Source organism: Rhipicephalus sanguineus, chromosome 1 (genome assembly GCF_013339695.2).
Source record: "Rhipicephalus sanguineus isolate Rsan-2018 chromosome 1, BIME_Rsan_1.4, whole genome shotgun sequence".
NCBI classification, from domain to species: domain Eukaryota; kingdom Metazoa; phylum Arthropoda; class Arachnida; order Ixodida; family Ixodidae; genus Rhipicephalus; species Rhipicephalus sanguineus.
Genome location: NC_051176.1, coordinates 124188293 through 124240470, shown reverse-complemented (window position 1 = coordinate 124240470; position 52178 = coordinate 124188293). Strand labels below are relative to the sequence as shown.

Below are 52178 nucleotides of genomic sequence, written 5' to 3'. Positions count from 1 at the left end.
GCGGGATTTTTTAAGGTTATTAATCCCGCCCAATTTTTTTCAAGGAAAATTTGAGCTTACACAGTTTACGTGAGCTATTTACTAGGAGGAACCGGAGGGGAGGAGTAAATGACCACTTCACCGCTTTTCCGTCCACCCCCGTCCCAAGCTGGGAAAAGTAGGAGGGCAAGGAACGACTTGTAGTATATAAATTCGTAGTCATTTATAATTTTATACCTATACACAACCAGCTCAATGTGGTTTGCTTAAGTATTAATCGAGTGAACTTGGTCTTCTTCTTAAGAAAGACTTTATATTACAGGGCTCTAACAGTAAAGAAATTGGCACTCGGCTTATCCTATGACTCTAGTACCTTAAATTCTCACTTATTCATAGCAGAGTCATAGCAGGTTCTTCATACTCATCGTATGAAGAACCTGCCTAACCAAGACTGGGAAGTTTGCTGATGCAATGCGCGGATGATCAGGTTAAATTTGGGTATATATATATATATATATATATATATATATAGTATATATATATATATATATATATATATATATATATATATATATATATATATATATATATATATATATATATATATATATATATATATATATATATGCCGGGGGCCCAGCTATCTTTAGCCAATGGGTTAAAAAATACAATATTAGAGGCAGGCGAGTGAAATCACTTGCAAATTACTGACAGTCACCTTGCGCACTACAGACAATTTTTATTATTTAATTAAATAGCTAAATATTGACTGTAGGCAAGAAATGCGGCTTGCAAAGTTCGAGAGCGTCTTCAGAAGCCCCAATTCCATTATTTGTGATAAAGAAAGTCTCACGTATGCCATTTTTTCCAAGCTGCAAAGAAAGCCCGCGAAATACAAAAATAACCACGTGACTAGCGCGTTCGCGCGCCGCGAGAATGCTGCCCTCAGCCGTGGTTCGAGCGAACAAAATCAGCTGCGGCATGGCCTCCGAGATTGTGAGCGCACGCCGCGCGCCCGCAATCTCGGAGGCCATGGCTGCGGCCGCGACTCGGCGGCTCCGTTGCAGCGGTATAGGCCGATAAGTCGACGGTGGTTTTTTTGGCCCGCGTCCAGTTGGCGCGCGTGACGGTGCAAGTTGTAGCAAGCGCGGGCCAAGAAACCACCGTCAACTTATCGGCCTATACCGCTGCAACGGAGCCGCCGAGTCGCGGCCGCGGCTGATTTAGTTCGCTCGAACCATGGCTGAGGGCAGCATTCTCGTGGCAGGCGAATGCGCTAGTCACGTGGTTCTTTTTGTATTTCGCGGGCTTTCTTTGCAGCTTGGAAAAAATGGTATACGTGAAACTTTCTTTATCACAAATAATGGAATTGGGGTTTCTGAAGACGCTCTCGAACTTTGCAAGCCGCATTTCTTGCCTACAGTCAATATTTAGCAATTTAATGAAATAATCCTAATTAACAAATTAGTTAATTACCAAACAAAATATTATCTGTAGTGTGCAAGGTGACTGCCAGTAATTTGCAAGTGATTTCACTCGCCTGCCTCTAATATCGTATTTTTAAACCCTTGGCTAAAGATAGCTGGGACACCCGGTATATATGGCGGACAGAGTGAGCGACGCCAACCACCCAACTCGCGAACGAGTTGGTACGCCACTGATTGGCACACACTATAACTTTCTAATAGAAACACCTGCCCTCAAGTCAATAATGAAAAAGTTAATTGACAAGTTTATGTTAATTAGTCGCATCAGTGTCATTTTAACTGCGGCAAAGTACTTCCCCCTCGACGTGGAGTTCGTGTCCGTGCTCCGGCTTACTCGGCTGTCTGTGCTACACCGGAGTTTACAATGATCGATTGAGTAGCAGTAAACAGACAATCGAGCCAGAAAGCATCTAAATTGAAGCCAAAAAGTGTCGGCCCAACACGAAATCACCACGTCAGAGCGCGTGGTACCCTACCGTACCTTTAGTGCACCCCTCTGCAAACAAAGCGATGGCAGTTCAGCCGCGAAACACCTCTTGTAGTCGAACGATAGTTTCTAGCCAATAGCTCTCTCTCGGAGTCAGAGGCTATCTGTTGAGCTGATACCGCGAGAGAAAAAGCAAAAGGAGTCAGTGACGTAGGCAGAATTTTTTTTTTTTTTTGGGGGGGGGGGGGGACATCTCCTTGATCCGACATTGGGTCCGGGCAGATAAGTGACGTCGAGTGTCATTTTGTGCTCTGTATCCTATGGTGAAAAAAATTTCGGGGCGGGGGGTGGCACGGGCCGATGTGCCCCCCCCCCCCCCCCCCCCTGATACGCCCCTGAAGGGAGTAGTTTTGCGAAGAGTGCGCTTATCAAGGCTAGCTGCTTGGCGTAACGCTTTTTGTTCCTCGAACAAATTGGGAGACGGCATGGCGCAATACGACTGAAGCGAACAGAAAAGTGAGTATCCTTTTAACATGCGATCGCACGTCAGGGTGCTCGTATAGTGCAGGCAAAGCTACCGCCGTGCAGCCAAACAAACAGTAAGGATGGCTACATATGATATAATGTTCTCTCCCTGTTTATTTCTTCCCCCATGACGAGGAATGTCCTGCTACAGCTGTGTAGCCAGAAGTACTTGGGGGGGGGGGGGGGGGGGTGTTGTACGCCGCAGGTAAGAAAAATTATACATAGAGAAAGAGAGTCAGCGCCCAAACAATATCTCTGTCATTCAGTGGCGAAGTCCAGTTAAATAACAAGGGGGGACAGACATCTTGCCATAGCGGCAATTTTGTTTTTATTTATATAAATATTAAAATCACGCTTTGAAACAAAATTTAGAAAAAAAAAACGAGCATGGGTTCCCAGCTCATGTAATTGCATTTAAGTAGTCTCACACAGCTGAAGGGTATAGAACACAGGCCTACACATACTACTAAACAAACAAGCATTAACAAAAAAGTTGATTGCACTATACTTAACTCTCAAGAAATTCAAATATACGGCGTTTGGAAGATAACTTCTCAAGGGGTGTCCCCCCTCCAGCCTGAACCCAAGGAGGGTCAGGACCCCCCTGACCCCCCGTGATTTACGCCAGTGTAGTATTTCTCTGCTTTAAAGGGGTCATGAACCCCTTAAGTAATCATCGAACGACCTCAGTATCGGAGTCCGAATCGATTGCTGCAAAAAGTTCTCGAATCCATCGAGAACGTGCGAAGTTACAGGGGCTTGTCGAGCACTTCCTCTTCTCTCGCCACGACCAGAGCGCTGGAAGCTACACAGGGAGGGATGGCACGGAGGAAATAAGTTACGTCAGCGCTCATCACGACCTTGAGCGCGCTTGATAAAATGCGATCGCTCTCCCCCGTTGTGATTCTTCACGCGAGCGTGGCTCACTGTGTAATTTCAGTAGACTATAGAGCACAGCGCCGGCACGTGGCGGCACCCCGTGCCAAGAATTAACGCATCTGATTCAAACGCTGCTCGCTCTTCATTTATGCCGGCTCTTGGCCAATAGCTTGCTATCTGCTGTTCGACGTCAAACAGCAGGCGCCAGCAGCTCCGCCGAAGAGAGTGAGCACGGGCCTCTATGCGAAAAGAGGGCGCCTGAGAAAATGGCAACCTCGCGCTCCGCTTTGTAAACTCTCCTTGCCGCGCACGACTGCAAGATTAGGCTGAGATGTTCATAGCAGTGTCTGCTATCCACAGGATGTGTTTTCTCACCAAGGCCGAAGGGTGGTTCGTGACCCCTTTAACAAAGCAGAAGGTTTAGTTGTTTGGTTCACTATAATATCTACATAAAAATACGAGTGCACACAGGACTCCGTGTGCTTGATTCGCAAAGAACATTCATCTGCTCAGAAAAAAAAAAAAGAAAAAATGCGCTCCTACGAAAAAGAACGCAAGAGTACCATATAATTCCTGAATAATTATTGAAACACACGCACCATAACACATACACACACGCAAAAATAAGGGCCACTAGTTGAAATTCAGCGCATAACCGTGGGGCGAGCAAGAAGAACCAAGAACGCTACTAAAACATAAGATGAAACTTTTGTGAGTTCCTCTACAAGCTGAAAATTACGTAAAATCGTCCGTTCACCTCCGCCTTCTGCTTCAGTAGGCAAAGAGTATTTTGCTCGCGTTCAGGCTGCACATTCAGCCGATGCCGCTGGCGTTTGACGGAAACATGCGATGAGATTCTTCGGAGGTCTGAAAACGAACATTTCGCTTCTGCGGTGCTGACGGGCAAAGAGTGACCTAGTAAAATGAAAGGTCGGTAGGAGGAGGGGGGGGGAGGTGTCGTTTGCAGCATTGCAGCGCTCAGAAAATTTCGGAGGGATGTTCTGACACCGAACCCAAGTTCCTGAAGTTCCTGCCGCTGCTACGCTGACGCGGCCAACGTTTATAGATACTTTCTAGTATCTATAAACGTTGGACGCGGCAACACGTAGCCCCCTTGTGGATAATAACGTCGACTGAAACTGAAACTGAAACCACGACTACCGATCTCAACTCGTGAAGATTGTTACTTTTCCTAGGAAGCGAAACCGAAACAAGAAACACTTATTGGCGACTTGTTAAGGTTTGTCATTTTTGTCGAACGGGGAAGGAAGGAAAAGAATTGGGAGAATTTTAGTTATTTGTACATTTAACAGAAATTTATTTTTATAACTTTTTTAGCTTGGCTATAGCTTGGCTTTGGCTCCTCGTCACGTCTTGGCAACGTTGGCAACTATGCCATATGTTATGAAAACGATTCATTCGCAAGCCTAGCAAGCGTGCGCGCGGAGGCGCGGATTTAACGCACTGTTCAGCATGGTACGAAAACTCAAGTATCACGAGCAGAAGCTCTTGAAGAAGGTGGACTTTATATCATGGGAAGTCGATAACAACCTCCATGAAGTAAAGATTATGCGAAAGTATTATGTACAGAAGCGCGAGGATTACACTAAGTAAGTTGTGTTCTTCCCGACTGTTGATCGGTCGGCCACCTCTGTGTGTTCAAGCATGGTGCATTTATGCGCTGCAAGTGCTGCTGTACCACTTGCGTAATATTTGTGCAGGTACAATAAGCTGTCACGGGCTATACGGGATCTGGCGCGGAAGATCAAAGAGCTGGATCCGAAGGACCCATTTCGTGCCAAGGCGAACCACCGACTTGCTGAACAAGCTGTAAGTTGCAAGCACATTCATGCTTGTCTCTTGTGCCTGTTCCACGAGCGTGTAACTAGGCCGGACAATGCAACTTCATTGGTATGTATCTATGTGACGATAGAACTTCAATGAATGTACAGAGGGCATTGCAGTGCTGCTGGTCGTACAGAATACTTGAGCCAACTTAACCTGATTATGACAACTCACTTTTCGTTCAAGCGGCATCAGGAGCAGTGGGTTTGGGTTGACAACACCTAAACGATGTCGATAGCAGACTGGTATTGTGATATTCTGCTGCTGTGTCACTTGATGCCAGTGCTACAGCTGCAATGTTCTTTACAAACTGCGTTGTTTCTGATAGTTCGTAACTTTTATCATTATTTTTCCATATACCTTCTGGAGCATCAAATATACTCGTCCTATGGTGAGATCTGAACCAAAGCTGCAACATAATGTAAGCATAAGGACAAAGATGTATGCATGACATGAGTCAGTGGCCCTTACCTGTCCTTTCCTCGTGCAAGATGGTACATTGGAACTTTTGATGCATCGTGTCACATAGCAACAGTTCACATTTGGCTACAGACCTAGGAATGGAATGTATGAATGATTGTTACTCCTACCACTGCCTATAAGAGTGTGTGCCAGTTTCCCCTTACCCTCTCCTTTGGCACACAGTGCTTTGAGACAATACATGACATTACATAAGATAACTGAAACACATATTTGCAACAAAGTGTACGCGCAGCCATGTGTCTCGTCATCCCTGCACTGGACTGCAGCTGTGCAACAACCCTCCGAAGTGACAATGCTTCCAAGTTTGGTGTCAACAAGCGATGGAATAACATGAGACCAAGTTGGAACAAAAATTCGCATTACAAAGGAACAATTCATCTTGTCATTAGGCAATGCTTTGAATATGGGTCACGTTATCTAGTAATATGTAAAGTTACACACAAGGTTTGTGCGTTTCAGAAAAGGTTTACGGTACCACATACAAAAAGGTGCAAACGGTGCCGACACCTGGTGCAGCAGTTCTTTCCAGCTGTTTTCAGTGGGGCAAATAACGCATCGGTAGGTAGCGCCACTACAGTTGAATGCTGAGGTGCAGGCCTGTCGTCAGCTCTTTTCTGGTATAGGGCAAGCTACAACGACAAAAGTGGTGTGCAGGCAAGCAGTAGCAGCTGGTATGTGACATTTTACAGCATACATGGAGTGCGGGTGTGCCAAACCAGAACTTATATTCATATTGTGCGTCCACAGATTTGATGGCATGGATAACCTCCACATTGTTATGAATCTAGTAGAATCGGAGAGCGAAGACGAGAAACTTGATGCAGCCTGAAGTGTTGAGTTCCTGCCATCTGCAAAACTAGACAAAAGGAAACCAGGAAATGCCACCATTGTGCATGTGTGCAGACAACCAGTCAAGCATGCTTCCACTTTTACAGGATTACCTACTATAGTGTGGAGCTTTGCGTCCTTGTTATGGCTATGACGCCAAGCGCATCCACAAGGGGGCATATTTCCATCGGGCTGCTGTCAGTTGTGAACAACCACTGCTGTAGGACCGCTGCCGTTGTCTGCATGTGTTGTCTGGTAGCGAGGCTGCACAAAATGCACTTATGCACTGGAAGGTGTAAGGGTGCACAGTATTGTCACAGCACATTACCTGCCCCCTGCACAATCAAGGATGGGGGTGCAGGGCACCGTGAGATGGTGCAGGGAAGCTTGGGTGAATCTAATAGAACTGCAGTGTGCGATGACCTATACCATACTCTACCATACTGTACTGCATGGGCTCTCAAGCTGGGTTTCACAGAAGCCAGGGTTTCTGTGAAGGGGATTTTAGGGTTTCGTGAGTGTAGCGTGTATTAGCGCTGCACATATAAGAAAGAGACACGACACCCGTGTAGAGACAGGTAGGGGCTGTTAAAGGTGCACGTTAACAGAACCCCAGGTGGTCTAAATTTTGAATCCTTCCACTGCGGCGTCCCTCATAATCATATTGTGGTTTTGGAACGTTAAACCTCAACAATTATTATACATATTAGCACCTGTCTCTACATGTGTGTTGTGTTTCGTTGTGATATGTGCCACACTAATGCACGCTATGATTATGGATGACCAAATCGCCCGAGCAGCAACCCTTCTGAAATTCCGCGAGTGGTTAGAATGAAAGTGACTCGCTCCCATTTTACCCCCATTAGCACCTAATTCATTGACTTAGACAAGAAAATTTGCAGTTCATGAAGCCATCGCACGCCGCATCTGCCCATCAGGAGGCTGTGAGTAGCGAGACCCATGTGGTAGCGGCACTAGAGTTGACATCTGTAATCAAGTCTACGTATTTATAATACGTAGACTTTTGATTCGGCCATGGCCACGTGATTGATCATGGCCACGTCAACCGTGATGGCCTTTGAACTTAAAAGCCACTTTGGTGGCGTGAAGCATCACCACCTAGCCCCTCCCCCCATAAAATGAGCATATTGTGCAGCATATGGCATGTGTAACAATTTTTTCATCTGACCACCGCCACCAAGTCCCTTCTGATGCCACCGCGTCAAGGGAACAACATGATAGGCAAGTAGTCTACATTATGTACAAACAGTTATGTAGAAGGAAAGCTGCCTTATCTACGAGATGTGTATGGGGGCACTTTGCCTAAGTCGTTGAACTGTTATAAAAAAAAATAGACAATTGATACTCGATCCTGAGAGGCCTCCATTTGACTTAATAGCGACACTAAAGGAAAATATTAAGTTGACGTTGATTGTTGAAATAGCGGTCCAGAAACCTTGTAGTGCTACTTTTATGCCAAGGAAGTGCTTGTTTTAAAATAAAATCACGTTTTAGTGGTCCGCATCGTGTTCGCGCACTTCAAATCACCTGCCTGAAAGCGGTATTTCGCATGTAACTGTTGCCGTGCCCAACGTTGCCCGCCTTTACTGCGCAGCGGCATGCGCCATTCGGGCATCAGACAACATCACATGCATGCGGTATTTTGTCGAACTTTCTGTCAGAGCTACTTTCACGAGCGTGCAAAACACACACGGCAGTATGCGATACCGAAACTACCACTGAGACGCGACCGCGTGAGCGAAGCAAGGCGCCGGGCGAAGCGCAGTTCGGCGAAAACTGAACTTTTGTACCACGCGCACCGTTCGCCATGGCAACACCAAAGAGGTTCTTTTTTCCATAAATCAAGCAGAAACGAACAAGCAGCATTTTATTACGTCTCTTGATGCACGGAAGGTTCTTTTTTTATTGCAGCTAGTTTGATTACTAGCGATTAATTGTATTCAGACTCTGACGTCCCACGTCATCGGGATCACTTCCAAAATGTCCCACTTGTCGCGCTCATCGTGTGACACATTTAGCTTAATTTCTTGGTAAGTAGGGCATTGCTGTTGATAATACTGCCGTTTTAGACGTTGTCATACATTGAGCTTTCACTCTGACATAAATTATTTGCCTTTAGTGTCCGGTCAATTCAGGCTACATACAGGGTTCTTGTTATGAAAAAGCAGCGGACTACTCAAAGCTTAGCTTTCTGGAGTCAGCCAATGCGGTAAAACTTCCTTCTGCTTTGGCTACATTGGTGAAGTGACATCGGAATTTATGCCTCACTAGATAAGTGTGACTGTGTCATCATAGAGCAGGTAGCACAAAAATACACTGACACATGTCGGGAACATAAACACAAGGCTTGTGTCAACGTATTTTTTGCGCTACCTACTCTATGATGCATTCTTACAAACTCGCCCGGATTTCCGTTCTTGTAAAGATAAGAAGTGTGAAATGTTTAGGATTTTCTAACGTTTTCTAACATTATCACGCGATAACCATTGATACACTGTATTTACTCGTACTACTAAATGTAACTTGACAGTGCGAGTTGCCTTGTTCGTTTGTTCCTTGCCATTTACTCGAATTTGCATTACACTTGAGGTCGCACCGTCAATGAGCCAGTATGCTCAAAGTTGTATAGAAATTGAAACAGCAATTAGTTTCATGGCCTCAACAAAATTTAATTAGCATCATTTTATGAGCAATATACACTGGTGGATGTTCCTTTAGGTCATGTGTGCATGGGTTCAATTTTTTTAATTCTCATTTTGTCTGGTTGAGCCCCTTCAAAAGAAAATGAACCCTCGATCGTGATGCAACAAAATTTGATCACTGATATTGTCAATTCTTCACATGTTCGACCTAGCCCAATTTCTGGAAGACGCTGCTACAGACTGCAACAAGCCGCCAGCTTTCTTTGAATGCAAGCGCACGGTGCTGAACACGTGTCAGCCTGCTTTACATTATCTGTGTTAAGTTGTATATAGTGACTTTGATGGGTACAGCAGCCTTCGAACATCCCATTTTCTAGTTATGTGACTTTGCAGCTGTCCTGCAGTGCTTTCTATGGGCACAATGCACACACTTTTGCAACGTGTGTTGTCCATTGGCAGAATGTGCTGTGACTACGTAGCCCACAATACAGTACACAAACTGAGCATCACTGCATTGCTCTATAGAGTCGACGAAGATATAATAAATAAAAGAAAACCGAAAAAGAATATGAGACGTTCAAATGAATGCATTTATCAAAGCGATTGCTGAGTTTCTTAAGAGCGCTACAAAACGTTTATTAACTCCACTTGCCCGTGCTTGGCACACACGCTCGTAAAAACATTTGCAACACTTTTACGGGTTCAGTGCATTTACCTTAAGTCAAAATATTTTTCTGTTAAATGGCCGAATTCTCCAGTATAGCTCTGTCGGCCTTTGGGATGGCCTGCTTCCAAACTACAAATCTGTCTGCATGTCAGCGCACGGAAAGGCGACACTTTTTCTGCACATGTTGTACCCTGATTTGAAGCGCCTGGACAAAACATGGTCGCTGAGTTTTCTCCATTTTGTAGACGCCATTCCCCTTAACACAAGGAACTCGTAAAACCACGTGGAACGCCAACAGCGCTGACAAGCCTCCATCGCAACTCGCCTACACTGCCTCCTCCCTCATTACAGCAGGCAGTGCCACCGACTGTCGCGCTATATCTTGGCCTAGCGGAGGGATCGCGCAAGGTGGTACCTCTGGGCAAGGGAAACGCGGATTGCTTTCACACCTCCTCATTCTAGACACCCTAACAAAGCTAAAGGCGAGGAAACAGCCATGTAACAAGCATGCAGACAGAGCTGCCCGACAGAACAAAGGCAACGAGGCGAAGCCTGACGCGGAAAACAAGTACTGTTGCACATTCTAATAGAGCAGGCACGTAGAGAAATATGCGGCCGTTCTGATGTTGATGGTAGTGGCACATACTGAGCAGGGCATTGTTTCCACTGCCGCGAGTAACTTTTTAAATTCACTATTCATTGTTTTGAAGTGTTGTGGAGATACAAGGGCGATAAAATTTCCATACGTTATTCTGAAACATTTGGTATTCTGAAATTCGTAGTAGTGAAATATTTTGACGTTAAACTAATGGACATTTGGAGGGGGATTTTTTTAAATAGTTATTAATCTGAGAAAAATCGTTAATCTGAGATTTGCTGTAAACGAGATTTGACTGTATTATGCACTTTGGTGGCTTTCTTTGCTCAAAAATCCTATGAGCGGCTTGAGTCATTGGGCTCTCGGCCTACGGGAATACCCATCCCCGGTTGTCTGCAAGTTCGGTCAGCTTTGTCAAGATGCTGATTGCGTGTCATGGTATCCCATTGGTTCCCTTGACGTCATCGAGCAAGACACAGAGGCCTGTATATCACCTTTCTCAGACTTCCTTAATACTGGCATGAACAATGCTGCAACCTGGCTCTGTGTTTCGTCATCAAATAATTTGAACTGTGCAACACCCAACCCTTCACCCAACTAGTTCTGCCTTCACGATGGGCGTTTATACCACCACGATATGCACCCCGGTGGCTCTGAACACCTTCTAGTCAAGCCCGCCAGCTTCACGATCAGCCCACTGCCGACCACATTGCTGTCACCTGCTGTTATAATTGCTTCATGTACCACTTCTGGCCTGGCCTCTATCACTCCGTGCCAGAGTGTGTCAGTAGCTGCAAAGTATGTCAATGCCAAAAGCGACTAACAGTGCTTTAGTACTTCCAGCTGGTCTTCATCCTATCAATATTCTGGTGAAAATCTTCCGTGTTGGGCTAGGCCTTCTTGGCCCCTTTGCCACTTCAACATCAGGAACAAGTGGGTTGTCATTGTGACTGACCACGCAACGTAATATGCAACTACTTAATCTCTCTCAACTAGTTCTGCCTGCTATGCATGTTGCCAACTTTCTTCTTTATGACATTATCTTTCGTCACGGTGCTCCTTGGCAGCTCCGGGCTGGTGAAGATTTCTACGATTCCAAAGTTTACAAAATCAAGAAGTATCATGCCTATTTGGCTGTTACAATCAAGAGATAACGCAAACGAATGCAGTGATTCCACTCCTGTGGCAACTGCGCCATAGCCTCGTGTTTGATTCTGTCTATCACCCGCATTCGCAGTGCCGGCGCATCAAAATATGTGAAGCGTGATCTTGAGGCCACTAAAGTTACAACCATGGACCAAAGATTATTCCGCAAACGACAGTACTTGTACTTCCGTCCTCATTAAGCCGTGACGCCATCCACGATGCCGATGCAGCTTATGTTATGCAAGTCAACTCGACGGCAAAACGCGCTCTCCACAGAGGCTCGTGTCTTCTAGGCCAATCGGTGACAATTAAGTCTTTCGGCGATTCATTGGCTGACATCGTCTGTTCCAGAAACGATGCTGGTAGTTCGATTCAAGCGGCGCACGGCATGTAATTAAGGCAATATTTAGTAATAACTACTCGCGTGCTGCTAAAATGTCTGACTTCTGTTTTGGACATTTCAGTATGAAATCGGGGTAGCCTAGCAGGAAATATATAGAACAATACGAAATTTTGTGTCCATAGAAGAGCAACGCGAACGGTGGGAACATGCCAACACTTTTCGATCCTCAACTACTTTCTCCATGAATCTTTGTACAGAAGAGGTTTTTCGTAGTTAGTTCGACCAGCACATTCAAGCATGCGTTTATCAAGCTTGCCGTTAATACCCTCTAAAAGTGCACCGCTCCTTTCGACCCAGTGAGTTGGAGGGTTCGTATATTAATTTTTGCTTGCTTTCTCATTATTAAAGATTTGTCTCCTGGTCGGAGCAATCACTATTTTGTTTTAATATGTGGAGCTGTCAGTAGCGAGCCTGTTACTGATGGCCTTGGCATCGGAAGGCCCGCTGTGAAGGGGCTACGCTGCGTTGCACGTCCGCCCCTTACCTTCCCCGGTCAATCACTCACCAGTGATCGACCCTTGATTGATCGGAATGACCAGCGAAGCTGTTAAGTACACGGCGCAGATGTGACGCGGCGGAGGAAGTTTGGTTTGTAAGTCCAAGTTGTGAACATGCCCATCAACGTTCAAACCACTGTTGAGTCTACCACAACACATAGACAATGACACCGCCCTCAAGGTGATGAGTAGGCTTCACTGCAGTACACTATGTGGCAAAGCCAACTTTCAAAAATAAAGTTTACGCCCGTCCTTTTATAGTCGCCTTCTCTTCTAAACAAGTATACATTGCTAGGAAGGCATTTTCTAGGGCCATCGTGTATAAAAAGTTGAAGGCCGTATGAAGGTTTTTGTTAATATTTTATGTGCTGTTGCGCCGAGGCACCTGCTGGTGCCATTGACAATCATGTTGCTGTTTCATTCGTCTTTCCTCTTTCGCACGTTGCTGTTCGAGTGTCGTAATCATGGTGGTAAAAAACGTAAGCCATTCATGTGGTTTATATGTATTCACATTTTGGAAACATGCGCATGTAGCCTTGTAGTTAAAGGGACACTAAAGGCAAATATTAAGTCGACGTTGATTGTTGAAATAGCGGTCCAGAAACCTCGTAGTGCTATGCAAAAATGTTCCAAAAGCCGGGAGAGTTCATGATTAAATAGATACTCCGACTTAACACAACAAAATATAACAAAAAACTACACAAACGTTTCGCCACCTATGCAGGTGGCATCTTCAGTATGAACTGGCACCAAAGGAGCGAAGGTAACCCAGTCTATTTCTAGTCTCGTATGTCTCTGTACACATCCGGTAGGGGGCCACGGTTGCTGTTGCACGCCGACCTGTCACGGCGGATGAACCACGACTCGAGAAGCTTTCTCTTTCCCCACCTTTGTTCCTGAGCCAGCGTCGTCGCAATACTGAAGTCGAAGGCATGCCCCGTCGTCCAGCAGGGATCCCAGTCCAGCAAGGATCTCAAGTCAGACAATTCTATCGTCATCCTTTCGGCTGATAAAGGAAAAGGCACGGTTTTGCTAGACCGAAGGGACTATGAGGAGAAAATGTGCAACATCTTGAGCGATTCCTCGCATTTTGTGAAGCTGACCCGTGACCCGACAGCAAAATCGGAACGACAAATGGTGGAACAGTTACGGGTACTGCGCAACAAGGGAAGCATTGATCAAGCGTTGTACCGCCGACTGTTTTCTTCTGATGGGGCCACGTCAACGATTTATGGGCTGCCCAAGGTTCACAAGGAGGGCTGTCCTCTTCGCCCTATCGTGTCCTTCGTTGGGTCACCAACTTATAACTTGTCAAAGTTTCTGGTTGGGTTGCTGAGACCGTTAACCGAGAACAATGGCCGGTCAGTCAAAAACTCTCGGGAATTTGCGACTGTCGTGCGTACACAGCAGCTTGATGATGATGATGTGATGGTATCGTTTGATGTTGTTTCTTTATTCACAAATGTTCCTGTTGTCCTGGCAATTGAGGTTGCGGAGGCCCGTTTGAAAGAGGACAGGAATTTGCAAAGTCGTACGTTGATGTCGGTGGAGGACATCGTAATTTTGTTTGCGGTTTTGCCTGAAACAAACGTACTTCAGTTTCAACAACACAGTTTACCACCAAATTGAAGGTTGCCCTATGGGAAGTCCAGTCTCCGTCACCATGGCCAAGTTAGTGATGGAGCACGTCGAAACACGGGCGCTGGAGATTCTACCTTTTCAGTTGAAACTATACCGTAGGTACGTTGATGACACTTTCGTCATCCTGAAGAGGGCAAATCTGGTTGCTTTCCATGAGGCACTGAACGGCGTACATCCTGCCATTAAGTTTACCTATGAAGTAGAGAAGGATAATGCCTTGCCATTTTTGGATATACTTGTCCGCAGGGCTTGTAATGGCGGGGTGGAAACAACAGTGTACCGGAAACAATGCGATACCGGAGGCTTTTTTTTTTGTCCTTCCACTCACATCACCCGGCCGAGCACAAACGGTCCGTCGTGAGGACGTTCTTGTCCCGTTGCGATACTGTGTGTTCTGATCAGCAGTTGCGGCGACATGGATGGAAATTGTGGTCGATGCGTTGGAGCAAAGGCATTATCCGAGGACGTTTATCAACAACAGCATGAGACGTATGCGAGGGGGAACAAGAAGTGCGGCACAAGAAAACACAACATCAATTGTTTCCATTCCTTACGTTCAGGCCGTGTCAGACTCTCTCTGTTCAAAGAGCACTTCGTCCGCTGGGCATTAAAACCGTTTTCAAACCTCATTGTACCTTGGGAAACGTGTTCACTAAGCCTAAAGACCGCACCCCTGCGAACGATCAAAGCGGGGTCGTCTACAAGGTACCGTGCGGGGACTGCGATGCCACATACATCAGCGAAACAAGCAGGAAGCGGTCAACGAGGTTCAAAGAGCACAAAGGGGACATCGCCAAAGCCACCCATGCCACGCATTCCAAGAGCGAACTCGTCGAACACTGCTGGACGACGGGGCATGCCTTCGACTTGAGTAATGCGACGACGCTGGCTCGGGAACAAAGGTGGGGCAAGAGAAAGCTTCTCGAGTCGTGGCTCATCCGCCGTGACAGGTCGGCGTGCAACAGCAACTGTGGCCCCCTACTGGATGTGTACAGAGACATACGAGACTAGAAATAGACTGGGTTACCTTCGCTCATTTGGTGCCAGTTCATACTGAAGATGCCACCCGCATAGGTGGCGAAACGTCTGTGTAGATTTTTGTTATATTTTGTTGTGTTAAGTCGGAGTATCTATTTAATCACTCATAGTGCTACTTTTGTGCCAAGGAAGTGCTTATTTTGAAATAAAATCACGTTTTAGTGGTCCGCATCGCGTTAGCGCACTTCAAATCACCCGTCTATAATCAGTCTTTCACACGTCACTGCTGCCGTGCCCAACGTTGCCCACCATTACTGCGTGGCGGCGTGCACCATTCGGGCATCCGGCTACATCACATGCATGGGGCATTTTGTTGAACTTTCTGTCAGAGTGACTTTCACAAGCGCGCAAAACATGCACAGCAGTACGCGATACCGAAACTACCACTGAGGTGCGTCCGCGTGCGAAGCAGGGCGCCGGGCGAAGCACAGTTTGGCGAAAACGGAACTTTTGAACCACGCGCGCCGTTCCCCATGGCAACACCAAAGAGGTTCTTTTTTCCATGAATCAAACAGAAACAAACACGCAGCATTCTATTACGTCTCTTGATGCACGGAAGGTTCTTTTTTTATTGCAGCAAGTTTTATTACTAGCGATTAATTTAGGCAGACTCTCATACGTCATCGGGATCCTTTTCAAAATGTGCCGCTCGTGGCGCTCATCGTGTGGTACACTTAGCTTAATTTCTCGGTAAGTAGGGCACTGCTGTTGATAATATTGTCGTTTTAGACGTTGTCATACATTGAGCTTTCACTCTGACATAAATTGTTATTTGCCTTTAGTGTCCCTTTAAGACCCTTTGAAGGTAAAGTTCATTAATGATGATAATAATTATCTTTTGAGTAAGTAACTTTTTGCGGCGTCACGAATGGCGGACTTATATACAGCTTCGCTGTAAAAGTGTGCCGCACACTTCATAGAGGGTGGAGTGACTGCAGCACCGGTTGCACAGATACAAGGGGGGGTAGGGCGACAGCGTTGGCGCTTGCGTCGGCGCAATGCGGTGGTGCTGCTGTAGTACGTCATAAATGGTATACATGAAAATGGGAACAGCGCGGCATCTACTAACTCGGTTTTCTGTGCTACATGGACATATCGAAACAAGCAACCATTCACGGTTCGTGCACCAGCTGCTCGTTGGCCAAGAATCTGTACGGTGTGAAGACTGAAATTTTAACTGTCATGCGAATCATGAAGCAGTGACCACCATTGTTTCAAATTAAAATAATTGCGTAAGGATCACTACAATCGGCTGAGAACAAAAAGAAGCTGGCTTTCGCCTTCGAGTCCTCTTTGGGGAATGCATGCAGAAGGGACCGTGCGACATTTCAGCAATGAAACACTGTTTCATGTCGTGGTGTTTGTCACTTTTGCTTATTTAAAGGGCAACATTTTATTAACATCAAGACTACAGATTTGTGGCAGGAGCCCTGCACTTTTATTCAGTGTGTTTTTTTCATAGTATACAATTGTATTGATCCATTATTCTGTTTGTTTGTGTCCAACACAACAGCTGGAGAGCTTTTTCCACAACACCCACCTCCATGATGCCCTTACTTTTGCATTGTAGAGTGAAAGAATGTGTGCTCTGGAGAAATTTTCTCCACGAGATTTGCAACAAATCGAGATATTTATCAAGCCTGCCAAACAGCCCTACAATAATTATTCTTACTTGTGAACGCAAATGCAACTTCTTCTTCAATTACTCCAGCATGTTTAATTACCTGCTCGAGGGGGGTCCCAGATGCCAAATTACCTGCTCCAGAGTGCTCCAAAATTGACATTTGTGCTGTTCCAAAGTGCCAAAAATGAAAATTTTGCTGCTCCAGAAATTGTTCCATATATCAAAAGTCCTTGGTAGCATCGCTGCAAATGACCAACTGTGATTAGTTGGGTTATTGTTGAGTCCCCTTTTCTGAACTCACATTTGTACTCTTTTAATGCATCATTATCTTCCAATAACTTGTGTATACAGCTTGCAGTGATGTTCTGCAACTTTCCAGCATTGGGAAGTTAGTGATATTGAACAATAATTCTGAACTAGTAATCAGTCGCCTTTATTAAATGGAGGAATCGCAGGGGTGGTCTTCCAGTCACCTGGCAGTTCAGTTATGAGTGACATGAAATAAAATGACAGTAAATTTTGCAAGTTCAGTATATTATTTGAGGAATATATTGTGCAAGAAATATGCTCAAACAGTGTGTTCCTCAAGCGATATGTGACTGCATCAAGCAAAATTTGAGTGATATGTGAATTCGCTCTTTGCTTAATTAAAATTTAATTTTTCTGTTTAGAGTTGATATGGTACTTGCAAAATTTGTCTTTCATCGCAAGAGCTGCGACTACCAGCCATAAATCAAGTTGAGAAATTCAATTTCATTAACCAGAATTGCTGAGCAAAGCACTGATTTTTAGACATCCATCCTTGAAACATGCAGCGAAATAAATTAGTGAAGCCTTCATTATGCAACCTAATAACATCAAAGTTTGGGCTAGTTGTATCTTCATGTTTCAAGGTAAGCAGCATGACTTGAAATGAGGGGGAAAAACAGTGAGAACAAGGACTAGCACTGTTGTTCAGCGCTTGTTTACCTTGAAATTCATCATACACCGAGGGGCAAAGGTATTTGAATTTTCTAGGTTATTTTGTGGCACAGTTCGGTATCGGACATCTCGAAACTGCTGCTAGTTGCCAACTGAATGAACATTCCTTGAGTGATTACTACCTCCAACTTTATATAATAGCAATATGTTCTTTGTAACTCAAAATGGTTTATTATAATGTCAAATGGAAATTTTCATCAAGCTACCAGTAAAATTCGTTGCTTAGTATTGGCTGCATCTGTGTTGCTGAAAAGGCTGAAAAAAAGGCAGTTTATTAAAATAACCACTATTTTATTTTTAGAGTCCATCTATGCACAGCTCTTTCAAACTTCTACACTGCCTTTCTAAACTATTTTTGAATGGGCATAGTTAGTCTAGCACAAACCGCATGCAGTATGTTTTCCTTGTCAGTCAGCAACAAAGTAATAGTGATGTCCTTGCACAGAGCACATTTGTATTCTTATAATAATGACAATTTCTTTGTGCACCTTTAAATGAGAAGCACGGTTTTACAGTTCTCCAAGTTATAATTGAAAATAAAATTTCAGTACTACTATAGAGTAAGTGCTGTTAAAAGGGGAAATTACTTGTTAAAATGGGAGCAGTGTAGCTGTAAGGATGTGTGCACTTATATCTATGAATTAATTCAGAAGTGCGGCTAAGTCTGGGCCAATTCATCTTTCTTGTTTGTTTGTTTTCCCAGTGGAGATGGCTAATACCTACTGCAGGGGATTGGCCAAGGGTTAGATGAAGTAGGGAGAAGGAGTTTCGTTTAAGTAGAAACAGGTGTAATATTTGGGAAATAAACAAAGTGGTAAAAGAAAACAATGCGAAGCGCTACAAATCTAACTAAATAGTTGTTGTAAAACTATTAGTAATTTCTTCTATGGTGGAGCGAATCTCCCTGTTACAGTGACCAATTCAGGAGGCTCCAAGAGGAAGAATACCAAAAATGGAAAAAAAATTCACTACAGTCTGAGTACATTTTAGTTTTAATATGTTTGTTCTTGTATATGCAGACAAATAACATAATGCTAAAATTTATTATCTTCACCGAACGGACACAGTGGACCAGCTCTGCACTGATAAAAGTTTGAGGATGGTATTTAAAACATCTTAAACGTATGAAAGTTGCTTAAATTTTTTTACTTTCAAAGAAATATCTGCACCAAATTGATGCTCTGCAAAATTAGTTATTCGCCTCGTGCGCCACCGATGGCGGTGCTGCGAACGGCGCTCCGGTGACGCAAAGGCGGGGATTCGGCTTCTGTCGTCTGCCAGGCTCTGGCTAGAACAGCAGCATTTTCGTTATAGTTCGCTCGCGTCAAATGGCGTTCCTCGACTACTAGCTGTATTTTCTTCTAATGATAGTTCTTGAGATGGATGCTGTAGGATTACAGGAGGTTAAGAAACGTTGACATTTAACGTATCTTAGCCATCGCGGTCAGGATCATGCCCCCGAGTTCGTAGCGTTATGTAAACAGACTTGGGTTGAACGAAAATTCACACTCGACTCCCAGTTGTAGTCGTGTGGACCTGTTTACACAGAAAGTTTGCCGACAAAATAAAATTGATAACTTCATCGACCAGAGGGTTATTGCGGACAACTAGCGTAGATTGGGCGAGTCGGATGCACATTAAAACTTCTTACACGTACTATTGGCTCCGAATGAAACGCCAGCAGTAGTGCGCATGGTACAGGTCGCACCCTTATGAAGAGATAGATACGCTCTTGCGGTTTGCCTCTCGTGAGCCAGATTCATGCTTTCGATTGCGCAGTGCTGTCTAATCGGGTGTGCGTGCCTGTCAATGGTGATGACAATACGGCGCGCATTAAACAGATCATAATGCTTGGGGGAACGCGCTCCGCTGTTCGTGTTTCATTTGTCACCGATAGTACAGCTTGGTAAATAGTAGGAAAAATCGGCGAATGTGTCCAGAAGAGGAGAAAGAGCTCTTTCCCACCATTCTTCTGGCCCCTTTGGCTTGTTATTGCTGTTCTTTACCGCGCTGTGACAAGATCGAATGTGTTAAGGTGAAATATCTTAGAAGAATGGACTGTTGGGCGAGTTGGTATTTCATCAGGTGAAAGTAGGGGTGTGCGAATAGTGAAATTTCACCTCGAATCGAATTCGAATCGTAGTGCCGAATAGTGGCCAAAAATATCGAATATCGAATAGTATATTTGCACGAAATGTGTACCGCCAGTTACGGCAAGACAAAGGAAAAATCAGGCACGCTACGGCGTGCCGACAGTTTTATTACGCACTTTTTCGGGAGTGGCCTTTGTTTCAGCTTTTATAGGCGCGCACGCATGTTGATAGAAGAGCCGCCATTCCAGTCAGCAGCGCCACTCCTAACCTTCTAACGGCTAACAGAGGGAGGGGGAGGGGGTACGGTAGCTACTTTTTTTTCCCATGGTCGCGCAATACGGCTCATCTGACAACGGTAATGTTGTGCTTCATCGCGATGGGTGCTCCGGGCCCAAAAAACTTGGGGCGCCCGTTCACGCCGGAACGATGGGAGTTTCTGAACGAGCGATTCGGTGCGGCAGTGGCGACTGCCCAGCGTGAACAAATTTTTACATGCAAAGCCGGGGGTTTCGCAGGCCAAAGTCGGGACGTTTTACGGCGCTTGCGGCATACGCGACCGAACTACGCAAGAAGTCCCTGCCTTCGTTCCGGGAGCGAAGTTGGGAATTGGGCTTGACAGTTTTCTCATGTGTTTTTCTACGTGCGGAAATGACATAATCTCCTTTAAGGTTAGCATGCGCTCGCTTTTGAACCAGGATGTCGGTGAAAGTTTTAACGAAAGGCCTACTGTAACGACGTTAGCGTTAGTTTTAGCCACCCCACCCTAACCAAGTTGCACCTTTGGCCTTTGTCGCGTTTTAGGTATTCGTCCTGTCGAATTATTCGAAACTTCGAATACTAGCTGTTCGAAAGTTGAATCGAATTATTCGATTAGGTACTATTCGATTCGAATTCGAAACTCGAATATTCGCACATCCCTAGGTGAAAGCCTTGGATTCCTGATCAAACGCGAAAATTTACCGTCGGCGTCCCGAGTCGACAGCGTCAGCACGAGTGATGTAAAAATCATCACATGATGACGTCACCTTATGACGTCCTCATGACATCACATACCGCCAAAATTTGTGACGTCACGTCACATGATGGTGTCATCACATGAAATCGTCGGTTTGCATTGCCTCCGTGATCGATGACGGCGGCAATGCAAAACCAGGTGATGTGTGATCCTGGAGGCAGTGAAAAACTACGTCACGTCCATAAAGCATTCGGAGGGGGGCGGCGACTGAAGAAAAAGAAGATGGCTTTCGCCTTCGAGTCATCTTAGGCAAATCCATAAGCGACCCTGTGAGTGACCGCATCACGCCCTATCAGGAGTCGGCTGTTGAGAGTGATTTACACTATTTTATTGCAAATACATCTTATTACGACTTTGGATGCGAAAGCTTTGTATTTATCTACGTTAGTATGATTACACTAATTCCGTTCAGCATACTTTCAAACGACCGTGAACGAGTCAGCAAACGTTGATCTATTAACGTAGAGATTAAAATATGCTGCGAAAAAAAAAAATGTCAGTGATCGAAAACGGGCCGGAAAGTCATTTTGAATGCGTCACGGCCATAGAACAGTCGCGAAAAGAAATCGTCGCCATACATTCAGATGTACACATTGATGGCTAGCAGACGACACCAGGAGCAATCGACACTGAACATGCTCCTGACGGCAACTCCGCTCGATTTCGCTGGGCATTTCGCTTGAACATTCAGTACAAATTGCTTTATGAACTTGCCCACTAATGTTTCAATAACTCGATCAGGACAGACTAACCGGCAGCGTCGAGCAGCCTTCACGTAGCGAGCGCGCGAAGAGTGGCACCCGAGTCCTCTCTCTGACGTCACACGCGAGAGGGCGCCACTCAAAGATCTCGAGGCGAATAGCTTGGCTCAAAAAGTGTGTCGTGATCGCATGTGTCCTGAATCTATCTGTTTGTAGGTATGCTGACATGGGAAGTACTGTGACAGCTGGGACACTAAGGCTTGCTCTTACCTAGCTGTCTGACATTTCATTCAGAAATAGTCCTCTATGGACCAGCTGAGCCGTTAATCTTGCATGAGCTGGCACTAAACAAGGAACATATAAAATGTGAGAACCACTATTTGAGCAATGTACATAAGGATAAAATCTGTCAGTGTGATAACAGACGAGATGAACTGACTTTTCTTAGGGTTAATATACTTGCCAGAGATTCAGCAAGAACTTCTGGTACAGGGTCAGAAACCCTAAGAGAGAAGGAACAGTTGAAACCAGAGGAGCAAAATTCCAATACCATTTTTTTTTCCGCATTTTGAGTCTGTCGCAGTGACTATTGTTTGTTGGTCTCATTAAATGATCTTGTAATATTTAAGGTAGTATAAGAGACATGTTTCGTTGTGCTAGGATAGATGTCATCAAAAATGATTGCTACTCATCCTCAGCACTGCCAGTAGGTGGAATCTGATTCCTTCCTCCAAGGCACCAACCAGACTGGGTATGAAGACAACCAAAGGTGTACGGAATTTTGCATACAGGCATCTCCTTCTTTCTTCTTGTCTTTGCCTTCTTTAATGAACTAGAATACATATGGTTTAAATCTTACTTCAAAAGCGATCCTGCAAAAAGAAATGAAGAAAGAAGCGTTGACGGTGATGAATTTGTTGTGCATATAGTAAATCATAAGCCTTCTTACTTGTTTCACTTGTGTCGGTTTTCGTAAAAGCTTTGTGGTCTTAAATTGATTGCTACATTCATTCAATTGTTAGCGCGCACGCAAATTCATATATATCGTAATAGGAGAGAAGCAAGCAAAAATACTACTTTCTCAGCTAGTCTGTCACTAGGCCTTCTATTCTTTCGGCCTGTGCAATGCACTGTTATACTATTTAGCTTCTGTCTGTCGGTTTGCACGTGTGCTTCTGATACAGCATCAACAGACGCAGCTGTCCAGTCTCTTTGCAGAAGTGGTACAGTCAAACCCGACTATATCGAACTATCCCTTATCCCTTATATCGAACTGTTTTCGAACACGACACCGCTTTAATGTCAATTCATCTACCGCGACATTGAACAAAAATCGCCGCAACACTTCAAACATCTGGCAGCGCGACACGCCCCAAGAAGTTGGCTTTCCCTCGCCAAAAGTTTGCTTTTTCTCGCGGTAGGGGGCTTTCCCGCATGCATTCGGGAGCTCGGGTGGTGCCAAGGCAGACTTGAGGCTTTAGGTGTCCGACGAGTACGCACATCTGCGTATGAAGATGTTGAGGCACTGCTTACATCGATGCTGTATATTCTCGCGTGTAATGCCCCTGCGTATAACCCGCACCCCCAACTGCAAACCGTTGGGGGCACATTGCCGTCAAACTGCCTTCCTTGCATTATCGCGAAGCAGTGCTGTGAAGCCAACTTACGCACCGAAGTTCGCACCGAAAATGGGATGACCTGTTTAAAAGTTTTATATCGAATTATACGATATATCGAACTAATTTATTTATTTATTTATTTTTTGCGAGTTCCATGTATGCGGGTTCGGCTGTAGTACATAGGCGTTGTACATCATGATCCACTCGGATTATTTAAACTTTGCTGCAGTGACTCGCCCTTTAATTTTATTCTTCCCATCAAAATTGTTCTTTCTGTTTGAGTACCACCCCTCCCCTTCCTCAGAGGCCGTGCTATCTCGATTAATTAGTCTGGCGAAAAGCGGGAAACACAGATTGTGTCGTGCTAGGAGGGGGTGGGGGGTGGCTAAAAGCGCACAGTGGCCGCGTGTTTCGCCGGCGTTTTGTCTCGCGTCACCTTGCGGCGCCGATCCGCGGAGCGCGCGCCCGTTTCCCACCGTCAGCGTGCACATCTGGATGGTCACCGGCAGTTCGAACAACACCACTTCATTACACCGCCCGGCGATGTTGGGGGACTTCCGATCATGGCGCGTACAGGTGCACGGGGCCGTGCCATATGGCTATGCGGCGCGCGCGCGCCCCATTTGGTCCTGTTGCCTCTGCGGTGCCGGCTTTCATTGATCAGCGGGCTTCGCGGCCGGAATAGGCTGTTCTCACGCTCCGCAGTTTATTTTTGTCTGCTGCCCTCAGTGCTTCGGCCGCACGCGGGTTGTGCGCCGGGGGCGTAAGCTGAAAGGGGGTCACGAGGGGGAGGCGTGGAAAATGTTGCATAAAGCCAGCGCTAACTAACCGTGTGTTGAAATCGCACTCTCGAGTGCTCGGCGGATCCCTTTCAGCCGGGCACGGGGACCGGAGAGGTTGGGCTGAAGAGCGTGTGGACTCCGGGATTTGGGTGGGTGGTGCGGTTTCGAGAGTCGCCCAAAATCTGTCGCCGAAGTTATTGAACTGTGGGTGCCGCGTTTGCATTAAGCTACGTTTGTGCCGTTACGAAGACTGGCGCGCGCGCTCCGAGCTCGCGCATATGGCGCGCGCTGTGCAGATGGCCGTGTTTAGTTACCGCAGCGGTTGAACTGCGCCGCGTCGCCTACGGTTGTGGTCGCGCGTTTTTAATCCCGCTGGCCGTAACAGACACGTTTCCCACGCGGGAGACTTGGAAGACGCAGCAGCGCGTGTTCGGTACACACCCGATCACACCGCTGAACGCCGGTTGGTCGAAATGGATCGGCGGGGAACTGTGCGATATACGGTGGTATTTGCCTCATTCTGGGCACCACTCCGCGACGCGCTCTCCAGCCCAGATTATCTCTCTTCTTTTGCCTGTAGCGCCTTCCTCGGCTGGTAACTGCCTGAGTGAATGTATTGTTCCGTCTTTCTGTACCAATATTCCTTGTTATCGATCTAAAACCTTCGCCCTTCGGGTTAAACTGGCAGTTATTATTATTATTATTATTATTATTATTATTATTATTATTATTATTATTATTATTATTATTATTATTATTATTATTATTATTTAGTGTTATGGAAACCTCAAGTAATCTTGAGCATGCGTATTAATGAGAACTACTGGACAATAATGCCAAAGAAAGTATAGGGGATGTTCTTTGGAGTAATTAAGATATAAATGTGAAGAAAGTAAAGTGGACGAAAAGATAACTTGCCGCCGGCAGGGGCAAGTTATCGGCAGGGGCAAGACAAAAGCGGGGGTAGCTCAGGCGTGCTGGCATCATTGAGTTCGCGTTGAGGTAGACTCGATGAATGGACTAGTTTTTTATTTGAATCGCGTGCCAGTAATCTGCTGACGCCAGTCACCTTTGTCGCTTTGTATTCGGGAAGAAACATGAGCCCTGCGCATTCCTCTACCTCTCGCTGTGCGTGTGTGTCCGTGCGTGCTAACTCTACTGTTCATGTTTCTCACAGATACATCGCCGAGTCTAAAGTCGTCTTTCTTGCAATTTTTCGGAGGGTCGCTGGAAAGCCAATAGAGAGAACCAGATCCGTATATCGAAGGATATACGGCTCTGGCGAGAACCGTAGTTTCGGGGCCAACCAACCATCGTGGACGCCCCCGTTAGTGATGTTATTCCGCCGAAAAAGAGTTATTATTGGTGTTGTATAGCAGGCTTGTATATATATATTAAGTACTCTACTCAAGTTGCTCTAGCTTAAATATTTTAAAGATTGATTAATGCGAAGCATTTCTTTGCGAACTTCTGCCACTTTGAGCGTATCTATCTGTCTGTCTGTCTGTCTGTCTGTCTGTCTGTCTGTCTGTCTGTCTGTCTGTCTGTCTGTCTGTCTGTCTGTCTGTCTGTCTTTCTTTCTTTCGTTTCTTCTTTCTTTCTTTCTTTCTTTCTTTCTTTCTTTCTTTCTTTCTTTCTTTCTTTCTTTCTTTCTTTCTTTCTTTCTTTCTTTCTCTCTCGCCAGCCGCCTACGACTTTTGTCTGTCTGTCTGTCTGTCTGTCTGTCTGTCTGTCTGTCTGTCTGTCTGTCTGTCTCTGTCTGTCTGTCTGTCTGTCTGTCTGTCTGTCTGTCTGTCTGTCTGTCTGTCTGTCTGTCTGTCTGTCTCTGTCTGTCTGTCTGTCTGTCTTGGAAATGCTCTGAAAGCGGAGTATTTTTGGTGTAACTTATATATACATTTCGTAGTATATTGTGCTCGGTATTTTAAATGCTTCAAAGGAAAATGCAGCCCCTTAACAAAAAGCACAAAGACCAGTGCACCTAGCAGGGTGTAGGCTGCGTACACACACAAACTTGACAGGGCCGTGCTGCCTTAAGTCCTGGTCAAACGAGGGACCAGCGGTACGACATTCAAAGCGACTCGTGTGCACACAAAGAAGAAACTGGATCCTCGACACACACAGGCTACGGTCGCCGCAGCGAGACAACGAAAGAAACTGCGCTCTGCAGCACAGCATGATGAATTTTTCTCCTTCAAGGAGTCGGCGCCCGTCAGCTGGGCCCCATGCCCTATCTGTGTATACCTTTTGCAAAAACGAGTCGAGCGAAATCGCAGCTGTTTTAAAATACCCCGCGCTTCGCGTACTTTTTCTGTGGTATCAAACATAACCGTCGCTTTTAGCTCACCCGTGGAGCGCTTAAGCATTTTCAAAAAAAAAAAAAAAAAAACGGAGGCAAGCCTTCGGATGAGCAGTTCGAGGAAAAACTCATCTTTCAGGCCAATAGAACTTTTTCTTTGCGGTAGACCGTTTCGTTGTGCTTATTTTCGAATTTCACAGGAAAAGGTCTTGGGAGTATCGTCAAAGTAACGAAATACCTTTTTCCGAGTGTTTCGTACTCTGCTCAGGTACTCTACCGAATTCGGTATTCTTTGCTCAGTGTACTTAGTAACTCGGTAACTAAATACATTTTTGAAGTATCTTAACGTATTGTTCTGTTGCACAGCATAGCTGAGTGACAGATGTATTTACGGAGTTGGCCAGCCCTTGTGCTGGCGGTAGGTAGCCAAGGCGTTGTTATTACAGAAGGTTTATGGTTACTGCATATTGTTCGAGCGCCTGCGGAGACAGATAAGCAAGCGGTGACGTATCTTTCCATTCGTAAGTTTGTGGAACGAGACGGTGTCCGTGTCATTGTGTTGTAGTGCATATGATAGATTCGAAAGCCTTCCTTGTAATACTACGGCGCCGAATTTTTGTCTGATTCTTAGTTTTCTTTTTATCAACCTCACCTGGCCATCTTTTTATCTACGCGAAAGCGCGTGGTGCACGTGACATTGCGTTACGTGCTTTTTGGAATTCAGCAGGGATTGGGAATTGTGGTGCATTGTATTGCCTTGAAATCGAGGTGGGATTAAAAAAAAGGAAAAGAAGACTAGCCTCAGTGAATTTTTCTTTTGCTGGATGTTACACTGTTTTCTTCTCTTGTGACTGGGGCCAGCAAGAACATTTTGTGTTGTTGTTTCCGTCCTGTGCAGGCAACTGAGGAGTTGCCCGTGCAGACGTATTTGTTTTTCGAGGCTCGCTCCGGAGTGCTCTATAACCGGAAACTAGCTGTTACGCAAGTTTCGAGTCTGTCGTTCAGCGGTCAGAAAACAGACTGCTCGAGTTTTTGAAGCAGTAGCCGGGTTGACTTTTCCGGTGCTCCGCTTGCCTGTCTATTTGAGCGTTTCCATACCCCCTCCCCGCTCTTTTTTTTTTTCCCCTCGTTTTAAGTTTTCACTCGCATTTACTAGTGTGGTAACATTGAGGCAATCGTTCTAAAATGGCTGATTTTGTGTGTTCCTTTCAGGCATAGTCTGGGCGTCATTTCCATCAAGGAAAACCTGGAGATATGCGACAGAGTGACCGCTTCTTCATTTTGCAGGTACGTTGTGCAAGTCTTTTTTTTTTTCGTGTTTTTCTATAAGAGAGCTTTATCACCATCATTCACTTCAAGACAATTTCTTTCAGTCACCACCAGTTATCTTTCCACGTCGTGACCATCCATATAAAGTCAAATAAACTGCCAGTATTCCCACTCTTCATTCTCCTTCTTACCATGCGCAATAAATTATTGGGACGCCTTAATTAAGAGTCACGCATTACCGCAGAACCCGAGCTTCTAGATCTAATTCAGTCACGACTTATCACCTAATAGTATTGTTATATACAGAAAAGCTGTATATATCCTGGAATCCGTGAACAAGTGGCTAGTTTCCTCAGGCTTCCTGGAGGGGGCGGGGCAGAGCATGTCCGCGCTCTGCCAGGACACGCGCGCCGCAGGGTGACATTGAAAATTTAACAAGATAATAAAAGTCCTAGGGCCTTCATGTTTTATAGAAAAAACAGCGCGCAAACGGACGGGACGAAGAATGGTAACACAACACAAACGCTACCATTATTCGTCCCGTCCGTTTGCGCGCTGTATTTTTTCTATAATGTATTGCCAACTCGCCCAACTTTCAGTCTTCCTTCATATTTCGATATAAAACGGCTTAAATGGCCCCGGGAAAATGGCTTCTCAGCAATGCATTTGTGTTTAGAAGTGAAGCCGACTTTAAGGGAATTGGTGTAAGCTTGGTTTTTGCAAGCTGGCTTTCCCACGCTGTGTTTCAATGAAGCGAACTCATTAAGGAAAAGGTCGTCCACGCTGCAGCACAATGAAGTAAACGAAACCAGCAGCTGGCGAGTAACACGTTCTATTTATGTTCCGCAGTAGCTATGGTACGGCCACATACAAGGTGTTTTGTGTGACATCTAGTACTGCGGCGCACGAGGTGTCGCGACTGTCGAGATCAATGTAGCTACTGTGACCACGGGTAATGGCGACTTCCACCTCCCCCTGTTGCCGCTGCCGCGCAGTCATCCCACTACCCCACTTCTAGTTCAGTGTAGTCGAGAAAAGGACGTCCGTGCGCGCGCTGCTCCTACTTCGACAGCGTCGGTTCGCCTGCTTACGTCACCAGTTGCTGTTCTGGGTGTGCCGTAGTACAGTGAACTAGAAGAGGGGTAGTGGGCTCAATGGCGTTGAATGCGTGAATTCACTAGTGGTCTCCTGGGTTACAACGAATACACCAGAGCACACGAACGCCGAAGACTGCCACGCCACTACCAGACACCCAAGTCAAGGATTAGTGTTGCCTGCAGATTTGTACAGTACAGATTTTTTATCAATATCGCGTGACAGTCAGGCTCCTGTCGTTTGCGCGCGCAGCGCGCAGCACGCACGCACGCAACGCACGCACGCGCACACACACACACACACGCACGCACGCACACACACACACCCACACATATATATATAATGTCGAGGTGGAAATGCCTAACCACAGCTAAAGTGACATCGACGCGACTAATTAACACAAGTTCGTTCATTAACTTTTTAGTTATTGACTCGGAGGCAGTTTATATTAGAAAGTTGTAGTGCGCGACAATTCATGACGTGCCAAGTGTTTTTTTTTTTTTTTTTTAGGAATCGCTAAAGTTGCACGTCATTTGAGATATTTATCACCGAATTTTAATGGCGATGTCGAAACTGACCGCCCCAGCGCGCAGGAAACGCTGTCTGTCTGTTACGTCATACCGGAACTACCCGTGGCAAGGAAGTGGCACATTTTAATTATAAATTGATTATAGGCAGCGAGCAAATATGGCATTGTCCTTAATCTTTTTCAGGCACATTTCATGAAACACCCTGCATATGGCTAATTTTGAGGAGTCGCCATATAGATTGCATGGTGACTTTTTAACGATTAAGGACTTTGGGGGTTTTATCTCCGCCGTGCTTTAACTGTTGCAGGAGAAGACTCCCCGTCATCATGGTGCGGAACCAGATGGCGCAGCGCGTCAAGATGGCTACGCAGTTCGTCGAGCAGGGCCGTATCCTTTGCACCTGACTGTTGTGCCGCCAGTGGTAACTAAACGGATGCAGTTAAAGAGGAGGGATGGTAACGGCCGTCGGAATCGACGTAAACGCTAGTGTTACATCGACACGTCACTCTCGATTAACGGATACAAAACAGCAAGAGCGCTAAGGGACCACTCCGATATGTTTTTTTTTTTTTTTAAGTAGTGATGATGATTGGTTTTCTGTTTATTTGGCCCACAAGCGTCGGCTATTGGCGGAGAAAACGAGAGGCGAGGTTTCCTTTTGAAATTCGCTCCCTAAGCGCGGTGACAGCCCGTTAGTGTGACATTTCAGGGTATCGATGTATTAACTCCCCATTTTGGTCTGACCGGGTGTCTAACACCTACAGAACCGGATGCAGTTTAAAACCGCGAGTGACGTCACTGCAGCTCATGTCTACAAACGTAAATGAAAATCTTCCGACGGCTGGATTTGAACTCTAGCTGGGCCTCTCGAGGCATGATAGAACGGCTTTGAGAATGTCCCGCGTGCAAGCAAGCCCTTTTTCTAAAACGCTGAGTAGAATTTCTGTCATGCAAGACGGAGCGTTTTCACAACGCTTAGGGAGCGTCGTCGATTCACCGTTCAATCGAATCACGAGGTGCGGGTTAGTATTTAGGAAACGCTTTACTCATGTGACAAACGTAGGTAGGTGGTTTCGGCTGTAATTTTTTTTCTCGTGTTTGGGCTTGTTCTTGTTTTGAGAAAGAAATTCCAACATTCGCCGCATTGTGTCGTAATTAAGTGTAGTTAATTTTCTTTAATTTTTTAATTTTTTTAAAATCGATTGTTATTTGGTCTCGACCAGATGCTGTCCAGCTCTCATAGTTTAGCTCGCGAAGGTCGAGTGAATGTTTTGTTTCTGCGCCTTTTCAGGCTTACGTCAATGTCAAAAAGAGACACACTGCCCTCCTGCCTCGGATCCTCGGTAGCGTTGGCTAGCGTCCGCAAGCGGCGCTCTTTCCCCGTCCTACACTCGTGTACCGGAACCGAGGGTTTTCTTCAGGCTCACGTAGTGACCCCCCCCCCCCTTTTCCATCTCTCCATTTTTCTTCGCGGCGGATTTCCGGTGGCGACGTTGCGTGTCCTAGTCTTTACACAAGCAGTGCGTTTTGTATGAAGGCATTTAGGCATGCACCTTGATTCTCGCTAAAAGCGTGACTCCCTCGAGAGGGAGGGAGCGCTACCTTCCGTTTGAAATTTCGACCGCTTTCGCGCCGCTACAAGCCGTTTCTTACTTTGATGTTGCGATTGCCGCCGCACGATATACGGCTACGCGCTTGCTCCTTCGTACAATTCGTGCATTCGGAGTTTCCCAACAGGTTGGCGTCCGCCCATTACGTCAATTCTGCACACGCAGGCTCAGCCACTCGCTGTTTATCCCCTGCCTTACACTGCATTGTGTGTGAGCACCGCGGCACACGCTGCCGATCCGCGAGTTCGGGCCGAACACTGCGTTTCATTGAATTCACTGGCGTTACCGTGTTGCGGAGCTGCTGTTACAACAGGCGACACGAGCAGCAGCATAGGCGACGAGTCCATGTCTTGCACGTCATTGTACCGAGTGACCCCTGCTTGCGTATGTAGTAAAAGCAAACTGAATCGGGGACCGCACGCCGATGTTGCTCCTGATTAAGGAATTTTCCCTTGACGACATGTCAGATGTTCGCATCGGACCTGACGTGGTCACAGATCCTGCGTTCCTGGTGTCTAGACAGCTGGAGGACTTCGTCACGTGGACCGATTCGTCGGCCATCAAGAAGCACTGTGGCTGAATACAATGACATGGTATGTACTACATCTTTAAACACTCTGGGGCCGTGTCATGTGGGGATAATTACCCGTAAAATCCCGAGCAAACGCACCCCCCCCCCCCCACGGTGAAAGATAATCCGATAAGATTTGGAGGGGGGGGGGGCGCTTGCTTGGTCACGGTTCAAAATTCAAGATGGCGGCGGAAGAGCCACTCAGGATAAAGAAGCCACACCCGTGCTTCTAGTAAAACGCTTTATTGGACGTGCATGCATTCACTGTTTCAATTCACTTCATCGGGTAAATAAAAATAATGATTGAAGCAGTGAAAATGGTGGGAGGGAAGTGGGGGGGGGGGGGGGGGGAAGCGCTTGCTCGGGATTTTACGGTATATCTCGTCATTCGTACCGCTGGGCGAGTGGCCGTTTTCAGTGACAGCGGTGGCGTGGCTTCGGGCGACCAAATGACGGACAAAAAGAAAGTGCGTGCAAGGGGTGTGTCGAGAGCAATTGCGACGTAATACAGACTGGTGTTGCTATTCTTAAAGGAGTCCTGACACAAAAGTTTTCGCCCCGCGTTTTTTTGCTGCAATGTGTTGCTGGGGGCCTGTTAGTCAAAACACGGCACATCGTTTGCTGCAGCGCGCGACAGATAATTAATTACAAGCTCCTCATTACCGACACAGCCTCAGTTTCGGTATGACAGAGCTCCAAAAACAAGCCGCCGGTGCAACTATCACCACCTAGCGAGTGAAACGCTCGGTCACGTGAGCACACAGAACAGTGACGCATTTCCGCGCGGTCTGTCGTCGTCGGGCTCATCGTCGTCTGATGGCGACGATTTTCTTGCGGCGGAGATGGAAGGAATTTTCGACGTGACGAATCACTTCAGGTTTGACTCGCTGGCGAGGAGCGATTCGTCGAGAAGCGCGTCAAAACAGAAATGGCGGCTACGACGTCATTATAACTTGTACCGGCTGCAACGGTTACGTAGGGGAAGTAGGGCGGTCACCTCGGGTCACCTCCGAGGCTGTCAATGCACCAGGTGCGGCCTATAATGCTGGATCGCGCTCGCGAACTTCAAAATTCATATAAAATACCTTCCAAGCTTTATTCGCTGTCGATATTTTGCAGATGGTACACGCACGTACACGGGAATCGATCCAGCAGGCTATCTCGGCCGCGAAATTTTGTGTCAGTACCCCTTTAAATATTGTGCGAGACGAACGATCCACGGCTTCCAGAGCCAGTAGCACATCTGTTGCGTCGTGTTTTCAACGTGACGCTATTCACTGAAGTCGCGGAATACTTCGCTCGAACCACGTCCGCCGCCGTTGCGGTATATTCGTTCGCACAAACGTTAATATATATATATATATATAGATAGCTAGAAACGCGGCCAGTACACGCTTGAGAAAGGCTGTGCGTGGAACAGCAGGAAAACCGGTCCCCCAAAGTGCACCTTCTGAAAATCATTCTTTTTAAATCATAATTACGCACAAGTGCTGGGCTCTTGCAGGCTTTGCCAATCGCGGTGTTCTCTTCCGAGTGAACCCTTTCAGCGACCGAGAGCCCACTCGAGGTGGCCGCACCAACAAGTGGACGCTGCTATTGGCGACTCTTTCAAGAGATGATGACCCATGGCACAGGCGGGTTCAATGCGAAGTGGTGCGGCTAGTTTTGGCGCGCATGCGCACCCCTATTGCGGGCATCGATCTGTCCTACAATCACACATGCTCACTTTCTTTTTCTTTTTTTTTTCCTTCCTTCTTTTTGTTATCCTAGTATTGCATTGCATAAGGCCTTGGAGGGAAGAAAGAAATGCCGGCAGAATAGCTGTATGGATTATTCCGCAGCCGGTGTCGACGGCGTGTGATTGCTAGCAAGGATGGAGAGACGGCAGTGAACGGTCCTGTCGAACTCCGGCTGGAGTGCTCAGATCACGACACTGAGCGTGTGTCGTTGTCTTGCAGTGCTGCTTGGTCGAAACACGTTACCCATACCTTTTGGTAGAAACCGTCGTGTTTGTTTGCACAACATATTTTACGCGTATTTCTGCGGTCGCCGCTAGCTCCGTTTTGTCTTGACGGCTTGCGCTCGTTTGTTGTTCATGTCTTCCTCTTTTTTGCACGTGTGACCAGTTCTGAATTATTATAAATCACGCACTGTACAAATTATAGGTTTTGCGTAATTCTTTTTTTACATTTCTGCGAGTTTCGGGAAGGCTGATGAATATATAAGTCACTTAGGGGCACTTTTCGAGAGCGCCGGGTCCATCGGCTTTAGACGATTAGCTCGTATAGTATCACGTGGTTACATTACGCTTTTCCTTCTTGCGCGACTATTCTGCGTTCACGACTTAATTTTCTTTTGTCTTTTTTTTTTTTTCCCAGAGGGACGACTACGACCTTCTTTAGCGACCGGCTGGGCCCGGTTCCACTGTAAATAGGCGACCGAAGAGAAAGCACTGGTTGGCATAAGGAGCAAGGTTTGGTGGTCACGTACTCGCGGTGGTGCGAACGGTACCAGGGCATCAACTAAGCCTGCTCTTGGAGCTCCTGGAGCAACCTGAAGCACAACTCGAGACGTCCTCGCATCGACCAAATCTGACCTGCGTCAAGTGCCGATCAGTTGTATTAAACAATAAAAAGAACAGATACTCCTTTACTTTTCCTGTGGTGACTCGTGATCATAATCGCACCGCGCGTGACCATCCATATGCAATCTGTTGTTTTTATGATAAATGTGAAGGGTGGTCTTCCGAATCGAGGCCATCTGTTAACGGCAGTCTGCTCTATAGTGTCTGGTTAAAGTGGTTCTGACAGCAATTTGTGAAGCCGAGGTAACTGTGCCATACAAATCTGAATACAAGACGGTTCTGAGCAAGTGTGAAGCTCAGTAAAAATTGGTAATGACATTAAGGTCTATTTTCTCATGGCGCATCTACTGACGCCGACAGTATAGTGACGTCCGGCTACGGTATCAATTCTGGTGACACCACGCACCATTCATTCATTCATTCATTCATTCTCTTCACAAAAACATCACAATCTGGATGGTCTCCTGGGCTAAAATCTAATAAAACAGCTTGGCTGGGGCCCAGTCAAGCTGACCAGGAGACATGCTCCGTAATCGGGGCATTTTAAGCCAATCAGAGAGGCCGCAGCAGCCCTCTGGGCCAACGGGTTGACCAATGGCGAAATTTGACAATGTCTGGAATAGCACCCCAGTATGGCTGGTTCGTCAGGTACCAGAACATTCAAAGTGGCCACGTGTGCATGGCCTGAGCGGAGCGGCCGTAGAAACGCACTATATCTTGCGCGAACAAAGCTCACGCTGTGTCGTGACGTCAGGGTGCAGAGGAACCAAAATTAGCTTCTAAAAACATATCGTAATTAATTTTTCAGGGTGCACTTACGCTTAATCAGTACATTTCTAGGGTCTTGAGGGATTGGCGAAAAAAAAATTAAATTTTCGTGTCAGTACCCCTTTATGTATACATTTGCGAGGGCAGTGGCCTTGGTGTGCTGCTGCAGAGCCTGAGGCTGCGAGTTCGATTCCCAACCGCCACGATAGAACTTATAGCCACTCTGGCCGTGTTTCATTGGGCACGAAGTGCGTGTCGCGTTAAAGAATCGCGCCAGAAAGTCGGCATTAATCCAGAGTTCCTCACTGCGATGTCTCATTGCGTTGCTCTGCGACGCAATGAGAGCCTCAGATAGTCTAGGTGGTGTTGCTCAGATGCCTCATCGAGCGCGAAAATTGACCGGCGTCCCGCGACGGCGGCGTCAACATTAGTGATGCAAAATTATCATCACGTGGTGACGTCACAAATCTCCAAAATTTGTGACATCACATAACGTGATTCCACGTGGTGACGTCATCACACGACATCATTGCTTGGTCAAAGGTGTGCCGATCCCGGAGTCAGTGCAACACAAGGTAAGGTGCAGAAAGCTTACAATGCCTCTGATCTAGGAGGAAGTGCAAAAACACGTTAGTTGTAGAAAGCTTTCGGAGGGGAGAGGGCGAGGTTAAATACATCGACTTAGAAGAAAAAGATCGCTTTCGCCATCGAGTCAACTGAGGCGGATGCATAAGGGACCCTGTGAATTTTAAGAGTCGTTCGCCCACTTGGGGTATTCGTCTGTATTCGTGCACAAAATCAGCGACGCAGATATTTATTAAACGCAAATTTCCGCTTCTGTTTTATGAATGTACAGCTTACATGTATTTGTTACACTGTTTACTGTGGTTTTGGAAATGACCCACTTGGGTACTGGTCTAATGTTTTAGAGCGCCGTATATTAAACAATTTTTTTTCGTTTTTTTTATTCGTTGCTAGGTACAGTTTACATAATTGTGATGTAATTTTTCATTACTGAGCTATGCAGATGTACTTTCGCAGTTTTTTTTTTCTGCGATTTTTCAATTTTTATGTCAAGAATCGGAGGCATAAATAAAAAGAAAAGTGTGTTTGTTACACTCACTAGACGTGAACGATTTCTTTGAAAGCAACAAATGTCGAATACGGTGCGGTAATTTCCGAGAAGTACAATTTCTTCGTCCCCATGCGCTTTAGCCCTCAAGCGTGCTTTTAGCTCGTACATCTCTGAAGGCAACGCGGGAGAGCGTGCTGCACGACGCCCGCTCTTAATTTTTGGTAAACAATATAACGGTTGTGTTCTATTCTCTTCCGAATGTCCCGCCTGCTAAACTTTTATATTTCGAGGCCCGACTTTGTACATTAAATTTTTGCTGCAGTCGGCCGTAACGGGGGAAAGGTTGGTTAGCTTAATTGATTGATTTATGGGGTTTAACGTCCCAAGGTGACACAGCCTATGGGAGACGCCGTAGTGGATTGCTCCGGATAAGTTCGACCACCTGGTGTTTTTTAACGTACAATGACGTCGCACAGTACACGGGCCTCTAGCATTTCGCCTCCATCGAAATGTGACCGCCGCAGCCGGGGTCGAACCCGCTGCTTTCGGGTCAGCAGCCGAGCACCGTAACCACTGAGCCCGGGGGAAAGTACGGAGCCCCGTGCAACAAAGAAAAAACAACAAAAACAGTAATGCCAACGCTCTCCCACTATGTGTACCGGCTCTACACGCTCCGACAGTCGCCTGCAGAAAGGGTGGGCTTTAACCTTGGCTGGCAGCAAAGGCTGGCGACCGCAACGGGCTCCGCTGTATACAGGAAAGAGCTGGCAGGCCGCGGCATGCGGGAGCGGTGGCCCCTTACACTTGTGCGACACAGGATGTCGTATTTTCTTGCTGCTTGCGTTTCCCAAAACAATATCCCTTCCATATACTATGAGCAATAGCACGAGCTCGTATCTCTGCTTTATTAAAACAGCGCATGGCCACAGGGACAGGACACGGGAGTATGCTCGTCTGATCTTTTACTGTGAATGAAAAGGCGCACCCCAGCGAGATTAAGTGTCAGAGAGAGAGAGAAAAGTGTTTTTCTGGAATGTTTCAGCGTTGAATACCACTGACATTGCAGTCCTGCGTAAAAAGCGTTATCAGCCGTGGTTTAATTTCCCTACGTGCGCGTTTTCTTTCGTTCTTTTTTTTTTTTCGTCATATCGTACGTATACGTGCACGGTAGGTCGTGAGGGTTCTATGTAGGGTTCTTTTTTTTTTCAGCGTTTCACGTTTATTCTTTAGGGAAAAGTAAAACAGTGCACTTGCTCTGTTACCTGTGTTGCTATAGTAAACTGCCAGGACGCCACGGACAAGTCGAAACTGCCGTGTTCAGGATGGGCTCGACTTTCATGAAAAACAGAGCGTCATTATTCCTGCCATCCTATGTAGCGCGTTCACCGTTTTACATATGCAATCACATATGCAATCGAATGCTGGGTCGCCAGAGTTCAGAAACATTGGAGGTGTACGTGACCCACACAAATACCCGTTAAACGACTTGCATCACTATACTATATTACATTATCTGGAGGCAAGGATGCCGCAGTATGATGTAAATATATGATATAGCCTATGACGATCGCGTTTACGTTGTGGTTACCCATCGCTGCAACTAGTTAGATTTAGGGGTAAGTTAAAGAACCCCTGGTGGTCAAAATTTTTCCGAAGTTTCACTACCGTGTGCATCGTGATGGTATCGTGTGCCATTTTATTTTATCCTTAATAATATTCTGCCATCGTGTCCAATAATAATAATAATTGGGGTAATTGGTCCCAAAACCACCATATGATTATGAGGGACGCCGTAGTGGAGTGCTCCGGAAATTTTGACCATCTGGTGTTCTTTAACGTGCACCTAAATCGAAGATACACGGTCCTCTAGGCCAGGGGCGGGCGCAACCACACACACACCACACTTCTCTCCTGCACCCTCCCCCCCCCCTCCCGCCCCCCAAGGTAAAACATAATCGTAAACACAACGGATGAGTTCCCTGACCCCCTTGAAGGGGCTCGCTTGTCGTGGTTCCCCCCCCCCCCCCCCCCCCCCCATTTAAAAAAGAACCTGGCGCCGCCCCTAACATTTCGCCGCCATCGAACCGCGGCCGCCGCGACCGGGATTCGATATCGCGACCTTCGGGTCAGCAGTCTAGCACCACAACCACTAGACCACCGTGGCGGGTTACCGTGCCAAAAAATAGCTATAGACGATTTTACGTAAGATATATGGGCGCCGCCACCTCGGGCTGTCAAACGAATGTTTTCCCTTATTTTTGTACATCACGACGTGAATTGACAAGGTCAGGAAACGTCGAATGCACCAACCCAACGTTTTCATTTGTATACGTCCATCGAACAGCACTGTTCGTTTAGTTGTTAAAGATAAAAAACGGCAAGGTTAACAGCCCAATGCGGCAGCACCGAAACCCATCCGTAAAACAGCCTATATGCGGCCATTTGTTGTTGCTTTTCCCCCACTCCTGCAATACCTCATTGAGGCTGCAGTATGTAACAAAAAAAAAAAAATAGTGCGATGACGTGCGTCAATCGAGCTACATGTCGAACGTGCATGCTAACTTGGCTTTCCGCCCCCTAGCGAATGGCGGTTGTCTTGGGCGGGTGGCGTAATAAGAGAATACTCGTTTCGCCCCTACCGAGTGCGCGCACGGGTGTGCATGCTGCCTCTTGTCGCCCTCCGGCCTTTCTTGCGACACCGAACGCGTATACCGAGGTTCACTCGTGCGACCGGCTGCTGTCGGACGAGCCGACGTTGTGGCATGCGCAGTTCACTTCCTCGCTGATTCGCGCTCGCCCCCGTGTCCTATACGTAGACATCCACGCACTCTGCAGCTGTCAGTTTGCCCCCGTCCCCCGCCTGCAACCGCTGATCCGGTTTCAGCCGTGTCCTTTTTTACGAGATGCGCTTCCGCGTTTTTCGTGCGTAATTGTACGGCAACAGAGTAACATAAAGAAAGGAAAAAGCGCGCGCGATGGTCAGAGAGAGACAGAGACCCGCCGTAGTATCTTGTCGGCTGATAAGGTTTTGCCCAGCTAAGCTCGAGGATGCGGGTTCGATTCTTGACCACAACGGCCGCATTTAGATCGAAACGGACAGCAAACGCCCGTGTACCTATAGATTAAGGAAATGCAGACGATCAAAATTAATCCTGAATTCTCAACTAAGGCGTGCCTCATTGTCACGTCGTGGTTTTATGGCTTAACTTCTTTTTTTAAAGATAGGAGGTTCGTAGGCGTCCTGTCTCACACGTGAATACGCGGTGAAGCCCTGTGACAGCATGAAACGGCCGTGTATATTGTATATATTAAGTGGTGCCCCTTTCCGGCGGACTTCGCTGACTGTCACCGATCTTGAAAAATATATCGTCTGCTGGCGTAGCCATGGGAGGAGGGGTGGGGTGGAGTTTGTGGGGTTCAACTACCCCCCGCCCAGAAATTTTTCAATTTTGCATGTGTATATATACACGCACATATACAAACGCACGCGCGAACATGCATAAAGTGTGGTTGAACCACCCTCCCCCCTGCCGAAATGAAATTCTGGCTACGCCCCTGATATCGTCAAATACCATTCGTCACCATTGGGGCAGGGATTAAACGAATAAAAAGAAACAATGCTGGCATTCAAGCCAGCCTCTCTTTGGTCCAGAGGCAGGCGCGATCGGCTATGAGCTCGTCTGCGCCGGCGTGTGGTCGCGACGATCTAGTGCTTGCGAAACGACGCTCGTCAGAGGAAGACCGGGAAGTAGCTATAGGAGAATGGTTGTCATAACGACAAACGGAATTGCGGAGGTCCCGCTGAACGTCGCCAAAGGAAGGAAGGAAGAAGATTCGTGGACAGCGCGTCACGCTCGCTGCTATTTTTTCGAAGACACGCACACGTAAAATCGCTGGCGTAGCCAGAAGGGGGGGGGGGGGGGGTAAGACCCCTCTGCAATTTAAACATGTGTAATACATACATACACACACTATTTATAAGGGGTAATTCCAGCAGTAACACCAGTGAGTGAGTCCGCAGAAAATTTTTAAGCATATATGTCCATCGCTTCGCTAGAAATGGCTCTGGATCTCGCTCTAACGCTGTTAACGCGATAACAGCAAGGTCGACAATTGGGCCAGTTGGTACCATAATGGAACGCCATACGTAGCGTTCAAGAGCTCGTTTCGCAGAAATTCCGGTGTTGGTGTCATTGGTTGTGAGCGCGAAAAAGCAGCGTTGTCCGGGAGTGAAAATTCGAGATCGACGAATAAAGAAATAATAAAATATTCGGTTCGAATGGGAATCGCACCCAGGACTTCTGTGTGCCACCAGGTGTTCTACCACAGAGCCACGCCCGTGCTTACAATTGTTTCGAAAAAAAAAAAACACACTTTACGAATGTCATGTTGTGCGAGGAGCATACGCACGTAATATTGCGTGGCATGCAGAAGCGTAGACTCGCACCAGGCGTCAAAACATGTTAATCGCGCAACGTGTGGCTAGTTGAAGGCCCTCTCATTATAAAGCGCAGCGGCGCAATTAATCATCATTATCAGCAACAGCATCAACAACTTGTGCAGCTGCCCAGGTGCGCGTGTTGCCTTACGGACGCGTAGTGGGTACTTCGCCGATTCGTAAAAGGCAGACTTATGCCGTATAGTGGGCGAATCGCGACTGTACTTGCAGTTGGCATTCTATACGATAGTTTGAAACGGCCAATTTACACGCGCACAGACGTTCCTTTCCGTACGGCACGGTTGAGGTGTACACCGGGAGGCGAAGCCAGCCTAGCGATTGAGAAGTCGATGCGATTCATGCGAACGGGGCCCGATTACGCTATCGCATTCTACTCTCGAAGGTGCCACGATCAAGAGTCCTCCAAGTTTTTGGATTATTATCATTGCCATCACTTCACTGCCGATGAAATCGCGCTGATTTGCCCTTTCTTTTCGAGCTTGTTCACGGTATCATATCCTGCCCTGAACTGATCAGTTGTATTAATTTACGAATACCGCGTAGAATAACCATAGAATATGGACCGTTTCACGTACCCGCCTGCCTCTTCAAACACTCAACCGTCCACAGGATGCAAACTCTTTTAATTCTTTCTTGATCTCGGTGTTTTTTATAGCTCACAGTCATTATTTTCCTCCCACACATCGGTGCTGTTTTGCCATAGTGTTGAACATATAGTACATACCCTTTTCTCCTTTGTGTTTAAGCCTACCTTGCGCATTGTTGTACGCGATTTTATTTATCACTGGCCTTCTGTATATCTTGTGTTATGTTATTGTATTTTTGCTATGTTGTCCTGACTATTTGTTTCTGCATTTCTGCTCTTTTTGTTTGCACTTCCCTCTGTATACTATCTTTATTTTATTGTTTATTATTGGTGATTTTTAAAAAGTGCGCCAGCGCAAGGACTTTACGGTTGTTCCCGGTCACGTTAAACGATTGATTGATTGATTGATTGATTGATTGATTGATTGATTGATTGATTGATTGATTGATTGATTGATTGATTGATTGATTGATTGATTGATTGATCATCCATTAATCAAATGAGGGGTTGTTCCTGCAGGACGATGGCGATGGCCCCACTAGGTTGCAAAGGCCGTTTGCAAGCGCCGCGAAGGCCCGAGGCCAACACCATTTTCATTCTGCGTCCCCAACGGCAACATGAAGCGCCTCAACAGGCAATCTGTTTCGGCTCTGCTCGAGAGACTGGTGCCAAATGAAATCATCGACATCAGAGTGAACCCGCGTAAGAATGTCATGGCGATTGATGTTTCGCATGCTGCCGCTCTGAACGTACTACGCAACGTCACAGAGCTGGATGGAATCAAGTCCGCTCCTACATCCCTATGGGCTCAAACATCGTCGCCGGCGTCATCTACGACGTTGACGCTACCATACCCAGCTCCGACTTGTGCCCTCCTGTCAAGCCAGCTAATGAAGCTAGTGTTATCGCTAAGTTACCGTTTGGGTACCTCACGCTGCGTGAAAATAGATTTTCAAGGCAACTCTCTAACTTCGTACGTAAAGGTGGGTCACTTCCGACACCTGTGAGACCTTTTGTGCCGAAGCCATGCATGTTGCAATGCATCAAACGCATGAACTAGGTCACGTGAGAGGCGTATGCGAAAATGAGCGAGTATGTTCTCGCTGCGCTGAAACCCATTCTGCGGACACTTGTATAGTCAATGTTCTCAAGTGTTCCAATTGTAATGGACCTCACGAAGCTTCCTCAAAACAGTGCCCAAAATGAAAAGAGAAATTGCTGTGTTGAAACAAATGGCAAGGAAAACATACATCGCATCGCGAGGCTGCCGAAACAGTCACAAAGCGGCGAAATCGGCGCCGACGTACATCCAAGGAAACCAATGCTTGTGCATCTGCAGCGCCCCTTGAACGCCCTGCTTCACCAACTCTTGTCACCCAGACCCTTCGCGGCAGTAAAACGCACAGTTTCTGGAGATTCCACTTGGCCCCATTGCCGAAGCCACAGTCACAGAGATCATCGACGGCCGGTGCAAACCAGCACGACAATGAAGGCATGGACACTACTGACGCAGCTTGGCCTGCGTCGCCGAAGTCGCAGCGACATGCAGATTCACCTGCACATCGGCAACAGTGCGCACTGAATCCGACTGACCAGTTGCCTGAAGAAGACAAAACAACCATCCTAGTGCTCAGTCACTGTTGGACACACTCCGCGTGTTCGTCGGCAAGCTGAAATCGCCCTACGCTCAGTCCGTGCAACAAGTACTGGATGTCTATGTCCAGTAATGCAAGCCTTCAGTAGGCACCATGACACGACTCTCTACAGCGGAACGATGAGGTCCTGAGTCCAGTACCATGGAACGCAGCTGTGTTCTTTAGGCTGCGTGTATTGTTACTTTTTGTATGCTCCCTTCTTTCTATCTCCCTTCTTTCTCTCCCTTAATCCCCTTCCCCCAGCGTAGGATAGCAAACCGGACGCGCGTCTGGTTAATCTTCCTGCCTTTCCTTCCTCTTTCTCCTCTCCCTCTCCTTTAGAAAACGACTAAATAATGCTGACGTCAGACTGACAGTAAGGAAATTAGTACGATAATTAAATTACCTTTCGCTGTGTCGAATAATGTAATGAATTACTTCAAGCTTGTAACTTAAAGAGAATTACTCATTACTTTCAATTACTTGGGCTCAGCGTGTCCACTTCCCTTATGACACAAGAAATTTACCAAAAAAGGCAAGAAAAAAAAAAGGCAAGGTAATCTGAGTGCAAACCTCAAGGGTGGGAACGCTTCTGGCCCACAGAAAAGCCACGTAGCATCCGATCTCGAAGCATTGAATAACGTTACTTGAACAACTTTATTCAAGCAATTCAAAGTAACTTCGTTACTTTTTAAAAGTAATGGTAATGTGATGTTACTAGTTTCGGTGAGCTGTAATTTGTAGTGGAATTTAATTACGTTTTAAAAATTCCGGAAAACTAGGTAATTTAAATGGTTTTTAAAATAATTTTGCCATCACTGGCTGAAGCGCGCCACAGGGTGGAATTATGTCGTTTAAGCGGATTTCATCTAGATCTATCCAATATTGGGCCTGTCAAAAAGAGTTTTATTTGTAACATTTTCTTTAAAGGATAGTGACGCTGACCGCGGGGAACAGACAGACAGAGAACGAACTTTATTGGATCCTGAGGAGTTAATGACAGGACCCCCTAACGGGAGGCCGTTGTAACCGCTGGCCGCGTCACGTAGAGGACAGAACGCCGTGACGCTCCGCCCTTTCCTGGGCCTCTGGATAGCCTGGGCTTGCTTCGGAGTGCCGTGCTTCTGATGGCCTCCTCCCATTCGGCTTCGCTGTAGAGAAGGTTTTTAGGCAACGCGGGACATCGCCAGAGCGTGTGAGCCATGGAACAAAAGGTTTCACTGCAGTCGGGGCAACCAGGGTCAACGTCCGAGTACATCTTACTGAGGATGCCCCGCGACGGGAAAACCCCGTCTGCAACATTCTCAGAGTAGCTGACTGCGCTAGCTGAGCTTCGGGTGAGGAAGAGGATAGACTTTCCTGCCAAGTTGGTAATGCTTAGTGACTTCATTAAATGTGAGAAGCGGATCGTTCTGCTGAGTCCCTTCCTGCCCCTCCGGAGCCTCCAGACCGTCGCGGCGCGTGAGTTCTCGCGCACGATCGTGGGCCAGCTCGTTGAGGTTTGGGAAGCCCTCGAGAACGTTCTCCCCATGTGTGCGGGAACCAAGTGATAAAATGAGAGCGCGGGACAAGCCCTCTTCTCTAGAATGGAGGGCGCTCTCGAGCGAGGTGCCTGATTCGGAAGCTCTGATTGCCTCCCTCGAGTCGGTGTAAATGTAGGAATGCTTTGGGTTCAGACAAGGCCAGCGCTACCGCGATTGCTCCGCTATACCCGACGTGGCCGCCTTACCGAGGCGGAGGAGCGCAGATCCCCCCGCCCGTCTATAGGGGTATCAGACGGGGGAGAAATGCTCGGGGGGTAAAGGCGGAGCCTAGTGACGTCAGCTCGCGAGGAGAAGTCTCCACAAATGCCCCCCACTCACACGACGAGGCAAACGGAGGGGGAGACCAGTGTTACTAGACTACTCTGGTGCTTGCACCACCCCGTTTGACGAGCTGCAACGACCATCCAGCTGCAGACTGGACACCCACTGCCGCTCTCTGCAGGAGCAAGTGCAACAATGTGGCCAAACAAGAGCCCGAATTCCGCCACATCCCCCACCGCATGGGATCGTTTGTCCTTTCGGGGAAAACGTCCCCGTCTCCTCCGAGAGGCGCGGGTGGGTCACGCCCACTCGTTAATCCGTGACGTCGCGGTCACGTGATACGCAACCCCCCCGTCTCCCCCGAGCATTCCTCCCCCGTCTGAATACCCCTTAACCGCGTACAACGCGAACATTCTCATGTTCCCGTACTGCACTGCATCGACAAGACGTCTTGTGATGATGGGTTCGTGGGCCCTCAGACACAGACAGAGTCAAGGACAAGAAAACATTTATACACAACACTCATCAAAAGACAAATACATACACATACACTTGCTGGACACTAACATACACAAGTACTCTTCCCTAAAGCCTCAGTCCTAGCAGTCCTATACGTCTACGCGAGTATCCGCGCGTCCTGCCTAGTACGGAGTCTATCGTTTCCGTAGACGTCACTCACGGCAACCGAAGACCGCGTAGCTGACGCACGCTCGCAGCAGGAGATGCACGACGAGCCGTCGACGTGTCGACCCAGATCCCGAGCTGCTCGCTCAAGACCTCACCGGACCACGATGCACCCGGAGTAGCGCCGAGTCCACTCAGCATTCGGTAGTAGCCGGACCGGAATACGTGGCACCAGGACCACGCCCTCAGAAGTCGGTAGCGCCGGACCCCAGCAGCTTCAACACCATGGCCCGACTCGGTAGCTGGCTGGTCTCGGACACACCATCTGGCACACCATCGGTAGCTTGGCCTGGCCCGCTCGCACGTCCACCGCAGGAACACGCCGCAGGGCCTCGCCTGAGACACCCGTTCGCCACAGGAAACGCCAGGCTCGTCCCGGCTGGTCTGATGGCCCCAGCTCGCGGATCGAACGAGCTGCTTCTTGCTCGATCGCTGGCACGCACGCTCTGTCGTCGCCGTTTCGAAGGTCACGCGCTTCACGTTGGCCTCTCTCGCGCGCACTCCGTCGTCTTCTTCACTTTCGTTTTCACTTCTTATAACACCTTCTTACTACATTCCCCCCAACTTTCAGTACGTTGTACACACGTAACACACAGTTCCCGACTATAATACGTAAGTTCAAACACAATGAACTCCACAAATGCGAAAGAACAATTGCACTATGATAACAACGCACGATAAAAAGTGTGTGTACAACGGCGATAAATCGTCAGTCAAGCCGCACACGACTCATATAGTCAGCATCCGCATCATCCACACCACGAATGTGTTCTACGTGAAAGTCATGTTGCATCAGAAGCAAACTGCACCGTACTCATTTAGGTGTTTCACTGACTGACTTCACGTCAGTGTTTACCCACCGCAATGCAGGGTTAACGGTCGGTCATACAGAACATGATACTTGTGGATTGAAGCGACTACCGTGAGCCTTCTCTCTCTATTGTAGTATACTCGGCTTCGCGCGGTAGCCCTTGCGGTCATTTGTTGGCGTAGTAGCTTGCGCTCCTCATACTTCTTTACATATTTATATGAAAAAGCGTAACCTTATGGCCCAGGTTCGAGGTAATCCAGTTCGCTGCGTTTCTCTATAACAGGAAAGGGACCCTTCCAGGAAAGCACCAGCTTGTTACATCGGCTGGTAATAATACCAGCACCTGGTCACCTGGAAGAAGCTCACGCTTTCTCTCTTTCTTGTCTCCGTATCTTTTCTGAAGCGCCTTCGTCTTCTCCAATTCTTCGTGTGCAAGTGCACAGGTGCTTTCTAAACGTCGCCGAAGCTCCAACATATGCGTGTATGTCGTCTTGGTCTCTTCATCAAGGCGACCGTTTGTCCACAGCTGTTTGAGAACCGCCATAGGCCCGCGTACATATCTGCCATATAATAGTTCAAATGGAGAGAACCCAGTGTCACACTGAGGAAGCTCTCTGTAAGCGAACAGTAACGGTGCAAGGTAGCGGTCCCAGCTTTTCGGACGCTCTTGACACATGCGCCCTATCATGCGTTTTAATGTGCCATTAAAGCGCTCAATCAGACCATTAGCCATCGGATGGTATGGCGTAGTGGGCAGCTGTTTGAACGAAAGCAGTCGACTGAACTCCTTCATGACTGCTGACATGAAAGATGTGCCGCGATCACTGATGATCTCTCTTGGTATGCCGACGCGGGAGAACATTTCCAGGAGACCCTCTGCAACCTGCCTCGATTCAATGGAGGGAAGTGCTACCGCATCGGGGTATCGCGTTGCAAAATCTATCATTGTCAGTACGTAGCGATTGCCCCTTTCAGATGTTTGTGACAATGGACCGATAATATCGATGGCCGACTCTCGTAAACGGTGTCTCGATGATAGGCGTGGTGCCCAAGGGAGCGCGTCCCACCAGGTGACGTGGCACCGTCCGTTGACAGATGTCGCAAGATTTCACGAAGCGTTTTGCGTCGGATTGGACACCCGGCCAGTAGAAGTCTCCAGTGACCCTGCTCACTGTCTTCGTGATACCTTGATGGCCCGCTAAAAATGCCTTCGTGGGCTAGTTTCAGCACCACCTCACGCAACTGTCGTGGTACAACAAGTTGCTCCAATTCAGTCCCATCTGGCAACTTGTGCCTGCGGAATAAGGTTCCGTGCCGAATGAAAAACACCGTTTCCCGATCGTTCGACACGATTTTCTTCCCAACCGCCTCGAAACAATTTCGTAAAGTTTCGTCATCCGCCTGTATTTTTTAAGCGCCTCACTTCCCACTTCTAAAGCAGGCAGCGTCATCACAGGTAAGGAAGTATGTTCCTCGTTTCTCCTGCTTTCCCAACGAGGACTTCTTCAGGTTGGGCCGCTTTTCCATGTCTTCACGTGAGCGTTCATACGCTTCCTTTGCATTCGATCTTGGTTGGGATGCGGGCAAATCGCCAGATACATTCTGCGCACCAGTGACAGCATTTCCTTTGCTAGAGTCTGTGCACGGTGCATGCCTTGTTTCCACATGGCCATGTGGTGCTGACTTATTTGGAGGTAACGTATCCGGCAACGCTGCGCCCTTGATATTTCCCAAAATGCGTCATATAATGGTCAGTCATACACTTAACGAGTACCTCCCCAGTAAACAATGTACATTGCAAAAAGACTTTTGCCTCTGGGAGGTATCGCACAGTGCGGTCCAGTAAGTACACTGGGCTCGTGTTCCCGTGAGCTTCTCCTTCGGAACCAAGGATGTCGCACGACGACCGTGTTGCAACCGGTGTCTCGAAGTACATGCACTGGTCTGTTCTCTAGAAACCCCTCCACAACAGGCATGTCAGTGACTCCAACGGTCTCAGATCGTCGACTTGAATGTGACATTGACGATGGGTATTGTTTCGCACCGTCTTGGAGAACAACGTAGCCACTCTTATGCTGTTCAGATGTCACAGTTCCTGTTCTCCGACAGCATACATGATGCTGGTCTTTGCTAAATTTCTACCGGGGCATCTGTCACTGCTGTGACCACGTTTCTGAGCATACTTCACATCGGCTCGGCAGTATTCCCTTTCGTGCGGGACCAGCAGTCAGCTGCGCGATGGCCTGCCTTGTCACACAGGTACAGCGACTTGAGGCCTTCTCCATCTTCTTCGCAGACTCCGACTTCGACACCGACGGTCCTGGTTCCTTGGGAAATCCGTTCTTTTCCTAAGTTTGTGAGCGCCCTGCGCTTCCATGAAGTTGTCCGCAGTCTCGCACAGCGAACTCAGTGTCTTGCAACTTCTTTCCTTGAGAAAGATCCTGAGTGCTGGAGAACAACCCTTCATGAACTGCTCACAAATTATTAATTCTCTCAAGCTAGCAAAGCTTGTCTCCGTTTTGCCCATCTCCAGCAACGGTCAAAGTAACCGGAGAGTCTTGCAGCATACTGTAGACCAGTCTCGTTCTCTCGGGCTTGGCTTTACGGAACTTTTCTCTGTAGCCTTCCGCAGTATAGCGGAACCTCTGGAGAAGCGCTGCTCTTAGCTGATCATAATTCAGCACGGCTGTTGGGTCTAACCGGCCTATGACGGTTAGTGCTTCTCCTGTCATACATAGGCTAAGCGAAAGAGCCCACTTTTCACGCGGCCACCCTTGACACGTTGCGACCCCGTTCAAACCGCTGCAGGTACGCATCGAGGTCGTCTCGAGCTTCATTGAAGGGCGGAATCAATTTATGAGGACTGCAGACATCCGGTGCACGTGTAGTGCTCGTGGCAGATCCCCCTGGTTCACCAGCCTCGGCTGATTGTCTTCCCGCGCTTTCCTGAAGTCGAAGCTTCAGCTCCAAAATCTTTAGCTCTTGTTCCTGCACTTTCTGCTGCTGCTCTAATAGCTTCTGTTGCCATTCTGCGTTTTCTTTCGCAACCTCGCGTTCTTTAGCGCGTTTATCGCGAGCATGAGCGCACTCTCGTTCTACCCACTCTTTCAGCTCAGCATTCTCCAACCCTAGCTCTCGGCCAAGTGCAATAAATCTTTCCTTCTCCATGACAAAGGCTGTATCTGAGTAATGGCTTCAGATTTTAATAAGCCATCCTGGCATAGGCTCGCCAAATTGTGATGGGGGGTTCGTGGGCCCTCAGACACAGACAGAGTCAGGACAAGAAAACATTTATACACAACACTCATCAAAAGACAAATACATACACAGACACTTGCTGGAACACTAACATACACAAGTACTCTTCCCTAAAAGCCTCAGTCCTACAGTTCCTATACGTCTACGCGAGTATCCGCGCGTCCTGCCTAGTACGGAGTCTATCGTTCCGTAGACGTCACTCACGGCACCGAAGACCGCGTAGCTGACGCACGCTCGCAGCAGGAGATGCACGACGAGCCGTCGACGTGTCGGACCCAGATCCCGAGCTGCTCGCTCAAGACTCACCGGACCACGATGCACCCGGAGTAGCGCCGAGTCCCCTCAGCATTCGGTAGTACCGGACCGCAATACGTGGCGCCAGGACCACGCCCTCAGAAGTCAGTAGTGCCGGACCCCAGCAGCGTCAGCACCATGGCTCGACTCGGTAGCTAGCTGGTCTCGGACACACCATCTGGCACGCCATCAGTAACTTGGTCTGGCCCGCTCGCACGTCCACCGCAGGAACGCGCCGCAAGGCCTCGCCTGGGACACCCGTTCGCCACAGGAACCGCCAGGCTCGTCCCGGCTGGTCTGATGGCCCCAGCTCGCGGATCGAACGAGCTGCTTCTTGCTCGATCGCTCGCCACGCACGCTCTGTCGTCGCCGTTCTGAAGCTCACGCGCTTCACGTTGGCTTCTCTCACGCGCACTCCGTCGTCTTCTTCAGTTTCGTTTTCGCTTCTTAATACACCTTCTTACTACAGCAGTTCTCAAACTGAAAGGAACTGCAGGAGCGTAGCGCGATAGAGCAGATGCTCAAGCTCGTCCGAGATCTCCGTACCGCCACCGTAAATGGTGTAATATATAAAATAGCGTAAATATATAGCTTGCCGTTAATATGCCGGCGCAAGCGTGGCGCGTGGTATAGTTGTATAATGCGGCGTGATTGGGAGCGGGGGGTCGCCGGTTCGAATCCCCGGTCAGGTGCTTCGGAGTTTTTTTTTTTCTTGAGTCGTGAGAAATGCAGCAGACTCCTGACGCCCGATGGGCGACGCCTCGACTCCTCCGTGTTGTTCTTAGTCGCGACCGGCCATTTTCCGTCGATTCCCCCTCGTCGTACTTCTTGCGGCTTGTCCCGTCCTTTTTTTTTCGTTTTCCTCGGGATCATTGCCTTCTTCGTCGTAGTCCTATGCACCGATAATGGTATTGTGGCGGGGTCGGGACGTTGACGAAGGCAGCAATCGGCGTGTTAAGGACTAAACTTTTCATTTGGGCCAACCTGTGCCCTGGAAAGGAAAGTCAAACTACAGTCAATACAGGCTGTGCATGATAGCGGCGAACAGAGCGTGAGCCGTCGATAATCTGATCTTCGCCTACCGCATATCATATTATCAGACCACACCTGACGGCCGATAAAACCTGCAAGCAAGGATTCCACATACAATGTGTGGTCAGAAGCCAACGAGGAAACAAGACTACAAGAAATTGACAGCACATTTAAAATGTGGCAGTTGAACTGCAGGGGTTACGAAAATTATAAAGGCGCTACTGCATTAATTTATGCCAGAGCCAAAGCCCTGCTACAAAACCCTAAAAGTTCACACTGAACAGTGCTCGTTTATCGATGTGGGTTTCACGTCCAATAAACAAGCCTTCACTGCGGTGCTTGTAAACGACAGTGGCGAAGTCGTCAACTCGGCTTCTACGAACTCCACAGAATCGGAACATTTTGAGCGATTAGCCATCACATTGGCACCTTTCGACCAAAAGGGATCCATAATCCACAGCGATTCTATGGCAGCTGTCTGACCATTTTCCAAAGGAGTCCCTCTAGACCGGCCCTAGAAATTCTCGAGGGAAAAGTCGTCCACCGCCCTAATCATCTGGTTCCTTCTCATATGGGAGAAATTAAGGGTGCTCCCGCGAGCTTCAACGATCTCCTCAAAATGCTGCACGAGGACGTGCCAACCTTGCCATCACAAGGCAATAAGGTCCTGAGATTCCAATTGCAAGGATAAGCCCCTCTCATCTGCCAGAGAGGAGGTGATCAGGCACTTCTAACTAGGACGAAATGTCTTCCCCCTCCGAATAGTAGACTAATAGAGGTCAGGTCATTACGCTGAGGCTCTTACAAACAAGAGCCTATTGAAACCCGCTGTTAACTACAAGATGTATTCGGAAATATCTAGTCCTACAGGATGCGATCAATGCAACGACACCATAGATCTCAGACATATGTTCTGGCGTTGCTCCGCGTTACGCACCGTCAAGGACACCACTGAAGAGCGGTACGAAGCAGCTATACATAGTCTTACATAGGGACAATTATGGGTAGTCCAACGGACTCGCATAGCGGCCGAAGGCTAGTCCTTACGGTTCCAGTGTGGGGACGGCCAATTTCCGGCTAGGAAACTAGACGACCTATAGTAACTAAATAAAGCCATTCCATCCAACCAACACGGTACACACAAAGTCTTTGCGTAGCCAGACGTTGCAAACAAGCGATGCACTGCAGATTTTATGAGCGCCTCTCTCCAACGGCACGACCTCAAGTGACATGCTGGGGAACGAACGTACCCCATTGTCGCGAAACTCGCCTGAAAAAGCATGGTAGGCTGATGCATTTTATTGCTGTTTACAATTCGTCTGCGACTGTAGATAGCGTGCGCGACCATCACATGCACTGTCTGCAAGCTGTCTCGCACTCTTGTCGTGACATAAATCAGTTGGACTTTTTGTTATATGCACTTCTTTCACACCTGCCTGTTTGAAGGTCGTTGTGCCATAATTGGTACGAGCATCTTACAAGTCATAGGTTCGGGTCACATGTGTACACTGGAAAGCAAAGGCAAAGTAGGAATAACCAGTTTCAATAAAACACATCTACAGCTAAAGAACGGTAATACACGTCCTAATAGCGCTAACGACAGCCAATAGTCAGTCTCTCAAAGTTTGCGATTTCATAGTACGGAAGTGATGTCATGTGGTGACGTTGACGTATATGACCCGTTCGTTCAAATGTTTAGCAAAGTCCATAGTGTACCGACATGGGTCAAGGGCTAGATGGAGCACATCAGGAGCTCAAACTGACACGCCTTCAGTTTTTTACGTTTCGTGCCGGCCGAGTTTTGGGTGGCTCAAACTCTTACACAAACTTATGCTCAACACAAGCCGCCTTTTATGCATAAGAACTTACTAAAGTGTTATAGAAGGTACCGACTGG

At 47.4% G+C, this 52178-nt stretch overlaps 1 protein-coding gene across 1 annotated transcript; it reads left to right on the top strand.

Annotated features, from left to right (window-relative positions):
• The first annotated feature begins 4684 nt into the window (after positions 1-4684).
• Positions 4685-33942, top strand: LOC119397337 (U3 small nucleolar ribonucleoprotein protein IMP3-like). Its single transcript, XM_037664773.2, is given in 8 exon segments — positions 4685-4907; positions 5019-5103; positions 5105-5127; positions 27430-27504; positions 29419-29498; positions 31189-31292; positions 31294-31314; positions 33671-33942. Coding segments are annotated over 8 exon segments (549 nt in total). The 5' UTR covers positions 4685-4770; the 3' UTR covers positions 33695-33942.
• Positions 33943-52178: the final 18236 nt, after the last annotated feature.